The 72,089-nt window shown below is 41.3% G+C and overlaps 1 protein-coding gene and 1 long non-coding RNA gene across 2 annotated transcripts; both read right to left on the bottom strand.

The window, feature by feature from the left end:
- Positions 1-29,662: 29,662 nt before the first annotated feature.
- LOC123399982 (aminopeptidase M1-C-like) lies at positions 29,663-31,503 on the bottom strand. The gene is made up of 5 exons (XM_045094370.1): positions 31,401-31,503; positions 31,244-31,311; positions 31,065-31,142; positions 30,013-30,090; positions 29,663-29,890 (listed from the first exon to the last, which is right to left on the bottom strand). Exons 1-5 carry the CDS (start codon positions 31,495-31,497, stop codon positions 29,708-29,710), a joined length of 504 nt encoding a protein of 167 aa, XP_044950305.1. The 5' UTR covers positions 31,498-31,503; the 3' UTR covers positions 29,663-29,707.
- A 471-nt stretch (positions 31,504-31,974) lies between these two features.
- On the bottom strand, positions 31,975-41,253 carry LOC123399983. The gene is made up of 3 exons (XR_006610461.1): positions 34,673-41,253; positions 34,058-34,240; positions 31,975-32,510 (listed from the first exon to the last, which is right to left on the bottom strand). It is a non-coding gene; the product is annotated as an uncharacterized LOC123399983 (long non-coding RNA).
- Positions 41,254-72,089: the final 30,836 nt, after the last annotated feature.

Raw genomic sequence — 72,089 nt, 5'->3', positions numbered from 1 at the left:
GTGTGCAATATTTCACAAATAATGCAGCAACTACTAACATAATTCCAACAGACTTTTAGCATCACTATGAGTGAGAAAGTCACATCATAGTCAACTCTTTGATCTTGTCGGAAACATCTTTGCGACAAGTCGAGCTTTTCTTAATAGTGACTTATCACCATCATTGTCTGTCTTTCTTTTAAAGATCCATCTTTACTTAACAGTCTTACTACCATCAAGTAGTTCTTCCAAAGTCTACACTTTGTTTTATACATGGATCCTCTCTCGGATTTCATGGCCTCCAGCCATTTGTCGGAATCCGGGGCCACCATTGCTTCTCCATAACTCGTAGGTTCATTGTTTGCTCAACAACATGACCTCCAAGACAGGGTTACCGTACCACTATGTAGTAGTAGGCGACCTTTGTCTACCTACGAGGTTTGTAGTAACTTGATCCGAAGCTCTAATGATCACTATCATCAGCTTCCACTTCAATTGGTGTAGGCGCCACCAGAACATCTTCCTGCGCCCTGCTACACACTGGTTCAAGTGACGGTTTACTAACCTCATCAAGTTCCACCACCCTCCCACTCAATTCTTTTGAGAGAAACCTTTCCTCGAGAAAGGACCCATTTCTAGAAACAAAACACTTTGCTTCTGGATCTGAGATAGGAGATGTATCCAACTGTTTTGCATATTCTATGAAGGTGCATTTATCCGCTTTGGGTTCGATCTTATCAGACTGAAACTTTTTCACATCGCAGCCCCAAACTATCAAGAAACGACAAATTAGGCTTCTCCAAACCATAGTCTATACTATGTCATCTCAACGGAAATACGCGGTGCCCTACTTAAAGTGAATGTGGTTGTCTCTAATGTATAACCCATAAACAATAGTGGTAATTCGATAAGAGACATCATAGTATGCACCATATCAAATAGGGCGTGGCTATGACGTTTAGACACATCATCACACTATGGTGTTCCAGGTGGCATGAACTGCGAAACAATTTTCACTTTGTCTTAACTGCGTACCAAAAACTCGTAACTCAGATATTCATCTCTATGATCATATCGTAGACAATTTATCCTCTTGTCACGACGATCTTCACTCTGAAATTGCTTTGAACTTTTCAATATTTCAGACTTGTGATTCATCAAGTAAATACTCCTATATCTATTCAAATCGTCAGTGAAGTAAGAACATAACAATATCCACTGCGTGCCTTAGCACTCATTGGACTGCACACATCAAAAATGCATTACTCCCAACAAGTTATTCTCTTGTTTCATGTGGCATGTTTTGCATGTCTCAAGTGATTCAAAATCAAGTGAGTCCAAATGATCCATCTCTATGGAGTTTCTTCATGCATTTTATACCAACATGACTCAAGTGGCAGTGCCACAACTAAGTGGTACTATCATTACTACTTTGTATCTTTTGGCACCAATATTATGAACATGTGTAACACTACGATCGAGATTCAATAAACCATTGAGGGTAATTATTCAAGCAAATATAATAACTATTATTCTATTTAAATGAATAATCGTATTGCAATAAACACGATCCAATCATGTTCATGCTCAACGCAAACACCAAATAAAAATTATTTAGGTTTTACCACCAATCCTGATGATAGAGGGAGCGTGCGATGTTTGATCACATTAACCTTGGAAACACTTCCAACACGTATCATCACCTTGCCTTTAGCTAGTCTCCGTTTATACCGTAGTTTTTCATTTCGAGTTACTAATCACTTAGCAACTGAACCGGTATCCAATACCCTCGTGCTACTAGGAGTACTAGTAAAGTACACTTCAATATCATGTATATCAAATATACTTCTCTCGACTTTGCCAGCCTTCTTATCTACCAAGTATCTAGGGTAGCTCCGCCTCAGCGACCGTTCCCCTCATAACAGAAGCACTTAGTCTCGGGTTTGGGTTCAATTTTGGGTTTCTTCATTAGAGCAGCAACTGGTTTGCCGTTTCATGAAGTATCCCTTCTAGCCCTTACCCTTCTTGGAACTAGTGGTTTTACTAACCATCAGCAATTGATGCCCCTTCTTGATTTCTACTTTAGCAGTGTCAAACATTGCGAATCACTCAAGGATCATCATATATATCCTTGATTTGTTTATAGTTCATCACTAAGCTCTAGCAGCTTAGTAGCAGTGACTTTGGAGAACCATCACTATCTCATCTTGAAGATTAACTCCCACTTGATTCAAGCGATTGTTGTACTCAGACAATCTGAGAACATGCTCAACGATTTGAGCTTTTCTCCTTTCTTTGTAGGAAAAGAATCTTGTCGGAGGTCTTATACCTCTCAACAAGGGCACGAGCATGAAATCTCAATTTCATCCCTTAGAACATCACTTATATTCCGCGACGTTTTCAAAACGTCTTCGACGCCTTGCTTCTAAGCCATTAAGTATTCCGCATTGAACTATCACGTAGTCATCAAAAATGTGTATGTCAGATGTTCGCAACATCCACAGACGACGCTCGAGGTGCAGCACACCGAGTGGTGCATTAAGGACATAAGCCTTCTGAGCAGCAACGAGGACAATCCTCAGTTTTACACACTCAATGCGCAAAGTTACTACTATCAACTTTCAACTAAATTTTCCTTAGGAACATATAAAAAAACATTAGAGCTATAGCGCAAGCTACATCGTAATTCACAAAGACCATTAGACTATGTTCATAATAATTAGTTCAATTAATCATATTACTTAAGAACTCCCACTCGAAAAGTACATCTCTCTAGTCATTTGAGTGGTACATGATCCAAATCCACTATCTCAAGTCCGATCATCACTTGAGTCGAGAATAGTTTCAGTGGTAAGCATCTCTACCCTAATCATATCAACTATACGATTCATGCTCGACCTTTCGGTCTCATGTGTTCAGAGGCCATGTCTGTACATGCTAGGCTCGTCAAGTTTAACCCGAGTGTTCCGCGCGTGCAACTGTTTTGCACCCGTTGTATGTGAACGTTGAGTCTATCAAACCCGATCATCACGTGGTGTCTCGAAACGACGAACTTTCACAACGGTGCACAATCGGGGAGAACACAATTTGAGCTTGAAATATTTGTGAGAGATCACCTCATAATGCTACCGTCGTTCTAAGAAAGATAAGTTGCAAAAAGGATTAACATCACATGCAATTCATAAGTGACATGATATGGCCATCATCAAGTGCTCGTTGATCTCCATCACCAAAGCACCAGTATGATCTACTTGTCACCGGTGCCACACCATGATCCCCATCATCATGATCTCCATCATCGTACCGCCATCGAGGTTGTTGTGTATGCTATGCTATTACTACTAAAGCTACATCCTAGCAATATAGTAAACGCATCTGCAAACACAAACGTTAGTTTAAAGACAACCCTATGGCTCCTGCCGGTTACCGTAGCATCGACGTGCAAGTCGATATTACTATTACAACATGATCATCTCATACATCCAATATATCACATCACGTCATTGGCCATATCACATCACAAGCATACCCTGCAAAAACAAGTTAGACGTCCTCTAATTGTTGTTGCATGTTTTACATGGTGACCATGGGTATCTAGTAGGATCACATCTTACTTATGCAAACACCACAACGGATATGTATGAATTGCTATTTAACCTTATCCAAGGACCTCCTCAGTCAAATCTGATTCAACTCAAGTTGGAGAAACCGAAACTCGCCAGTCATCTTTGAGCAACGGGGTTGCTCGTAGCAATGAAACCAGTCTCTCGTAAGCGTACGAGTAATGTCGGTCCGAGCCGCTTCGATCCAACAATACCACGGAATCAAGAAAAGACTAAGGAGGACAGAAAATCGCACATCACCGCCCACAAAAACTTTTGTGTTCTACTCGAGATGACATCTACGCATGAACCTAGCTCATGGTGCCACTGTTGGGGAACGTCGCATGGGAAACACAAAATTTCCTACGCGCACAAAGACCTATCTTGGTGATGTCCATCTACGAGGGGGATTTCAGATCTATGTACCCTTGTAGATCGCACAGCAGGAAGTGTTAATAAACACGGTTGATGTAGTGGAACATCCTCACGTACCTTGATCCGCCCCGCGAACCGTCCCACGAACCGTCCCGCGATCTGTCCCACAATCCGCTCCGATCTAGTGCCGAACGGACGGCACCTCCGCGTTCAGCACACGTACAGCTCGACGATGATCTCGGCCTTCTTGATCCAGCAAGAGAGACGAAGAGGTAGAAGAGTTCTCCGGCAGCGTGATGGCGCTCCGCTCGAGCTCCGCAGAAACGCGATCTAGAGGAAAAACCGTGGAGGTATGTGGTCGGGCTGCCGTGGCAAAGTTGTCTCAAATCAGCCCTAATACCTCAGTATATATAGGAGGGAGGGGGGACCTTTCCTTGAGGCTCAAGGAGCCCGAAGGGGTCGGCCGAAGTGGGGGGACGAGGATTCCTCCTCCAATCCTAGTCCAACTAGGATTGGAAGGTGGAGTCCTTCCCTTCCTTCCCACTTCCCCCTTTTTTATTTCTCTTTGATTTTTCTTATCTCCTGCGCAGGGGCCTTCTTGGGCTTGCCCACCAGCCCACTAAGGGCTGGTGCTGCACCCCTAAGGCCTATGGGCTTCCCCGGGGTGGGCTGCCACCCCCCGGTGAACATCCGGAACCCATTCGTCACTCCCGGTACATTACCGGTAATGCCGAAAACTTTCCGGTAATCAAATGAGGTCATCCTATATATCAATCTTCGTCTCTGGACAATTCCTAAAACCCTCGTGCCATCTGTGATCTCATCCAGGACTCCAAACAACATTCGGTAACCAACCATATAACTCAAATACGCATAAAACAACGCCGAACCTTAAGTGTGCAGACCGTGCGGGTTCAAGAACTATGTAGACATGACCCGAGGGACTCCTCGGTCAATATCCAATAGTGGGACCTGGATGCCCATATTGGATCCTACATATTCTACAAAGATATTATCGTTTGAACCTCAGTGCCAAGGATTCATATAATCCCGTATGTCATTCCCTTTGTCCTTCGGTATGTTACTTGCCCGAGATTCGATCGTCAGTATCCGCATACCTATTTCAATCTCGTTTATCGGCAAGTCTCTTTACTCGTTCTGTAATACAAGATCCCGTGACTTACAATAAGTCACATTGCTTGCAAGGCTTTTGTGTGATGTTGTATTACCGAGTGGGCCCCGAGATACCTCTCCGTCACACGAAGTGACAAATCCCAGTCTTGATCCATACTAACTCAAAGGACACCTTCGGAGATACCTGTAGAGCATCTTTATAGTCACCCAGTTACAATGTGACGTTTGATACACACAAAGCATTCCTCCGGTGCCAGTGAGTTATATGATCTCATGGTCATAGGAATAAATATTTGACACGCAGAAAACAGTAGCAACAAAATGACACGATCAACATGCTACGTCTATTAGTTTGGGTCTAGTCAATCACATGATTCTCCTAATGATGTGATCCCGTTATCAAGTGACAACACTTGCCTATGGTCAGGAAACCTTGACCATCTTTGATCAACGAGCTAGTCAACTAGAGGCTTACTAGGGATAGTGTTTTGTCTATGTATCCACACAAGTATTGTGTTTCCAATCAATACAATTATAGCATGGATAATAAACGATTATCATGAACAAAGAAATATAATAATAACTAATTTATTATTGCCTCTAGGGCATATTTCCAACACTTAAAGTGGTGATTTAATTTATTATACTAACGGATCTCACGAAGGTTTTGTTGAGTTTTGTGTGATTGAAGTTTTCAAGTTTTGGGTGAGACCACAATGGATGAAGGAACAAGGAGAGGCAAGAGCCTAAGCTTGGAGATGCCCAAGGCACCCCAAGGTAATATTCAAGGAATACTCAAGCGACTAAGCGTGGGGATTCCCCGGAAGGCATTGATACGTCCATTTTGCATCATGCTTTCATGTTGATATTTATTGCTTTATGGGCTGTTATATTACTTTGTGGTACCATATTTATGCCTTTTCTCTCTTATTTTGCAAGGTTTATTTGAAGAGGGAGAATTTAGGCAGCTGTAATTCTGGACTGGAAAAGGAGCAAATCTTAGTCCACTATTCTGCACATCTCCAAATGCCCTGAAAAGTTACGTGCAATTTTTTGGGATTATATAAAAAATACTGGGCAAAAGAATTACCGGAGGGGGGCTACCAGGGCGCCACAAGCCCTGCCACCGCCCCTAGCCCCTGGTGGCGGAGGGCAAGCTTGTGGGCTCCCTAACGTCCCACTAGCTCCCCTCTTTTGCTATATGAAGGGTTTCGTTCCAGAAAAAATCATTTGGGATCTTTTTCGTGGTTTCGCAGCCGCCACGAGGCGGAAGTTGAGCAGATCCAATCTAGACCTCCGGCAGGACGATCCTGCCGGGAAACTTCCCTCCCGGAGGGGGAAATCGTCGCCATCGTCATCACCAACACTACTCTCGTCGGAGGGGAGGCATCTTCATCAACATCTTCATCAGCACCATCTCCTCTCCAATCCCTAGTTCATCTCTTGTAATCAATCTCCGTCTCACGACTCTAATTGGTACTTGTAAGGTTGCTAGTAGTGTTGATTACTCCTTGTAGTTGATGCTAGTTGGATTACTTGGTGGAAGAGTTTATGTTCATATACTTGATGCTATTCATTATACCTCTGATCATGATTATGATTATGCTTTGTGAGTAGTTACTTTTGTTCCTGAGGACATGGGATAAGTCATGTTAATAATAGTCATGTGAATTTGATATCCGTTCGGTATTTTGATATGATGTATGTTGTTTTTCCTCTAGTGGTGTTATGTGAACGTCGACTACATAACACTTCACCATATTTGGGCCTAGAGGAAGGCATTGGGGAGTAGTAAGTAGATGATGGGTTGCTGGAGTGATAGAAGCTTAAACCCCAGTCTATGCGTTGCTTCGTAAGGGGCTGATTTGATCCACTAGTTTAATGCTATGGTTAGACGTTGTCTTAATTCTTCTTTTGTAGTTGTGGATGCTGGCGAGAGGGGTTAATCATAAGTGGGATGCTTGTACAAGTAAGGGCAGTACCCAAGCGCCGGTCCACCCACATATCAAACTATCAAAGTAACGAACGCGAATCATATGAACATGATGAAACTAGCATGACAGAAATTCCCGTGTGTCCTCGGGAGCGTTTTTCCTCCTATAAGACTTTGTTCAAGCTTGTACCTTGCTACAAAAGGGATTGGGCCACTTTCTGCACCATTGCTACTTTACTTGTTACTTTTCGCTTGCTATGTTTCACCTCACTACACCATCACTTGTTACCGCTACTTTCAGTGCTTGCAGTTATTACCTTGCTGAAAACCGTTTATCAAAGCCTTCTGCTCCTCGTTGGGTTCGACACTCTTACTTATCAAAAGGACTACGATTGATCCCCTATACTTGTGGGTCATCAGGCATCCCCTCTTTTGTCTACAATCTATCGGTAATTTTACTCGGAGCTATATTTTTATTCGTCACATGATATGTGCCAATTCTTGGAGCGTCTTTTGTGTTTATTTTTCCTTTTTATTTTTTGCACCATGCTTATATGAGATAGTCCTTGGTTGATTTATAGAATGCTCTTTGCACTTCACTTATATCTTTTGAGTATGGCTTTATAGAATGCTTCATGTGCTTCACTTATATCATTTTGAAGTTTGGATTGCTTGTTTCCCTAGACATAGAACACCGCCATTTGTAGAATGCTCTTTTGCTTCACCTATATTTTTTAGAGCGGGGCATATATTTTGTAGAAAGAATTAAACTCTCATGCTTCACTTATACCTATTTAGAGAGTTAACAGGAGTTGGTCATTCACATGGTTAGTCATAAAATCCTACATAGAACTTGTAGATCACTGAATATGATATGTTTGATTCCTTATAATAGTTTTGCGTCATGAAGATGTGATATTAGAGTCATGCTAGTGAGTATTGTGTATTCGTAGAAATACTTGTGTTAAGGTTTGTGATTCCCCTAGCATGCACGTATGGTGAACTGTTATGTGATGAAGTCGGAGCATGATTTATTAATTGATTGTCATCATTTGTTTCGAAGTCGGGATCGCGCGATGGTTAACTCCTACCAACCCTTCCCCTAGGAGCATGCGTGTAGTACCTTGTTTCGATGACTAATAGAATTTTGCAATAAGTATGTGAGTTCTTTATGACTAATGTTGAGTCCATGGATTATACGCACTCTCACCCTTCCACCATTGCTAGCCTCTCTAGTACCGCGCAACTTTCGCCGGCGCATTACACCCACCATATACCCTTCCTCAAAACAGCCACCATACCTACCTATTATGGCATTTCCATAGCCATTCCAAGATATATTGCCATGCAGCTTCCATCGTTCCGTTTATTATGACACGCACCATCATTGTCATATTGCTTTGCATGATCGTAAGATAGTTAGCATGATGTTTTCATGGCTTGTCCATTTTTTGATGTCATTGCTACGCTAGATCATTGCACATCCCGGTACACCACCGGAGGCATTCATATAGAGTCATATTTAGTTCTAAATATCGAGTTGTAAGTAAATAAAAGTGTGATGGTCATCATTATTAGAGCATTGTCCCATGTCAGGAAGTAATAAAAGAGGCCAATGAAGGCCAAATAAAAAAAAGGCCAAAGAAGCCCACCAAAAAAAGGAAAAAAAAATAAAAAAAAATTGAGAGAAAATAGAGAAGGGACAATGCTACTATCCTTTACCACACTTGTGCTTCAAAGTAGCACCATGATCTTCATGATAGAGAGTCTCCTATGTTGTCACTTTTATATACTAGTGGGAAATTTTCATTATAGAACTTGGCTTGTATATTCCAATGATGGGCTTCCTCAAATTGCCCTAGGTCTTCGTGAGAAAGTGAGTTGGATGCACACCCACTAGTTTCTTTTTATACTCTCATACACTTATAGCTCTTCTGCATCTGTTGCATGGCAATCCCTACTCACTCACATTGATATCTATTGATGGGCATCTCCATAGCCCGTTGATATGCCTAGTTGATGTGAGACTATCTCCTCCTTTTTGTATTATCCACAACCACCATATTCTATTCCACCTATAGTGTTATGTCCATGGCTCACGCTCATGTATTGCGCGAAAGTTGAAGAAGTTTGAGAATACTAAAGTATGAAACAATTGCTTGGCTAAAACCGGGGTTGTGCATGATTTAAATACGTTGTGTGGGAAAGATGGAGCATAGCTAGACTATATGATTTTGTAGGGATAACTTTCTTTCGCCATGATATCTTCAGAAGACATGATTGCTTTGTTAGTATGCTTGAAATATTATTGTCTTTATGTCAAATGATAGACTATTGCTTCGAATCACTCGTGTTTTAGTATTCATGCCATGATTAGGCTATATGATCCAGATTATGCTAGGTAGCATTTCACATCAAAAATTGTGTTTTTTATCATTTACCTACTCGAGGACGAGCAGGAATTAAGCTTGGGGATGCTAATACGTCTCCATCATGTCTATAATTTTTGATTGTTTCATTCTAATATTCTACAACTTTCATATACTTTTGGCAACTTTTTATACTATTTTTGGGACTAACATATTGATCCAGTGCCCAGTGCGAGTTCCTGTTTGTTGCATGTTTTTTGTTTCGCAGATTATCCATACCAAACGAAGTCCAAACACAATAAAAAAACCTACGGGGATTTATTTTGGAATATTTATGATTTTTGGGAAGAAGAATCAACGCGAAACGATGCCCGAGGGGGTCACAAGCCCCTAGCCGCGTCCTGGGGGTGGGGCCGCTAAGGCAGTTGGGGCCCTTCTTTCTCCTTAAGAAATATAATATCCGGAAAAAAATCGTGTTCAAATTTCAGCCCAATCGGAGTTACGGATCTCCGAGAATTTAAGAAACGGTGAAAGGCAGAATCTGAGAGCGCAGAAACAGAAGGACACAGAGAGAGAGATCCAATCTCGGAGGGGCTCTAGCCCCACCGCCACCATGGAGACCATGGACCAGAGCACAAACCCTTCTCCCATATAGGGAGGAGGTCAAGGAAGAAGAAGAAGAAGAAGGGGGGCTCTCTCCCCCTCTCTCCCGGCAGCGCCGGAACACCGTCCGGGACATCATCGTGTGACGGCGATCTACACCAACACCTCCGTCATCTTCACCAACACCTCCATCATCTTCCCCCATCTATATTCAGCGGTCCACTCTCCCGCAACCCGATGTACCCTCTACTTGAACATGTTTCTTTATGCTTCATATTATTATCCAATGATGTGTTGCCATCCTATGATGTCTGAGTAGATTTTTGTTGTCCTATCGGTGATTGATGAATTGCTATGATTGGTTTAATTTGCTTCTGGTTATGTTGTTGTCCTTTGGTGCCCATCATATGAGCACGCGCGTGGATCACACCATAGGGTTAGTAGTATGTTGATAGGACTATGTATTGGAGGGCAAGGGTGACAGAAGCTTCAGCCTAGCATAAAAATTGATGCATACGGGATTGAAGGGGGACCAATATATCTTATTGCTATGGTTGGGTTTTACCTTAATAAACGTTAGTAGTTGCGGATGCTTGCTAATAGTTCCAATCATAAGTGCATAGAATTCCAAGTAAGGGATGACATGCTAGCAGTGGCCTCTCCCACATAAAACTTGCTATCGGTCTAGTAACGTAGTCAATTGCTTAGGGACAATTCCACAACTCCTACCACCACTTTTCCACACTCGTTAAACTAATGTAATTTTTTCTTAGCAGCCCCTAGTCTTTATTTACGTGTTCTTTCTCTTCTTGCAAGCCTTTCCTATCACACCTACAAAGCACTTCTAGTTTCATACTTGTTCTAGGTAAAGCGAACGTAAAGTGTGCATAGAGTTGTATCGGTGGTCGATAGAACTTGAGGGCATATTTGTCCTACCTTTAGCTCCTCGTTGGGGTCGACACTCTTACTTATCGAGAAAGGCTACAATTGATCCCCTATACTTGTGGGTTATCACCTACTGTTGTAAAAGAAGTGACAATTTATGAACTTGGTTTTCTACATGTAATTCGACATGATAATGCAACATAAGAATCGCCTAGAATTAAGACTTGCGATTACAATTACGATTAACTTCATTTATATTTAACTTTCACACCTCCAAAAACTATAATAAATGGTAGTAAGTAATCTTCAGCTCAAAAGGTCAGCAGAAATTTCATATCATTCTTTACCACTCAGATATTTGCAATCATCCAACTAAACAAAAGAACATTTGCAACCACTCGGACTAACTCAAAATTTTATAAGATCTAACTTGAAATCAAGCTATTGAAATAAAAAATACTATATTGTGCTGTTTTGACTTGCTAGTTTTATTTTTATGGTTCTATTGGGCTAGAGGAAGATAATAAAGCAACTATACGCTCGCGGAAAATAGCAAGTGTGCAACCACCAGGACTACACTACATCAATTTTTCGTCAACCTTTATTAAAGAAACCACCAAATGTGACAAATTGGCACAGAAAATCATCAATAATTAGCCATCTATAAGCTAGAGAAGGAACACTATACAACAAATTGATACAACACTCACCCCTACCCAAAGCTAAATTTCGGATTTTCACTATATTCTATTTTCCATTCAACACATATTCTTATTGCTAAAGTAGTACAAATGGCGTTTTCCAGTGAACTCGTCTACTGAAACATGAACTCATCTACTAAAATGTTCTTCCTTGCAGGTTATCATGTCAAGAAGAAATGACAAGTAGTATCGAGAGGAGAGGGGAGGCTCACCGGCAGGGATGGTCGCCGGAGACGGAGGAGGACGCTGGAGGCAGGGCGGAGCGGCACCGGTGTGGGCTCGGGCCACAGCGGCGCTTGGAGGATCGATGTGGGCGCCCGCGGAGGAGTGGCGGCGGTAGCGGCACGGGCTCGGGCGGCGCTTGGGAGCAGACCGGCCAGACGGCAACGTCGAGGGCGCAGACGGGTCGTCGGTGAAAATGGGCAGCCTGACGGCATCGGGATGGAGAGGGCGGCGGTGGCTCTGCTGTGTTTCGTCGTGAAAATGATGGTCAATTGGGAAGGGGATAAGGCAGCGGTTATATATGCCATGTACCTTTAGTCTCGGTTGGTGCCACGAACCAGGACTAAAGGGTCTTTAGTCCCGGTTGGTGGAAGCTGGGCGCCTTGCCCACTCGCACGCACCTTTAATCCTGGTTGTAGCCACTAACCGGGACTAAATGTCTATTTTTGGCGGCCCAAATTCCTCGCAGGAAAGGACCTTTAGTCCCGGATGGTGGCTCCAACTCGGACTAAAGGTCAATTTTCTCTTTTTTATTGTTTTGTTTCTCTAAACAAGACAGTTTCTTTTTTAAAATTTGAAATAATTGTTAGATTATTTATAGTTTTTTAATGAATCTTTTTTGTTTGGTTCAAAAAACTACAACATTTCTATTAGTTCTAGTAATTTTCAAATTTACATAGTTTAAATTTGATTTTTTAAAATTTATGTGGATCACTAGCTAGTTTGTGAATAACTTTACTTGCAAAATAGATTTTTAGTCATTCTTTTTTCAGATGTTTAATATTAGTGTGTTTTATCATTATATTAAATTTGGTCATTTTTAGATCATTAAAAAATGAAATACCTTTGTAAGAGACAAGTATTCGTCCGAAACCCTGATACTTTGAAAGAGATAGTACAGTTTGTACACGAAGTGCATCCTGTTTTTGTCGTAACCCTCTCAACTTTTTAGCACATTCCATGTGGGTGAAATGATGATACCATGCCAAGTTTCAGCCTTTTCAGAGTTCATTTGTAGCGCTTTTCAATTTAAGGGTCATTTAGTTCAAATAAATCATTAAATGCATGGAAAATAGCAAATGAGGTGAGAAAGTGTTTAAAATTTATGAGGTGGACTTGAATGATGCATATTGAGGGCACAAAAATTCTTGAGTTGAAATAAGATTAAAAAATGAAATGTCTTTGTAAGAGATGAATACTCATGCGGAACCGTGATACTTCGGAAGAGATAGTCCAGTTTGTACACGAAGTGCATCCTATTTTTGCCGTAACCCTCCCAACTTTTTAGCACATGCCATGTGGGTGAAATTATGATGCCATGCCAAGTTTAAGCCTTTTCAGAGTTCATTTGTAGATCTTTTCAATTTAAGGGTCATTTAGCTCAAATAAATCATTCAATGCATGAAAAATAGCAAGTGAGATGAGAAAGGGTTGAAAATTTATGAGGTTACTTTGAATGATGCATATTGAGGGAAGAAAAAGTCTGGAGTTTTAATAAGATTCAAAAATTAAATGCCTTTGTAAGATATGATTATTTGTCCGGAACCCTGATACTTCAGAAGAGATAGTCGAGTTTGTACACAAAGTGCATCCTGTTTTTGCCGTAACCCTCCCAACTTTTTAGCACATGCCATGTTGGTGAAATGATGATACCATGCCAAGTTTCAGCCTTTTCAGAGTTCATTTGTAGCGCTTTTCAATTTAAGGGTCATTTAGCTCAAATAAATCATTTAATTAATGGAAAATAGCATATGAGGTGAGAAAGGGTTAAAAAATTATGAGGTGGCTTTGAATGATGCATATTTAGGGCACAAAAAGTTTGGAGTTGAAATAAGATTAAAAAATTGAAATGCCTTTGTAAGAGATGAGTATTCATCCACAACCCTTATACTTTGGAAGAGATAGTCCAGTTTGTACACGATGTGCATCCTATTTTTGCCGTAGCCCTCCCAACTTTTTAGCACATGACATGTGGGTGAAATGATGATACAATGACAAGTTTCAGCCTTTTCAGAGTTCATTTGTAGAGCTTATCAATTTAAGGGTCATTTAGCTCAAATAAAACATTTGATGCATGGAAAATAGCAAAGGAGGTGAGAAAGGGTTGAAACTTTATGAGGTGGATTTGAATGATGCATATTTAGGGCACAAAAAGTCTGGAGTTGAAATAAGATTAAAAAAATGAAATGCCTTTGTAAGAGATAAGTATTCGTCCGGAACTGTGATACTTTGGAAGAGATTGTCCATTTTGTACATGAAGTGCATCATGTTTTTGCCGTAACCCTCCCAACTTTTTAGCACATGCCATGTGGGTGAAATGATGATACAATGGCAAGTTTTAAATGAAATGCCTTTGTAAGAGATGAGTATTCGTCCGGAACACTAATACTTCAAAAGAGATAGTCCAGTTAGCTGATACGTCTTTGTCGTATGTACTTTTCCGAACTCTTTTGCCCTTGTTTTGGCCTCTAATTTGCATGATTTGAATGGAACTAACCCGGACTAACGTTGTTTTCACCAGAATTGCCATGGTGTTGTTTTTGTGCAGAAATAAAATTTCTCGGAATGACCTGAAAATGTATGGAGAATTTTTCTGGAATTAATGAAAAGTACCTGCGCAAAGATCCACCGGAGGAGGTGAGCCATTGGGCCACAAGCCCAGGGGCCGCGGCCACCCCCAGGCCGCGCCGTGAGGGCTTGTGGGGCCCACGAGGCTCCACCGCCTCCAAACTCAGCTCTATATATTTCATTTCGCCCAGAAAAAAATCAGAGAGAAGGATTCATCCCGTTTTACGATACAGAGACGCCGCCACCTCCTGTTCTTCATCTGGAGTCCATTCTGAGCTCCGGAGAGGGGAAATCGTCGCCATCGTCATCTTCAACCTTCCTCCATCGCCAATTCCATGATGCTCTTCACCATTCGTGAGTAATATCATCGTAGGCTTGCTGGACGGTGATGAGTTGGATGAGATCTATCATGTAATCGAGTTAGTTTTGACGTGGATTGATCCCTAGTATCCACTATGTTCTGAGATTGATGTTGCTACTACTTTGCCATGCTTAATGCTTGTCACTAGGGCCCGAGGGCCATGATTTCAGATCTGAACCTATTATGTTGTCGCCAATATATGTGTGTTTTAGATCCTATCTTGCAAGTTGTAGTCACCTACTATGTGTTATGACCCGACAACCCTGGAGTAACAATAGCCGGAACCACTCCCGGAGATGACCATAGTATGAGGAGTTCATGTATTCACCACATGTTAATGCGTTGGTCCGGTTCTTTATTAAAAGGAGAACCTTAATATCACGTAGTTTCCATTAGGACCCCGCTGCCACGGGAGGGATGGACAATAGATGCCATGCAAGTTCTTTTCCCTAAGCACGTATGACTACATACGGAATACAGGCCTATATTAGATTGATGAACGGGAGCTAGTTACTGATCTCTCCATGTTATAGTTGTTACATGATGAATCACATCCGGCATACTCATCCATCACCGATCCACTGCCTACAAGTCTTTTACTACTGGTCCTTGCTAATGTTGTTATTCTGTTGCTACTGATGTTACTCTGTTGCTACTGTTGTTACTCTGCTGTTACTTGCTACTGCTATCACTACTGCTGTTACTTGCTACTGGTGTCACTACTGTTGTTCCTTGCTACGGCTGTCACTACTGCTGTTACTTGTAACTTTGCTGTTACGTGATGCAAGACTTTACTGGCGCCATTGATACAACAAGTCAGTGATAGTCTGCCGTCAACAGACCCTTTTCTGACACCGTTGCTATCATACCACTTTGCTACTGATACTTTGCTTGCAGACACTAATCTTGCAGGTGTGGTTGAATTGACAACTAAGCTGCTAATACTTAAGAATATTCTTTCGCTTCCCCTTGAGTCGAATCAATAAATTTGGGTTGAATAGTCTACCCTCGAAAACTGTTGCGATCCCCCACACTTGTGGGTTATCAAGACATTTTTCTGGCGCCGTTGCCGGGGATGCACGGCTATATTCTCTGAGTCACGTGGGATTGACGTCTGCTAGTCACTATGAGGAATCCGAAAGATCCAAGAACTGAAATCTTGCCTTCCACTACGAGGACAGGTAAGGAACTGCCATCTAGCTCTGCACTGGATTCACCTTCAGTTTTGAGTAAGTTTGCGACTTCACCTCCTGCTAGAAATCTTCATATGTCGCTTGTGCTTGATGATGCTACTTCTGCTGCCCATGATGCTTATGATGATTCTATGCTTGATACTACTTTGCCTGATGATGCTATGCTTGATACTACTTTGCCTGATGATGATATGCCTTATACTGCTTTGCCTGATGATGCTATGCTTGATACTTCTTTGCGACTAGGTGCATTCCTTGATACACAAATTGCTAGAGTTGCTGCTAGATATGATGATACTTCTGAAACTGCTGATACTATTGAAGTAGAACCTGCTACTATGCCTGAATTGCCTGTTATGCCTGAGCGCTATGTTATAGAGGGAGAAATAGCCGAGGATTTTCTTGCGTGTAAGGATAGCTATGATGTTGAGAAACTACTGCTCAAGTGGAAAGAAAAGTCTCTGAACGCTAGGATGAAATACGACCCGAAGTTTGCTACTTCGCCTATCTTTGTGACCGATAAGGATTATGAATTCTCTGTCGACCCTGAGTTAATCACTTTGGTTGAATCTAATACTTTTCACGGTTATGAGTCTGAAACGGTTGTAGCCCATCTTACCAAACTGCACGATATAGCTACCCTATTCACTAGTGAGGAATAGATCCGCCACTACTATATCCTCAAGCTATTTCCTTTCTCGCTAAAGGATGATGCTAAGACCTGGTTCACTTCTCTTGCTCCTGGTTGTGTGCGTAGCCCCCAGGATATGGTCTACTACTTCTCTGAAAAATATTTCCCAGCCCATAAGAAGCAAGCTGCCTTGCCGGAAATATACAACTTTGCTCAAGCTGAAGAAGAGAGTCTCCCACAAGCTTGGGGGAGGCTCATCCAGCTACTGAATGCTTTGCCTGATCACCCTCTTGAGAAGAATGAAATACTTGATATCTTCTATAATGGACTTACCGATGCTTCCAAAGACCACCTAGATAGTTGTGCCGGTTGTGTTTTTAGGGAACGAACTATAGAACAAGCTGAGATTCTACTGAATAACATCTTGTGCAATGAGAATGCTTGGACTATTCTCGAACCACCTCCTAAGCCAACTCCAAAGAAAAGAGGTATTCTATTCCTCAGTCCTGAAGATATGCAAGAAGCCAAGAAATCTATGCGAGAGAAAGGCATTAAATCTGAAGATGTCAAAAATCTACCACCTATCGAAGAGATCCATGGTCTTGATAACCCGATACAGGTAGTAGAAGTAAATTCTCTGCGTAGATTTGATGGGAGTGATATTCCTTTTGATAAACCTGCTAACTTATGCCTCTATTGTTACTACTCAAGTAGAACAAGTACTTAAAGCTCAAAATGACTTGCACAATGAGTTGAATGACAATTATGTTAGAGTCGTCACTAGAGGCGGTAGAATGACCCAGGAACCTTTGTATCCTAAGGGTCATCCGAAGAGAATTGAACAAGATTCTCAAGGATTTAGAACTGATGCACCTAGTTATCCTAGAAAGAAGAAGAAAGATGATAGGAACCTGCACGCTAGCAACCCTGTTGCTTCTACACCTGAGAGTCCAAACGATGTCTCTGTCTCTGATGCTTAAACACAATTTGGTGATGAACATGAGCCTAATGATAATATCAATAGTGATGTTCATGTTGATGCTCAACCTAGCAATGAAAAGCATGTGGAAATTGAACCTGTCGATCTTGATAACCCACAGCCTAAGAATAGAAGATATGATAAAAATGACTTCACTGCTAGGAAGCACGGTAAAGAAAGGGAACCATGGGTTCAGAAACCCATGCCCTTTCCTCCCAAACCATCCAAGAAAAAGGATGATGAGGATTTTGAGCGATTGTTGAAATGATCAGACATGTCTTCCTGCAAATGCGTTTGACAGATATGCTCAAAATGTCTGTGTATGCTAAGTACATGAAAGATATTGTGACTAATAAGAGGAGGATACCTGAAGTTGAGATTTCCACCATGCTCGCTAACTATACCTTCAAGGGTAGAACTCCTAAGAAACTAGGTGATCCCGGTGTGCCCACTATACCTTGCTCCATTAAAGGTAACTATGTTAGAACTGCGTTATGCGACCTTGGAGCCGGTGTTAGTGTTATGCCTCTCTCTCTTTATCGTATACTTGAACTGGATAAGTTGACACCCACTGAAATCTCTCTGCAAATGGCCGACAAATCAACTGCTTTCCCTATCGGCATTTGCGAGGATGTGCCTGTTGTGGTTGCTAACGTCACTATCTTAAGAGACTTTGTTATCTTGGATATTCCTGAGGACGATTCCATGGCATTCATCCTCGGAAGACCCTTTTTAAACACTGCAGGGGATGTTATAGATTGCAACAAAGGCAATGTCACTTTCCATGTCAAGGGTAATGAGCATACGGTGCACTTTCCGAAGAAACAATATCGAGTACATTGCATCAATGCTATCGAAAAAACTTCATCGATTCTTATTGGGAGCTTTGAATACCCTATTCCTCGTCTCAAGATGAAGTATGATCTGCTTGTTGGGGAGATACACATCCCCATTTAGGTAACCTAGTGACTATTCGAAAATTCTCCGTTCTGTTTTCCGATTCGAAAAGGTTTGTCAAAGAGGCTTGATCAACCTCACTGGCGGATTTCTTTCGATGACCATGAGATGGATGAATCGAGGAGTCACAAACCTCTATTCCAAGCTTTCACTTTAGGTTTCTTAGAAGAAAAATGATAGATTTCGTCTAGTTTTCCCTGTTTTCTGTTTTACCGTCCGGTAGAAAAGTACCCCAAAAATAAAATTCTGCGAACATGCTGAAAATCAAGTATGATTTTTTCTGGAATTTTTGAAAAATACTGGGACGAAGAGCTTGTCTCGGGGCTGCACCAGTGGGCCACAATCCCTGACGGCGCGGGCACCGCCCTGGCCACGCCACCCAGGCTTGTGGGGCCCACAGGCATCCCCTCCACTCATTCTTGCTCTCATCTGGTTCTCCTACCTCCAGAAAAAATCTTTCGCAGCTCAAACCCGTGTTCTTGCTCCTCTTGCTGGGATTCTCGATCTCTTTGCTCAAATCACCATTCTCCAAACTGTTTTGGGGAAAGTACTCCTTGGTAAGTGACTCCTCCATTGGTCCAAATAGTTTTTGCTCTAGTGCCTTATACTCCGCGTATTTTTGCTGCCTTGGTGACCATGTTATTGAGCTTTGCATGCTAATTTTAGCTGGTCCCAAGTAGTTTTGATGCGTAATATGGCCTCTAGGCACTTGTGGGAGTAGTTGCTATGAGTTTCGTTGAGCCTTGTTCACTTTTCCTTAGAATCACTAAAAAATTCAGAAATTTTCAGAGATAGGGAAAGGAAAGATGAGGAGGTTCTGAAGAGGCTCTTCAAGCCGTGACCCCAAGGATGATGGAAGTGAGAAGAAGCCCAAGTATCTGGTCCCTCGAGTCGTAGAAGTTCGAGCATGCGAGTGGCCAAGCGACGTGTTCTTACGCGCCGCTGGAATTTAATGAGGACTTTTATCACTTGGTGGAAAACGCAGGCCTTACAGCCTTCGTTGAAGATAAGTGTCCGCAATACCTCCTCCTCACTAATATCTTCGTACAAAGCTTTAACTTCTATCTGAGGAAGAATCCTCCTATGGTTGAATTCAAACTTTATGATATCCCCTAGCGCATGTAACCCCAGGATTTTTGCAATGTTTGCAAATTACCTTACGCTTGGGATATTCATGAACCTCGTCCATGGGACTTGGAAGCTTTCATCGATACAATTGTTGTAGGAGAGGAGAGAGGAGTGTCTTGCGCTAGAGCTGCTAGCATTCATTTTCATGTGCTTCGGTACTTCTCACTTTTTGTGGGAAAAAATTTGATTGGCCATGGGAAGGCTGGGTCACTTAGTTCCCCAGATCTTGCGGTCTTGCGCGAAGCCCTTTATAACGATAAAACTTATAGATTGGGCGGTATAGTAGCTCAACGGTTGAGCACGAACCGTTCTAAGGGCATTGTCTATGGAGGTATCTATGCTACTCGTCTTGCTAGACACTTTGAGATACCTATTAGACTAGAAGAGGAAGAAGAGATTCTTCTTCCTGAGAGATATCTACATTACGATAGCATGGTTCGCCATGACTTTCTTGATAGAGATATAAAAGGAAGGATGATTTATAACCTGGTATTGAGTCAGGGTACTCGTGAGACTATTACTTTGCCTGCTCCTTCTTTGTTCAATCTTCATGCAGGCAGGTACATTATTATGCCCTCGGACATCTACGCATATTGGGGCCTAGCCCAACCACAGGTGCCCGTGCCCGAGACCAGTCGAGTACCAGACGCCAGTTTATCAGTGGGAGCCAGAGGAGCTCACACAGCAGTGGCATCCTCAGTCCTCTGGAGTACCCCGGAGCTGGTTCTTTCCCTCCATGGGAGTAGACCAACTTAGGCCAAAAGCCTAAGCTTGGGGGAGTACGTGTTCTCACCGACTTTACATTCTTGCTTATGCTTTCACTTTGTTAGCCGGTGTTCACACTTTGCCACTGTATCATCCATGTTAGTTTATTTCTTTTTCTCATTTTTCCTTTCGTGTGTCTGTCTAGTTTGAACCCAAAAAGATTTTATTTTTTCTTCTTTTGCTTGTTGGGATCTTTCCCATGTAAATAGTTTTCTTTTTCTTTGGGTCAAGGTAGAAGATATTGGTTACAATGTTTAGTGGCTCTTGCATGCATACCTATTTAGCTTTCAGAGAGCCATATTACTTTGTATTCTCCTTTGTGTTTGCCTGCAGATTCCAGCTTTAGTCCAATGCACGAGCACGCTTATTATTGTTCACATTGTTCGGTCGTGCAAGAGAAAGGCAATAATGACGATATATGATGAAGTGACTGAGCCTGGAAAAGCTGGTATGAACTCGATCTATTTTGTTTTTTTAAATATGACTAGCTCATCATGCCTGATTCAGCTTTGTTGTGAGAGAAACATGTTTGCAATGACAACTTAGAGATCATAGTTTCTTATGCCATGCTTACTTAGCTAGGAGCTTATAATGGTTTGTCTTGGATGCCCATATGAATTTTGAGATGACTGTGTTGTAGTATGATAGGATGGTATCCTCCTTTCAATGATTCAAGTGGCTTGACTTGGCGCATGTTCACGCATGTAGTTGAAACAAAATCAACATAGCCTCTATGATATTCATGTTCATGGTGATTTATGTCCTGCTCATGCTTGCACTCAATGTTAGTTAATCTCATTGCATTTTGATGACTGTGGTCGCTCTCTAGTTGATCGCTTCCCAGTATTTTGCTAGCGGGAATAGTGCTTGTGCATCCACTCCCATAAACCCAAAGTTGTTCCATATGAGTCCACCATACCTACCTATATGCGGTATCTACCTGCCGTTCCAAGTAAATTTGCATGTGCCACTCTCTAAACCTTCAAGAAATAATCTGTTTTGCATTCCTGAAGCGCTCATGTGGTGACAGGGGCTATCAGTATCTTCCATGCTAGGCGTGTTATCCTCGATATGTGTTTATTCACTATCATTCACAAGAAAGGGGCCGGTAATTGGAATTCCCAGTTCGATGCTCAAATCGAAAAGATAATTGCAAACAAAACTCCGCCAGGATTGATGTTGGTATGGACGGTACCCGAGGATTCGGCTAGCCGTGGAGTGTGATTGATTGGTGGTGGGGGAGTCAAAACTTTACTTTTCTGTTTGGGAACCGCCTATAGCATGTGTAGCGTGGAAGATGTTGAGAACTCTTAGTCATTGCGTTGACAATGAAAGCATGCCACCCAAAATTATTATCTCTGATTTCAAAGCTTGAGCTCTGGCACCTCTGCAAATCAATGCTTACCTCTGCGAAGGGCCAGTCTATTTATGTTCCTGTTGAGTCATCCTCCTCTTATAAAAGCACCAATTAGAGAGCACCTCTGTCGTTTTTATGATTTTCTTTTAACTGTGTTGAGTATGACCGTGACTGGACCTTCTTTGCCATGAATTACAATGTTTAGTCAGCCCTTGGTCTTTGAAGGTGCTCTGCATTTATGTTTTGCGGTCTCAGAAAGAGCCAGCAAGATACCATCTGTCTGTACTGCTTCATGTTGTTTGATTGAAGTGTTGACATTTGAGGCTTATTATTATTTGCTCGCTAGCTGATTATGCCATTGATATGAGTTCACCGTGAGACCTAGATGTCATTTTCTTTTGTGGTTTGCTTGTGATCTTGCTGAAATTCTGGTTATGAGTTAGATATAGTTGCAACAACAAGATCAAACAGAGTTCGTCAAAGTTTTTCTTTTGTCTCTTTCAGTTTGTCAACTGAATTGCTTGAGGGCAAGCAAGGCTTTAAGCTTGGGGGAGTTAATACGTCTCTGTCGTATCTACTTTTCCGAACTCTTTTGCCCTTGTTTTGGACTCTAATTTGCATGATTTGAATGGAACTAACCCAGAATAACGTTGTTTTCAGCAGAATTGCCATGGTGTTGTTTTTGTGCAGAAATAAAATTTCTTGGAATGACCTGAAAATTTACGGACAATTTTTCTGGAATTAATGAAAAATACCTGCGCAAAGATCCACCGGAGGAGGTGAGCCAGTGGGCCACAACCCCAGGGGCCGCGGCCACACACCCCCCCCCCCCAGGCCGTGCCGTGAGGGCTTGTGGGGCCCACGAGGCTCCACCGCCTCCAAACTCAGCTCTATATATTCTGTTTCGCCCGGAAAAAAATCGGAGAGAAGGATTCATCGTGTTTTATGATATGGAGGCGCCGCCACCTCCTGTTCTTCATCTGGAGGGCAGATCTGGAGGCCGTTCTGGGCTCCGGAGAGAGGAAATCGTCGCCGTCGTCATCATCAACCTTCCTCCATCGCCAATTCCATGATGCTCTTCACCGGTCGTGAGTAATCTCATCGTAGGCTTGGTGGACAGTGATGAGTTGGATGAGATCTATCATGTAATCGAGTTAGTTCTGACGGGGATTGATCCCTAGTATCCACTATGTTGTGAGATTGATGTTGCTACTACTTTGCCATGCTTAATGCTTGTCACTAGGGCCCGAGTGCCATGATTTCAGATCTGAACCTATTATGTTGTCGCCAATATATGTGTGTTTTAGATCCTATCTTGCAAGCTGTAGTCACCTACTATCTGTTATGACCCGGCAACCCCGGAGTGACAATAGACGGAACCACTCCCGGAGATGACCAAAGTATGAGGAGTTCATGTATTCACCACGTGTTAATGCATTAGTCCGGTTCTTTATTAAAAAGAGAACCTTAATATCCCGTAGTTTCCATTAGGACCCCGTTGCCACGGGAGGGATGGACAATAGATGTCATGCAAGTTCTTTTCCCTAAGCACATATGACTACATACGGAATACATGCCTACATTAGATTGACGAACGGGAGCTAGTTACTTATCTCTCCGTGTTATAGCTGTTACATGATGAATCACATCCGGCATACTCATCCATCACCGATCCACTGCCTATGAGTCTTTTACTACTAGTCCTTGCTACTATTGTTACTCTGTTGCTACTGCTGTTACTCTATTGCTACTGCTGTTACTCTGTTGTTACTTGCTACTGCTCTCACTATTGTTGTTACTTGCTACTGCTGTCACTACTACTGTTCCTTGCTACTGTTGTCACCACTGTTGTTACCTGCTACTTTGCTGTTACCTGCTGCAAGACTTTACTGGCGTCATTGATACAACAAGTCAGGGATAGTCTGTCGTCAACAGACCCTTTTCCGGCACTGATGACCCACAAGCGTATGGGATCGCAGCAGTTTTTGAGGGTAGAGTATTCAACCCAAATTTGTTGGTTCGCCAAAGAAGAAGCGGAAGAAGATTCTCAAGTATTAGCAACTGAGTTTGTCAGATTCAACCACACCTGAAAGATTAGTGTCTGCAAGCAAAGTATCAGTAGCAAAGTAGTATGATAGCAACGCTGCCAAAAACGATCTGTTGACGGCAGACTATTCCTAACTGTTGTATCAATGGCGCGGGTAGGTTGCACATGGATGAGTAACTATTCTTCCCCAACAACAGTGTTGGAAAAGATCTTGCAAAAAGTAACAGCGAAGTAGCAAGGAACAGCAGTAGCAGCAGCAGCAGAGTAATAGCAGTAGCAACAGTAATAGCAAAGTGGCCCAATCCCTTTTGTAGCAAGGGACAGGCCTAGGCAAAGTAACGTAGCAAGAACCAGTAGTAAAGGACTCGTAGGCAGTGGATTGGTGATGGATGAGTATGACGGATGTGATTCATCATGTAACAGCTATAACATAGAGAGATAAGTAACTATCTCCCGTTAGTCAATCTAATGTAGGCATGTATTCCGTATGTAGTCATACGTGCTTAGGGAAAAGAACTTGCATGACATCTATTGTCCATCCTTCCTGTGACAGGAGGGTCCTAATGGAAACTACGAGATATTAAGGTTCTCCTTCTAATAAAGAACCGGACCAATGCATTAACACGCGGTGAATACATGAAATCCTCATACTATGATCATCTCTGGGAGTGGTTCCGGCTATTGTTACTCCGGGGTTGCCGGGTCATAACACATAGTAGGTGACTACAACATGCAAGATAGGATCTAAAACACACATATATTGGCGACAACATAATAGGTTCAGATCTAAAATCATGGCACTCGGTTCCTAGTGACAAGCATTAAGCATAGCCAAGTAGTAGCAACATCAATCTAGAACATAGTGGATACTAGGGATCAATCCCCGTCAAGAACTAACTCGATTACATGATAGATCTCATCCAACTCATCACCGTCCAGCAAGCCTACGATGAGATTACACACGAACGGTGAAGAGCATCATGGAATTGTCGATGGAGAAAGGTTGATGATGACGATGGCGACGATTACCCCTCTCCGGAGCCCGAAACGGACTCTAGATCTGCCCTCCAGATGAAGAACAGGATGTGGCGGCACCTCCGTATCGCAAAACGCGATGAAACCTTCTCTCTGATTTTTTTCCGGGCGAGATGGAAGATATAGAGCTGAGTTTGGGGGCGGTGGAGCCACGTGGGACTCCACAAGCCCTCACGGCGCGGCCAGGGGGGTGGCCGCGGCCTGTGGGCTTGTGGCCCACTCGTCCACCTCCTCTGGTGGATCTTTGCGCATGTATTTTTCTTTTATTACAGAAAAAATCTCCGTAAATTTTTAGGACGTTCCGAGAACTTTTATTTCTGCGCAAAAACAACACCATGGCAATTCTGCTGAAAACAACGTTAGTCTGGGTCAGTTCCATTCAAATCATGCAAGTTAGAGTCCAAAACAAGGGCAAAAGAGTTCAAAGAAGTAGATACGACGGAGACGTATCACGCACCGTTGCTATCATACCACTTTGCTACTGATACTTTGCTTGCAGACACTAATCTTTCAGGTGTGGTTGAATTGACAACTCAGCTGCTAATACTTGAGAATATTCTTTCACTTCCCCTTGAGTCAAATCAATAAATTTGGGTTGAATACTCTATCCTCGAAAACTGTTGCGATCCCCTACACTTGTGGGTTATCATTAGCTACATAATGTTTCTTCACATATCAAATGCCAAAACACACACATACACACACACACACAGATATATATATATATATATATATATATATATATATATATATATATATATATATATATATATATATATATAACCGGAAACTCACTAAGAAGAAAGTGATGACAGTGAAAGACCAAATTAATACAAGTTCACACATAAGGTGCATACACACTTATTCTAATAAAATAACATAGAAGAGTTTCTAGCTAAAGTATTTAAATGCAACAACAAATGCGACCAAGATTGCAACTAAGGTAACAATTGATCCAACATCATAGTGATACCAAGCCTCTTTATTAAGGGAATATTTTCTAATCCTTCTAATCTTCAAGCGCATTGCATCCATCTTGATCGCGTGATCATCGACGACATCGGCAATGTACAAGTCCAATATCATCTTCTCTTCAACTCTTTTCAATTTCCCTTTCAAATCCTCGTTTACTTTTTCAACTAAATTTAACTTCTCGACAATAGGGCCCGTTGGATTTTCCGGTTCGACTACCTCCTAGATAAAAATATCTATGTCAAACTTCATGGGCATAATTGTCATACACACGAAATGCAACAAATAGTTAAAAAAGAGAATATACCACATAAGAATCGTAAACCGGACGAAGGCCGACGGGCACGGATATCAAAACCATGACACTATGTATAACAAACAATCATACAAGTAAGAGAATTATACAAGTAACTATCTAAATCATGCAAATAATATCTTTTTCGTAAAAAGGATAAGAACAAGGGGCTCACCAAGGTGGTGCCGACGGCAACGGGACGGTGCGGGCGATCGACGGTGCTTAGGATGGGGACGGCACTAAGTAAACCACACCTACACATATGCAAACTAGGAAGTTAATTTGAGCTCACATTGCATATAAATCAAATAAACTCCCACATAATTACTCCCAAACTAAAATCCACAAATCACTATACTTATAGAGCATTGCACGATCCGATCTAGCATTGAGAGATGAAAGGACAAAGTTGCTAACCTTTGTGAACACTTGGAGAGATGGGGTGCCTCAAACCTTGACAAATCTTGGCAAAAAATGGAGGTTGAGCTCGAGCCAAGGGGAGAAGAGAGAGGGGAATGGAGAAAATAGAGCAATGTGCTTGGGCTAGACGAAGCGGTTTATATAGGAAAATATTTAGTCCCAGTTTGTATCACAAACCAGGGCTAAAGGTCTACCTATAGTCCTGGTTTGTGATACAAACCGGGACTAAATGAGCTCGTGGGGACCCCAGCCTGACACCAGCCTACCACCAACCCGTTAGTCTCGGTTTGTATCACAAACCAGGACTATATGTCCAAATTGGACCGGGACTAATGGTGCCCATGCCCCCCCGACCGCTCCTAGCCGCTGGAACCGGGACTAATTGTCACATTAGTCCCGGTTCAAAACCAAACCGGTACGAAAGGGTCAAACGAAAGACCTGTTTTCTACTAGTGGTAACAATGGTATTGATGTCCTCATCAAATGGTGGATATGACTCCGCTAGTGATTATGATGAGGAGACTTTGGATCTTATTGCCAGAGACTAACAAGGTGTCTACGATACTGAATAGGAAATATAATACATGGATGCTAACTACGCCGACAGGTATGAAAGTTTAGTCGCTCAACGTGTTTTGAGTGTGCCGATAACACAAGTTGAGCAAAATCAGTGGCACAATTTTTTCCATACAAAAGGAGTTGTGAATGAATGTTCTGTTCGCATCATCATCGATGGGGAATGTTGCAACAACTTGGCTAGCATGGAGATGGTGGAGAAGTTGTTTCTCACCACCAGACCACATCCTCATCCTTATTACATCCAATGGTTCAACAATAATGGCAAGGTTAAGGTAACACGTATTGTTCGTGTGCATTTTAGCATCGCTTCATATTCTGATTATGTTGATTGTGATGTGGTACCCATGCAAACATGTTCTGTTTTACTTGGTAGACCAGGGCAATTTGATAAAAATTCTATACACCATGGTAGGACAAATCAATGTACTCTTATTCATAGGGATCACAATATAACTTTGCTTCCTATGTCTCCTGAACATATTATGAAAGATGACGTTGCTAGAGCTAGTAAAACAAAATAGGAGCTAAATAAGAGTGAAAATCAGATTGTGGCAAAGGAATTTGAGGAACACAATAAGCCTAAAAAACCATCATCTAGCGTCGCATCAGAAATAAAAATGAAGACTGGATGTTTACTTGCTACTAAATCTGATATTACTCACCTGGATTTTACTACATCTGTTTGCTATACATTTGTGTGCAAAGAGGTATTATTTTCGTTTGAGGATGTGCCTCCCTCCTTGCCTCCTGCTATCACTAACATTTTGCAGGAGTTCGCTGATGTCTTTCCACAATACGTGCCACCGGGATTACCACCTAGTAGAGGGATTAAGCATCAGATTGACTTAAATCCCGGTGCATTGCTACCCAACCGTGCACCATACCGCACCAATCCAGAGGAGAGAAGGAGATTATGCGTCAAGTACAAGAGATGCTCGACAAAGGTTATATACGCGAATCCCTTAGTCCTTGTGTTGTTCCTATTTTCCTAGTGCCGAAAAAGGATGATACATCGCGTATGTGTGTTTATTGTAGAGGCATTAATAATATTACTATTCATCATTGTCATCCTATTCCTAGGCTTGATGATATGCTTGATGAATTAAGTGGCTCTACAATTTTCTCCAAAGTTGATTTGCATAGTGGATACCATAAAATTCGTACGAAATTGGGAGATTAATGGAAAACAACATTTAAAACTAAGTTTGGACTATATGAGTGGTTAGTCATGCCTTTTGCGTTGTCTAATGCACCTAGTACTTTCATGAGATTAATGAACGAGGTTTTACGTGCTTTCATTGGACGATTTGTGGTAGTCTATTTTGATGATATACTGATTTATAGTAGATCCTTGGAAGAACACTTGGAACATTTGCATAGTGTTTTTATTGCTTTATGTGATGCATGTTTGTTTGGTAACCTTGGGAAGTGCACCTCTTGCACCGACTGAGTCTCTTTACTTGGCTCTGTTGTTACTCCACAGGGAATTGAAGTTCATAAAGCAAGATTGAAACAATTGAGAGTTGGTCGCAGCTCAAAACGGTCACACAAGTGAGGAGTTTTCTTGGCCTCGCTTGTTTCTATAAGAGTTTTGTGAGATATTTCAGCATCATTGTTGCACCTCTCAATGAGCTTACAAAGAAGGATGTGCCTTTTGCTTGGGGTACCGCACAGGAAGAAGCCTTCACGGTATTGAAAGATAAGTTAACACATGCTCATTTACACCAACTTGATGATTTTAGTAAGACTTTCGAGCTTGAATGTGATGCTAGTGGAATTGTATTAGGAGGTGTGTTATTACAAGATGGTAAACCTGTTGCATATTTTTCAGAAAAAATGAGTGGGCCTAGTATGAATTATTCTACTTATTATAAGGAATTATATGCTCTTGTTCGGACTTTGGAAACATGGCAACATTATTTATGACCCAAAGAATTTATTATATATTCTGATCATGAATCTTTGAAACATATTAAAAGTCAAGCAAAACTGAACCGTCGACATGCTAAATGGGTTGAATTCATTCAAACTTTCCCTTATCTCATTGAACACAACAAGGGTAAAGAAAATGTTATTGTCGATGCATTATTTCAGGCGCGACCGACGCCCAGGTGTCCGCGGGCATTTGAGGGGCCAGATTTTAGGGCTCCGGCTATAGATTCTCTTCTTACACTTCCATAGTTAGTTCATGGATAAGGTTTAACCTAGGGAACAATCTTCAAAATCTGAATTCCATTATGTCTGATAAACAGGCAAGGTGTCGTAAGTGGTGACTCAAGCTAGGTTATACAAATTGATAGAAAGTTGTGCATGTTTAAACTTGTCTTAGAGATTTCAAAATGATTACTTTATGTTTGGGTACAAGAAAATTATTATTTTTCATCGATGTGAGTAATATTTATCCCTAGACACTCTGTTATTTACAACTATGTTTAATAGTTTAAGACTAAATATTTTCTCGATGCCTTCTGAACATCACTCGAGCAAATAAGGTACACTGTCAATGCATAATAATTAATAAAACTATGTTATTTTGGACAACAATAGTACTTTTAGGAAGCAAGCTTCCCCACAATTGATAAGCATATAAATCATAACACTACAAGAAAACGACACATTAGGGCTTGTGAAGCAGTTCATGCACCGTGTGTGCAAGCTTGGGCTCACTTCGGATACCATCAATCCATCTCATGTTGATACGCACCATCTGAAGTTTTTCTTGTAGTGCACTCTGAATTTCCGGATCTGGGTAGTTTGTGAAGACCTTGGCAATCTCCTCTGCTTTGTCATTGGTAGTGAACTGACACAAAAAAATTGGTAGTGGACATTAGAAATAGTCATATGTTAAAATTGACTAAGAATTTGTTGAATGGGAAATATAGTAGTTGCCAACTAAAGCCATAAGAGTTCATGTGAATGTACCAATGGAAGAATGTCGTTGATAATACTCCACATTAGGTCTCTTTCGGGAATAACCTTCAAGACACGGTCCCAGTTTTCCTACAAATGGAATGAAAGATAATTATAATTAGATCAGCCTTAGTTTCTACAATAATTAATGACCTACTAGCAATAACATGAATCATTTGCCTTATCCCAAGGAAATGGTGAATATAAGAAAGTCTGAACGCTTGTTTTTAAAATTCAGTGTCCCATCAATAAATTTTACGAGTTAGTTGAAATTAAAGATAAAATTAGATTACAAAAGGAATTTACGAAATATTTGAGGTGTTTTGTAATGAAACTTTCTTGTGGTGCACGTGTTGAGTATCATTGTTGTAAAATTCTTAAGTTATATATACAATTCTCTATGTGTTAATATGCCACTTATCCTTGGATTTACTTAATAGTGGCCTTTAACTATTTTCATAGGCATCAATGTACACAAAGTAGTGACATACATAGTAATCTGAACATGTGGTCATAGTCACAAACAACATGTGGATGCTCTCAATCACTCGATGTGATTATACTTCTATATATTGGTATTCTTGGGACATGTTATTTGAAGCACAATGAAGAAATAATGGTCAACCCAGGATAATGGGTAAATCGCCTGGTTTATCGGCATATCGGCCTATTTATTGTCCACTTTATCTTATCAGTCACACATCAATAAGAAATTAATCGGCTGATTTATCAGCATATCGGGGGATATCTTGAGTAGTGATATTTTGAATGTATGACTTTATTAGTGTATGTCGATTTCATTTGAGATGGCACATTCATTTGAAAGAAATACAATTTATCTCCATTTATTCATGCTCACATTTAAACTCTTGTAACATCTAAATTTGAACAATGGAGTACTCAAATATGCCCACTAAAGTCAATGCTATTTCAGGTGGGTATTATTAAAGAACACCGTGTATATTTCATTATGTCGAAATTTGTATTGAATCAGAGTTTCCTATCATAGTCAACTGTTTCAACTTTCTAAATAGAACTCCACCACCCGACTGAATGGAACTTACCTTCAACCAGCTCCATGTCATTTCACGTGCATCTATTCCAATACCTTTAAGAACATAAACTGCATGATAACTTGGGATCTACGAGGAGGAGAAACATGTTACTGGTAAATGTGGTATTTCTATTGTATGCTTATTTTATCTTGGATTCAAATAAATGGATAAGGAAAAATATAAGCCACCTCATTAGTGAATATTAAATTCAGTGATTCAAGAACAATATCCTTATCCCACGAAGAACATAATGTGCCTACAAACAAGTAGGGAAGTCTTTCATGACAACCAAAAATCATCATGAAAAATCTCTGTTAATTTATTATGGTAAGAAAAGTTACACACCTAAGACACGCAACTTTTCATCCTCATCACCCAAGTTCTTGTAGAGTTTTCGAAGAGAATCATATTTAGATCTATTTGAACTACTAACATTTTGCATCACAGATAGGTATGCAGCCTACAACACATTATGGTCACAAAATTGAAGAAGTCACATAGAAGCATCATGTGTAGCAAGGTAAGATTATTATACCTTTTTGGTACTAGGAGAAAGGACAGAAGAATTCTTATTATGGGTTAAAGTGTCAAAGCATCGAAGACCTTCACTTATGGTATGATCATGTCCAAGTGTGACAAGGGAAACCAAGAGTGCTTGTCTCAAACTTACTATTAGGTCTCCCTCACATGGAAAGTAGAGCACATAAACATGGACATAGGAAAGATATTGTAAGAATGACTTTTTTTAATATATTTTCAACTGAGTATGTAACTATTGCAGTAAAGATTGAAAACATGACATGACGTACACAGTAGGAGGTAGAAGAATTTTAATGAGAAGTTTCTTGATGTCAACAACCAAGTTAGGCATAACATCAATAGATACATCATAAACAGTTATACTTATCTGTAAGGCCAAAGTAAAATACATGGAGAATTATAATTTAGAAAACAAATATCATATACTGTTTGGAGAAATAAAATGTACATACAGCTTGTATGTGTGTGAGAACATTGTAGTCAGCTACTTCACGACAAGCATATACTGTACATAGGAACGATGCTAGTGTATCTTCGTGGGACATGGAAAGCATAAGTGAGTTCTCCAAAATTCCTGGAAAGCTAATGTTAAAGTAATCTTTCACTCAAATATAAAAATAGATCATAATAATGAAAGATGTTGCATACCAATTGTTTCCATTGAAGAGAACTCACTAGGCTCTAATGCGTTTTGAAGTCTAGTTTTAATTTCTTGGTCATACTTCACTCGATAAAACTCTGTTTCATTTATATTCAACTTAATAAAAAAACTTCCATCCCTCCCCCATTCACCACATACATCAAAGTTATCACGCTTGTGTTTCAAAAGAATTTATTTGTTGATGAAGAGCATCTTAAAGTTAGTGGCACATCCCACAAGCCATCTCGAGAGGATCCATCTAGCAAAAATTGGGCCTGCAATAGAGAAACAATATATGTGTGAAGATAATTGACATATTCTTTTAATCAGACCATGAAGGCTAGCATGTGAAACATCCCTGTTTTATTCTTTTCAACAAAATTAAATTAAATTTCAAACATGTTTCTAACTTCAACGTGATACAAGAACTACCTAGTAATAATTATAATTATGGGAAGAATGGAAAAAAAATTAATTACAATATTCCCCCATGATAGATGGCTCACAAATGCAAAGGTGAGCTATGAATATATTAATTACCCTAGGAAAAGAACAATTATTCATCACACTTGAAGAAGAATCGTTATCCACACCCACCCCTTAAATCGTATTTCATGTTCAATATTTTTTGTCTTATATGGAAGTAAAGAAAGAATGTAAAAAATTAAATGGAATGTGTTTTTCATGTGATGAATTTTTTTAAAGGAAAACAAGGCAAAAATTATATACATGCATTCGTGTATGTATGTATGTATGTATGTGTGTGTGTGCACACACACACACTCATAAATGTTTTTGCAATCCTATGATACTTACCACGGACATTCGTTTGCCTCGAGATCTGTCTTTGAAATACAATTTTGAATTTATGGTTAAGGATATCAATTACTTAGCTAGAAGTTCTCCAAGAAGATGGTAATGGTTTCGAGCATATAAATCATTAGAACTACACTTATATCTATAGTTTTGCTTATATAGAGCATTATAAGTTACAGTGTAAAATAGTTTTCCACCCCTAGTAAATTTTTGAAAATAGTATAGAATTGTCAATGTGCATTTTTGGAGGAAGAAAATTGTCCTTACAATCCCTAGGTTTGTGCATCTTTATTTCCTACTCCCTCCGTCCGAAATTACTTGTCGTGCAAATGGATGAAAATGGATTTCCATGTGTTTCTATGACAAGTATTTCTAGATTGAAGGAGTATATAAATACCATGTACACTATGTAGTTTTGTATATACCAATACATGCATGATAGAATATTTCCATGTGTTCAGTGCGTTCAGTAGATACATTTTTCAGAACAATTTCCCTAACCACATCTATAGAAAATTATGATTAAGCAGCTGTAAATAAAGGTCCAATGCACATTTTTTTTCTTTACAAGTGGGTAGAGGCCTAAGTCTTTTTTATATAAGTAATCAAAACTACACCAACAATAAGTTCAGAGAATACATAAGTACTTCAAAACATGCAATAGATGTGTATGGTTTCTAGGCTCCACAATTGGATGAATACAAAAGCAATACATATGAAGGATCATATTTTCGTATCATGTTAGTTATTCAAGTATTTGTTGATGGTTGAATAGTAGGGCATTCCCCCGTATATGTTTATACGAGAAGATTAATGAGAGCACATACAAATGCTACAAAATTACATGAGTGGGGTGACCACCCCAAGGAAATATGATTTATACCTAGATGATAATTATGCAATGAATGGGTCATGACCATGGGATTTAACAGAACGCGATGAAAGTTTTAAACATGATGGTCCACAGTTTAATATAAAAATGTGTAACTTTACGCACAAAAATTACCTGTTCAACTTGGATTCCTTTCCCTATTTGTTTGATATTAATTATGGTATATCCCGGTAGCTTTGTCCACGCACTCATGAAATTCTTGAATGGCTCTCCAGTTTCCTCTTCAAGAACGACCCATAGGTCCTCTGTTTTTGCATTTGAGTAGGCATACTTTTGTATATATTTCTTCAATGCTTCCTAAAAGATTTTAAAATTAATACACAATGATGTACACAACCCACAAAGAGATAGGGGGTAATATGCAATATTTCATGGCATTAAGTATTTCACAGTTGATGCTTTGGGATATTCGGTGTAATGCAGACTTGCTCACAAAATACATAACGTTAACTGCCATATTAAAATTGTAATCAATGTTTTCATTTCGCACATAGAAAGTGAAGAATAATTCTTTAACACTAATGAAATATAATTGGTCGTGTAGATGGTATGTGTGCATCAAATTCATTTATATATAAAATTATATTTGCACCCATTTAATAAGAGAAAATGGTATCATAATTTCACACAATCCACTAAGAATTTAATTAACTGGTTCAGAGTAGTTTTGTAAACTTGTAAGTAACATAACGAAGTCCACTATATACATAACAATGTAAAAAACTCCACCTGAAAACGCTCTGCTCCAATGTAGCTTTGTACCATTTGAAGAATAGAAGCACCTTTAATATAGATGATCTCATCAAAAAGACTAATGATTTCATGGGTATGGTGTATTTCAACCTGGGCATAAAAGTAATAACATTGAAAACATGAAACAATTTACGTGTCCGCATTTAGAAATGGAAAACTAATGGCAACAAATTAAATCTTCGTTGACAAACTTACCAAAATTGATGCCCAATACAATACATGGAACTAAAATGATTTAAGTATTAGTTTACATACTCCATTGTAATTTTCAAAAGATTACACATATAGTTAATCAAAAAGTATCATCAAACTACTAGCCAAACTTTTGGTTGCTGAGATTATACATCACGCAACATGCATAAATTAACCCCCTCACCGAGCCCACTCATGGTTCACCGGATGCTTGTTTCAGTGTATGCTAAACTGGACCAACATTTGTTGTTCATTTGTGCAAACAACAACATCCAATATTTAATGTTTGATAGATTTTACAAAATCCTAATTTTTTAATACTATTTTAGAAGGTCCCTTGTATGAAAATACCTTACTTATCAATGTTTTATATGCACCATTGAGTAATAGCAGAGATGGATGATTAAACACCTACTAAAAATACATCAAGGATAGAGTGTGAGGAAGGAAGTCTGTTCAGAGACGTTTATAGCCTTTTCAAAAATTTATGTTTTCAGCGGCTAAAATTGGTGTTTTCAACAAATTGGAGAAGATAAGAGAGATCAAACACAAGTGGGATGGATGCCATGTTTAGTAGAATGTACCCATGACTTATCATGTAGGATGAGGTTCATCGTGGCAATGTGAAGCATAGCTTATTCAACAACCATTTCCTAGGAACCACTCCTACACTAAATTGGGTGTTCATGTAGAGCTAGAAGCAATCCCTAAATCCGACTCATACTCCAACTTAGTAACATTATTAATATCAAAGATGGTTGGAAAATAAAATCAATGTATCCATATATACTAGCTTCAATGTCTAGGCATGATTATGTTTAGTGACTGAAGAGAGCATATGTGATAGAATATCATTATTGTAAGTGGTTGTCAACTATATGGGAGATACCATTTTATATTATGGTGTCATGCACTAGCAAATGTCGTCTCCATGTTGTATACTCACCTAGTAAATATATGTTTGAACTATGTGGGGTTTAATGAGGTATTGATAAAAGATTCGAAGTACATAGAACTAAATGATCTAATATGCGTACCAACCCGATACTCTATCATGTAACCTGATTCCACACTATCCCGTTGATATTACATCAAACACATTACATGGAGGATAAGGCCTTAGTAAGCAATTACAAGTGAATCAATGCATTCGAGGAGTTGGTGACACTACTCCCCTCTAAGCTCCATACAATAATTGGAACGAGTGAGAGGATACACCATTCCTTCCTAATTTTCAAGGACATAAGCCATCCTTTAAAATTTACAAGTACACATGAGGTGTCGTTATGAATGCTCTACCATGTGAGATGCACAATCTAGACTTGTTAGACTAGGCTTCATTGTACGTAGGTCGAGTTTTTACAAGTTGGCTTCATGTTCGATGCATACATGGACAACTGGATGCATACAAATTATATTACAATATTAATTGAAGTATCCGAGTTATCTTAGTCAACATTGATATGAACATTTTTAATAAAAAAATGACTCGATTTTAGCTCACTCGAATACAATGTTCAATTATTATGTTCCTAACTTTTTTCTATAAGTGGATCTAGAAATTATTCTCATATTCCATTGACCTGTGAGGGTCGATAAGAATGATAGGAGATGTGTCGGTGAAGTTAGTGGTTGAGGCAACATGGCCTCTATATGTGTTTAAGAACAAAGGAAGGAGAAACAAACATTCACAAGCAGGTCAAGATCAGAGAGAGGAAGATAAGGGATGCCAACGAAGTAAAATGCATTAAGGATGGAGAAAAAAAGCTTCTTATGAAGTACGAGGACAAAAAGAATATATGGTGAGAATACTTCTATAAGATGTTAAATGGAGAGAATGATAATTCTACTATTGAGCTGGACAACTCCTTTGATGATAACAATAGACGTTTTGTGCGGCGAATCGAGGAGTTTGAGGGTAGGGAGGCTTTAAAAAGGATGATGAGAGGCAAAGTGATTGTCCCTAATGGTATCCCCATTGATGTGTGGTGATACCTTGTAGAAATAACGATAGTATAAAGCCCTTTTTCTTGACAACATTTCTTTTGAGATTTATTTGTGGCATTGTGTTATTATGCAAGATATCATTGTGAATTCATTCGCTTCCTTTCATGCCAGCACCCTCAGTTTTCTTATATTCGACTATGGGAGTATTAATTTGTTTCCTAAAATAAGCAGGGCCATGAAAATTCAACAATTTAGACCTATATGTTTGCTTACATGTCTCTACAAGCTGATTACTAAAGTCCTAGATAGAAGGGTGGCACCGCTTACTGATAACTTGTTTAGTGTACACCCATATACTTTTATTGACCACATAAATATTACTTATGGTATACTCTCCCTGGATGAAATACATCATCCTACCTATATTAAGAAAAATAACTGGGATTTCCACTAAGCTTGATTTTGAGAAAGTCTATGCCAAGGTCAACTTGGACTTTCAAATTGATTATCTTGAGATGAGGGTGGTTTGGGCCTACATGTTGCAACTAGGTGAAATACATAATGTGTAATGGCACTATTGTGAAGCTAAATATTACTATTGGGCCCTATTTCCAAAGTCACAACGGGGTAAGGCAAGGGGACCCACTATTTGATATTTTAAGTGCTTGTTTAAGATGGTTTTGAATGCATAGTAAAATAAACTTCTGATTGGTCTTGCCCCTGAACTAATTGAAAATGGAGTAGCCGTTTGCGGTATACTTATGATATAGTATTATGTATTCATCTTGATCCTGATAAATCTCTAAATCATAGATCATTTCTCCACATGTTTGAAATGATGACCGGGTTGAACATTAATTTCCAAAAAAGTGAAATGTTATATGTGGGAGGTGATGATGAGATACGTAAAATATATACACATATATTTAACTACCAGATTGGGTATTTTCCTACAAAATATCTTGGTGTACTTGTTAGATTCTCCTATTTCAAGGGGGTGGAGTGGTATTTCATGGAAACCAAATACTTCAAAAGATGTGACACATGGATTGGAAATACTGCATCCTATGATGGTAGGCTCACTTTATTGAATGTGAATCTATCTAGTATTGCTTTCTATTATATGTTTATGTTCTGAGGTGTCTAAAGCTTTCATAAGACATTATACAAGTGAATAAGGATATTTTTTCGAAATTTAGTAAAGAAAAGAAGAGGTATCACGTGATTAAACGGTCCAAAATTTATCGATCTAGGAAATTTAAAACGGGGGGCCTTGGGGATAAGGATCTACATAAATAGAAATTAGTTTACTCAACAAGTGTGGGTGGACACCGAAGAAAAAACAGGTCTATGGAAATATAGTATAAGTGCATTATTTCAAAAGACATATCATGGCTACTATTAGAGACAAGAACCAATGATTCAGCTAGCTGGAAAGCTTCGCTAAGGTGAAAGAATATTACATTGTTGTTAGAAAAACTGATGTTCAATCTTTGGATATTGCAAGATTATAGAAGGACTCCCTGAAGGACAAAATTCCTCTTGCTGAAAAGTTCCCCCAATTTCTCAACATATGCAGTTATCAAGATTGTACTATTAATAAGTTCCTAGAAGCTAATACTACCTCCTTTTCTAGAAGTAGGCTAAATATCCTGACCTGAGTGACCAATGGTACTACATTCTAGAGTTGGCCAAGAGCCTTTGTATCTTCAATGATGGTGATGTTGCTAGATATTCCCTTGGACCAAAATTCTACTTCATTACTATGTTTACAATCTTTGGTAGGAAAACCTATCTTGGTATGACTATAGGTGGATAGTGCAAGAGAAACTTCTTTGAAAATTCAGATTTTCCTCCGACAACTTTTCCATGATGCTGTTTTAATAGGTGTGTGATGAAAATGAGGAACTATAAGAGAAATCTAAATGTTCCTTTTTTTGGTGATCAAGAGACATGAAAACATATTTTGTTCATGTTCTCGATCACTAGAGTAGTATGGTGTACCATCACTAGCATGTTTGGTACCGATCTGTGCCCAAACAATGTGTGGAAAACTTATTCTTGATGCCTTGCTTTCTTCCCCTATAGGTAAGGGTACTTTCTATATAGTTGGTTTAGCTACTATATGTTGCCCTATTTTTTATTGAGGATAAACGCCAAGATGATAAGGGACAACACTTCAAACATGATGCGGATGTGCGATCCTCTTCAAGATGGGGGCAATGCTTGATGCCTTCCTAGTGCTTATGGCCTACTTAATACATGATCCATTTGTGTTTTGGTTATGTCTATTCGTTAGTTCCTTTTGCCACTTTTTTTTATTCCCTATGTTGGCATTTGTCACTTTTTCTCATGTGCGAGTATAGTACATTGGTCTGATAGGAATAGTCTACATAGTGTCGTCAAGTTTCCATAGTGTAGTGGGTATCTTGATGGCGAGTATCCACAATGAGTTTCTCGATGATGCTTTGAACTCACTCTCACCTTTCCCATCTCCTTCTTTGACATGAACTAATGTATTTCCATTATGCAAGTAATGGAAAGGGGTTATGACTGGATCAAAAAGAAAGTAAGCTTTTCAATCTATCTTTCATTCAAACAAGATGCCCAAAGAAAGGAGGCAGAGTATATTATACCAATCCTCGAGAACAAGGGGGGGGGGGGTTGTTCAAAGTTTTACTGAAGACAAGATTCAGCTAAGGAGATATTTAGTGAAGCTATATTTGGGAGAGAGTCCTTGACAACCTCTTAAAAAGAATGAAAAGTGTGACAAAAAGACAGATTTGTTTCATGCCTAGTACGTCGACCATGGAAGCCATTTTCTTAGTACAACAACTAATAGAGGGATACAAGGTGCAAAAGAAGGACATGAATATGGTGTTCATTGACTTGGAGAGGCCTATGATAAGATACCATGGAGTGTCGTGTGCTGGGCCTTGGGGAAACACAAAGTCCCAACAAAGTAAACTACATCATCAAGAAGATGTACAATAATGTGACAAGTGTTCGAACAAGTCATGACGAGACTCACTTTCAAATTAAAATAGGCTGACACCAAGTGCGAGTTTTGAGTCCTTATCTTTTTTATTTGGTGATTGATGAAGTAACAAGAGATATAGAAGGAGATATTCCATGATGTGTGTTCTTTGTGTACAATGTAGTGCTAGTCAATGCTATAGTTGGATGAGGGTTAATGGAAAGTTAGAGTTCGGTAGACATACTTTGGAATCAGACTTCTTTAGGCTTAGTAGAACTAAAACTAAGTACATTATATGTGGTTTCAATAGTACTAGCCATGATGATGAGGAGGAGATTTCCTTGACGGGCAATCAATACCTGAGGACGACACCTTTTTATATTTGTGGTCAATGTTGTAGAAGGATGGTGATATCGACAAAGATGTGAGGCATCTTATCAAAACTGGATGGACAAAGTGGCACCAAGCTTCTAGTGTCCTCTGCGAGAACAGAGTGCCAGAAAAGTGAAAATGCAGGTTCTATATAGGATGAAAATTCGACATGTGATGTTGTATGGTGTTGATGTTGGGCAACTAAAAGGTGACATGTCCAACAGTAAGGAGTGGTACTCATGCACATGTTGAGATTAATATGTGGCCATACAAGGAAGCATCGGTCCCGGAATGATGATATATGTGACATAATTGGCATAACACCGATTGAATAGAATCTTCTCCAACATCATCTAAGATGGTTTGAGCATATACAACACATGCCTCTAGAAGCGGCGGTACATAGAGAGAGGTTAAGGTGTGTTGATAATGTCAAGATAGGTTGGGGTAGGCCAAACTTTACATGGGAGGATTCCAAAAAGAGGGAATTGAAGGACTAGAATATCACCAAAGGACTAGCCATGGACAGAGATGAATGGAAGTTAGCCAGCCACGTTCCGAAACCATGACTTGGTTTTAGATACCTTATGGATTTCTACTCTAGCATAACCCAACTTGTTTTGGACTGAAAGGTTTTGTTCATGGTGGTGATGTATTAAGTTGACCTATCAGAAGTCCTCCATGAGTCACCAAAGTTGTAATAGGATTTAAAATTTACATACCGTGTATGAATTATCATCATATAGGCATGTCAAAAGTAAAATTTACGAGATACTCGTATTTCAACAAAAATAGAGTTTTACCATAAGTGATATGCACATAGAATTTATGCAAAAGTATACAAATAAATGGCATATGCAATGAGTAACAAGTGCACCCCAATGATCTTGCCATACCACATTAACAGTCAATGTGATTACGTCCATAGGATGAGATCCTGATATTGAATCCAATTTAAGAGTAGATATTGTGTTCTCAAGAAACTCCACCAAAATATTCCACTTTGGAAAAAACAAATCTACTGCTTGATAGCTCATCTGATAACAAACTACTTCATTAAATATAGATAATTATCATGGTATATAAAATCCCTCGTTTAACCATAAGTGATTCCACCATTCCATGGTTACGAGATTTCCACACCATTGATGAGCCAATTCATGTGCCACGGTTACTGCAATCTAAAATATATAAATATGTAAATATATATATATATACATATGTATATATATACATACCTATATATATATATATATACATACCTATATATATACATACCTATATATATATATATATATATATATATATATATATATATATATATATTGGGATCAATAATCAAAGTATGTCTTCAGAAAACTTCATCCATAAGAAAATATGTATAGTAGCATAACATAATCATTGTTAGTTCAAGTAATGTAGTTCCCTTATACATCATTTAGGTGACAACTCCTACTTTATGAAGTCATGTATAGTAAATGATGAAAAGAAATGTTAAAAAATAAGTTTATGATACGGTATATACTTCCTGCAGTTTTGTGGATGTTGTAGAAGAATCATCACAAAGAAAGACCGGGGGATGGAAAGTGATCAGTCCATAGTTCTCCATTCCCATCATATTAAAGTCGGGGATACCAATCATATCCAACTTAGCGAGTGCATAGGGAGTGCCAAAGTAACTACGACATTTAGGAAATAAACTTGGTTAGTGATTATATCTGATAATATCTATAGCTCCAAAGACGTGAGTACAATTTGTTGTGTTCTTCTCCGAAAGCTATTTAATTAATAGCAAAGGTATGTTCTGATCTTACTCATTATAGAAATCCAACGACTTCATGCCAACATCCAATGCAAACTTCCCTTGTGAACTCTTACCAACTTCAGTGTACACACGAACTTTGGTGCCTAAATAAAAAAGAATAATTGAGACAATAACAATTTAATTGATTAAGTGAATCTTATATGAAAAATGGAGTTGATACCTTTCGATGTTACATCCTCAACAAAGTCAAAAATACCAACAACCATGGCAACTAAATAAGTTGACATGAGAGGTGATTCCTCAAAATGGATAATCTTCATTGAACCACCCAGCGTCTCACTAGATATAGGCATATTGGAAAGTGCGACCATCTCAGATGAAACTTCTAATGTTATCTTAAATTTTGCCTAAAAAATGAGAAAATGCGAGAAAAAATGTTAGCAAAACAGAGATAAATGCACTGAGGCCCTTGTTCACATACATGAGTGAAAAAAATGAAGGCATATGCACAGGAAGTACAATTATTTTCCCAAATAATAAACACATAATTAACTTATGAGTACAGGGCCAGTGATGCTACATGACCAAAAAAGATAGATCAATCATCTAGAAAATCTAGATGTCTTAATAACAATGAGATGATAATTACCTTAAAAGCAGGCTCATCCCAACAAGGAAAGCACCGCCGCGCATACACAGGTTGAAACTGTGTCACCGCCATATATGCCGTCTTCCCCTTGTACTGATATTTACTGAACTCAAAATACATCACAAAGCATGTACCATTAATGATACTAGTATTAGTTGTGCAAAAATACTACTGAAATGCAGGTCCGTTTTGTAGTTTCAACATTGACAGGACTAGTTGAAAACTGGCTAGCAAATGTGGCATTCGACAACGTTTTGAGCATATGGTAACCGATAGTTCATTTGCTCTCTCTTCTTCCGTATATAGCACTATGGATTCATATATAACATTATATCTATTCTTTTTTTCTGAACATGAGAAGTAAATTGATATGCCCTCTGATATTTTTTTTCATGCATAAGCTATAATTCGTTACAAACAACATGACTTTTCTTGGTGCACCATAACCTACTACAACTCATGTTTGTTTAGTATATAGGTATATAATAATGTTACTTGTCTCCTATGCACGCATACAGTAAGTTATTCTAGTCACAATTTTAAAATATAGTAAGGACCATGAAAAAATTAGTAATAGGAATAATGCAAAAGCTAGTAAGGATTTATGACAACGTTTCTACATGCATAACTAATTTATTGCACGTACTTCTATTTTAGGACATATTATACTACTTTAACGTGGCTTGCAATTTTATCCACCTGATGTCTTATTATTTTTGTTACACATCTTACAAGTTTTCTGCATGTCTTACTATTTTTTCTATAAAATTTTCAAAAAAGAGGATTATTCCCGGCCTTTGCATCAATCGATGCGTACACAGTTCGACGGAGAAAATACATGGATCAATTCAAAGCCACTTTTCTAAGGAACTCAATGGCTACACCTACAAGTCTAATGTAGTCCAGAGAAGGTGTATGACACGAGGTCAGGGCGGAAATGGAGCTCATAATGGCTTGGCAAAGCAAAACGTGGAAGTCTAAGCTTGCCCCGAAACTGATCTGGTGAGTCATCCATGTTCGTCGCCACGGGCACCGGGACGAGTGCAGGCACAGCACTTCCTCCGAGACTTGCCGCCTATATATCAAAATTTACATGTATTAGCTTTCAGAGTGACGAAAGCTAGCTAGTACCAGTCTGTAGAAGTATTTTAGACCTAAATAATCTGATTATACCATATTAAAGTTATGAAATACTTATTTTGTAGATGAGAGTGATTTTTTAGCTCCTGGGTGCCTAAGCACCCTCTATGAACAGTAAAAATGAAAAATAAAATTAAAAAATCTGAAACTTTGCAGCATCAATGATGATCAAACTTTGTAGGTGTTTGCAAAATTTCATGCCAAAAAACTACTCGTGAAGCTCTACACACAAAAGAGATTTCAGTGCTTGAAGTTTTGAACACTTTTAGCATCAAAATCTAAAACTTGTTTGTACATCTTTCTCTATAAGATATTTTGGCATGAAAATTTGCAAGAACGTACAAAATTTGATCATCTTTGATGCTGTAAAGTTTCAAATTTTTTTATTTTATTTTTTATTTCTTTTGATTTTATTGTTCATAGAGGGTGCCTAGGCACCCGGGTGCCTAGGCACCCGGATGCTATTACACCTTTCTCTTTTGTAGACACAGAATTATGCTGTGTTGACTAGATTTGGTAAATTAATACACAAAAAAGTGGATAAAATTTCCTGAAGTAAATCTGCATTGACATAAATACCAGCAATGAGAGTATGAAGTATTATATAGCTGAATAAAATACTGTACTCGAGCATGTTCAATTTTTTTATTTTAAAGCTTGCTTGAAAGCATATTATTCTACATTCAGAATCCTGAAAAATATTATTATGAGGTTGTACATGAATTTAAAATTATCTATCACATTAAACTAGGTGAAGTCACACACTGCAAAAATTACTTTGTCATCAAACTCTCTGGCTTGAATTGTTTTATTTGCGGATATAATTAGGTCATGGAAAAAAAAGGTGTACGCACAATCGAGTAAATTTCACAAAAGTCCAAACTTTGGGGTATTAATAACGAAAAAAACATGACTTTTTCTACGTTGTGTCTTTGAGCCCAAAATTTTCATTTGCACTACCTTTTGGCAAAGAAAAACCAACGGCTGGTACATGCTTGTTGAAAGTGCAGCTAATTGAATCACCATACTAACAAACTATGGCCGCCACGCTGAGGGCAGGGAACTGCAGCCTTTTGGTTTGGCGGCCACAGTGATGGCGGTCAAAGCACCAAGCCCACGGGGCCCAGTAATTGTCTAGGGGAGGAAAGAATTTGGACGGTTGTTAAGATGCCGAAAAATGGTTTTTCCCCGCTTTGTCTTACATAGCAACCAACCGATACAATCAACCTCAGGTGTTGGGGCGGAAGCATCACAATCACATTCAAAAGAAACGAAAGAGAAACAACAAGAGAAAAATGCCGACAACAGCGGATCGACGGAAACGAAGACGCTTCACGACCACTGCGCCCATTAAAGATCTCCCACCAAGCTCGAAGGCTCCGAAGCACCGATACCAATCAACACCTCCAAGAAGGACCGCGACGATGACGACGCTGCTGCCAAGGGTTTCCCTTGGTACGTGACGAGGCAAGAGGAAGGGTCACCCCCGACGCCCTCCAGGAAGGTCCGGCGGCACCCACAGGCGTCGCCGCGTCGGTGTCGGCCAGGCTGACAGAGGTTTCCCCCGATCCCAACCTTCACCTCAAATGCTCTAGAGCCTGCCACCAAACCGACCACCATCTTGCGCCACCGCAGTCATGAAGCCTCCACGCAGTCTCACCACGGCACCATGAAGTGAGGCCTGCACAGCGGGGAATAGGAGCCGGGACTAGGGGCCACAACACTGTCGGCACGCGGGAGGGTACAACCTCCACCGTCGACGACGGTAGCCGACCGGGCACAATACCAAGAGCATACCAGGCCCGTGGGCCCACAGGCTCGGCCGGGCTCTCCACGCCCGTAAAGCTCCCGCCATCGCGCTGCAGCAGGAGCGCCTTTGGCGTCGCCGCCCCCCGTCCGAGCTGCTCCTCCTCCTCACCACACAGACGACGGTGAAGCCACGCCGAGAGCTGGCCCGCTAGGACCTAGATGGGGCCCACAGGGCCAAGATCTGGGCCGGGGGCGCGCCACCGGCCAACCTGCGTCACCACGCCGTCTCATCGCCAAGGGGCAACACCACCACCTCGTGCGTCACCGGCCACTTCTGCCGGGCCGCCAGACCGTCGTCGAGCCGAGGAGCACCGCCGCCGCCCCCATGCCCCGGGCAGGGAGCCGCGGGCGTGGGGACAGGCAGTCCCGCCGCCGCCAACACCGCCCGGCCAAGCGTCAGGGGCGGTCGTCGACGGCGGCAGGGAGGGAATGGGATTGGAGGGGGGTCGAAGAGGGGAGGGGCTCGCGCCGCCCCGGCCATCTCCCGGGGAGACGGCACGGGGCGGATCCGGGAGGAGGAGAGGGGAGGGGGCGGGGACGGCCGACGACGGCGGCGACGGGGGGGGGGGGGGGGGGGAGGGAGGGGGAACCCTAAGGAGCGGGGGTCCTGAGCATATCGGCGGTTGTTAAGATGAGCACCAAGGATGTATTTTTTTTTTGAAAGGCGAACACTTAGAGCCTGATTCATTAAAAAGGTCGAAGTTGTTCAGTTAATCTATACTACTATTAAACAATCGAACAAGAATTACACTACAGATACCCCATCAAACGTCCCACAAAAAAAACCAATCGGCACCCCACGATTAATCCCACAGATCTTAATCTAACAGCCCTCGTTAATCCACCGTCTGCTGGGTGTACTTAGCAATTACAATTGGCTGAACATACTCCACCAACGAAACTTTCAATCACGCAAGAAAAAAAAGAGGAGAAAATGCCCAGCAACGTCCCCTGTAATCACGGGACCATGCAGCCACTCCCCGCTCGCCCAGCTGCCGCGACCCCTCCCCCCGCTCCCCGCCCCCGAGCCGCCCTCCTCTCCCGACCCGCCGCCGCGACCCTCCTCTCCCGTCGCCGAGTACCGCCACCGTTGGCCCCGCGCCACCGCCGCCCTCCTCTCCCGCCCTGCCATCTCCGCCCTCCGCTTCCGCTCGCCCCTCGCCGCTCCCCGCGCCCTGCCGCGCCCCGCTGCGCTCGCCCCACGCCTCCACTCTTGCGAACTCGGCCGCCGCCCGCTCGCCCACAGCCTCGCCTCCGCCTCCGACCGCTGCCCCGCCTTCGACTTCGCCTAGCCTCGCCTCCGCCCGCTCGCCCCACCCGCACCGACAGCCAAGGACAGGGGCGAGGTGCAGGGCACCCGACGCCGCTGGATCAGGAGCAGCACACCCCCGACGCGAGGGCCTCCGGCCGCCAAGGAGAAGACCGAGGCGCAGGCTCACCGCGCTCCCTCCTCGCAGCTTCCGCCGCTCGCTCCACCAGACGGTTGACGCCGACGCGGTGTTGTTGCCGCACATAGCAGGTTCTGCGACGGAGATGTTGAAGAAGGATTACGGGGATGGGGCTGTAGGCCGTTGACTAAGCTCATGATCGACAACGTCGAGGAGCTGCTCCCCGTCGTCTACACGCCCACTGTCGGCGAGGCGTGCGAGAAGTACGGCTCCATCTTCAGGCGCTCGCAGGGTCTCTACGTCAGTCTCCAAGACAAGTACGTTTCTGATGATAATTCACTTCATTTTTCACATGGCCTCTGGCCAGTTTATGCTTCAAGTGAGTGAAACACGTGCGTGGTCTTCTTGTTGCTGATGGCAGGGGAGAGTACTCGAGGTACCGAGGAACTGATCGGAGAAGAGTATTCAGGTCATCGTTGTCACCGACGGCGAGCGCATCTTATGCCTCGGAGATCTTGGTTGCCAGGTCAGTCACAAGCTTATTTACTTTTAACTGAAATCTATTGGCTTGTTAGCTTACCATGAACATGGTTTTGGATTTCTGTTTCAGAAATATTTTAGCCACAAGCGAAATCACTAAAATTCACTGAAAATCAATGATTTCAATTTATGTTTCGATCAAAGGACCAAATTTTAAGCGTAATGATTGCTCGAGTTATGATTCTCAAATTCTGCGTACCATGCAAAAATCTACAAATGCATAAAAAACCACAATTCAAATTTTGAATTTTAAAAGACGTGCAAATGCACGTACATGCTAACTAGTTAAAGAAAAAAAACTGGACGAAAGCTATGATAACACGTCCGTAAAAACAAGTCTCAGAGGATGACCTAACAACCCACACCTTGACGTTGTTTTCTCTTTGAACAAGGATGAAGTAGGCTAGTTCGTTGGCCGCCTGATCCTTCCCCTCTCATCTCTTTCCTTCCTCCACAAGGATAGCTATAAAAATCCGAAGAAGGGCTGTATTGGGCATAGTTTCTTGAAATTTCATGACCTTATTGAGTAGGATGACACCGAAGGTTCCCACAACTACATATGGCTCCGAACAAAGCTTAAGGAGTAACTTAGCTAGTAGAATCATATCAGGCCCGTGTCAATGGAGGCTTCTTAGCGCGGGTTCATAGACGTTTTGCTAATGTGTCACACTAGTTAATGATGAGAGAGAGTAGAGTTGTATGTTAGCTAAGATACGGTATTTGCACCCCATCAGAGGTAAAGATGGTTAATAGCCCCATCACATCTATGCATGAGCACGAAATTATTAAATTTAGAGACAACCTCTAAAAAGCAATGCATTGGGCTAGTAGTCTTTTAAGTTATTAATGCTTTTATAATAATGTGCTAAGAAACGATGCATTGGCACATGCCTCGTCTAGATCGGCGAGCATCTTGCTGCCACCTAAGTACTTCTCCCCATTGGTATAGAGCTAGTCACCCTTAGGCTACTCCCAATGCTCCACCTTCTACAGGTGCTAAGGCTGCCACATAGGCAAAAAAATCTGATGTGGCAAGCTAATTAACAGGAGAGAGATTAGTATGGTGACCCCAGAAAAAAATAATGCTAAGCACGTAAACCTAAGTAAAGCAATTAAATAAAAGAAATACACCAATGCATGCACAACTTTAGTTGTAAAAGCATTAAATAAGGAGGCTTAGGTACAATAAGCTAAGCAACTATGCATTGAGGACTTTAGTTGCTAAACTATTTAATGTGCTTAACATCTTATCTTAGCACCAATACATTAGAAGTGACTTTAACATAAGTCCACGCCGCAACCCCCGACTATAACTACTACTACTTCTGTTTCTAAATATATGATATTTTGATAGTTTAAATTAAACTACCAAGACGCTCGCCGATCTAGACGAGGCATGTGCCAATGCATCGTTTCTTAGCACATTATAAAAGCATTAATAACTTAAAAGACTAAGTTATTAATGCATTATTATATGATAAAAGCATTAATAACTTAAAAGACTATTATAAAAGCATTGTTTCTTAGCACATTATTGTGATACATAGGAGTATATGCCCAACATTCTCTACTATATACAGTGGGGAGTAATAAATTGGACCAGAAGGTTAACCGAGTTGAGGTCTTAGCTGGGAGCGTATGATAAGACAAAGGACACGTCATGTCAATTGATGATAGTGTCACCACTACATGAAAAACATTCTAAACCGTGTATATTCATACATAGCAAAGATAATTTCAATCTGGGTCAACAATAAGCCAAGAGTTACTCGCCGTAAAGAACACATCTTAGAGCATCTCGAACAGGCGTCTAAAAACTGCTCCGCGCTTTAAAATATTTATTTTTTAGGCGTCGGACAGTTTTAACAGACGCTGCAAAACAGTGAGCGCGCTAAAACAAATTAAGGCACGCGCTGAAAAACACTATCACGTGCAACATGTTTTGGGCGCCGGATTGCCCGTGCTTCACAGTTTACACTACGCATTTTTTAGATGCGGGTTTTTAGACACCTGCTAAAGCAATGTTGGTCTCGACGCACTAAAGTTGCTACAATGACGCGCTAATATTATTTTAAGGCGTGAAATTTCTGTATGCTTCTTGAAGATGCTCTTTGATTCGATCGGCTTAGAGCCCATAAGCCGACTGTTAGTTCTCGAAGTTTTGGCTTACATGTAAATCGAGTATAAAGTGCTGGCACCCGGCGGACGTTTGGGATCACGGCCGGCAGCGCCTAACAGCAATGCCATGTGGCGTGGCTATCAGCTATGTGCCATCACGAACTTATAAAAGCAAGTACAATAAGTCTTAATCAACAGACTAAAGTGTTTGTCATGTCATTAAAATTTTAAGTGGTAGAGATAGAAATGAGAAGAGAGATTGAAGCGGTCGCTTCTTGTGTAGCGGGGCTGCAGCACTGCACACGAGAAAAAAGTTTGCATGCAGCCTCCGTTGCCTCCTTTCTCTCAATCATCTATCTTCATTCACATGCATGCATTGAATGTTTTGATTAATTAGTAGATAATCTATAGTCAGCTTACTATACATGTGAGCTTTTTTAAACTTTAAGTAACATGATACTGGCTTATAGCCATTAACAAGCTTTGTTATTAACCATGGTCTAAGCCGAAGGGCACCCTTAGCCGCATCTTTACCTGTAGGGCGTAGGCTACAACTTCTATATAAGCCTCGTGGTCCTTTATTTTTTTAGTGTGTAGTACCATAAACACCAATTAATTAATTAATGAACGTGGCTGCAATGCTCATTTGCTGACTAGTGTTGATTAGAAAACCATAATTATGTAAATTTTAGCCATGTGTTTTACAAACTTGTTAAAAAAAGGCAACATAAAAATTGTCCTACTACTCCCCTCTGTATGCAGAGATTTTTTTTTATTGAGACATATGGTGAATAGCTAGCATTGAAATATGCTTAGCAACATTAAACCACATGATACCACATGTCGAGATGGCATATGTGGTTAGCTATATAAAAATTCTAACATATCAAAGCATTAGGCTGGTTGTAATGGGAGTATCATATACTAATATCATGATACTAGTGTATGGTACTATATTCTTAGAGGGTGCTTGGATCCAAGGGACTAAAACTAGTCAGACTAAAAATAGTCTCTTTAAGAGGCTAAAGTTCCAAGCACCCCTGACTAAAGAGAGGCTAAAACTAGTCTTGAGGCTAAAATCGTTTAGTCAGGGGTACCCCTACTAAAATGTGGATTAGTCCACTCTCTCCTCATTTAACTCCTCTCCTTTAACACATGCGAGTTTTGGATTGGAGGGTTTGGAGGATAATAAATGCTCATTAACTTGATTTTAGTCTCTTTAGTATTTAGATCCAAGCATGGATGAGGCTAGCAAGTTTTAGTCCCACTATTTTTAGTCATGGGACTAAAACGTATCAAGCACCCTCTTAATGCATAGTATTATATGTTAGTATCACATAATAGTTTATTTGTTATCATGCATGACACATAATAACACATCATTTAATATGATACGGTATCATGATATGATACCTAATTCTTTTTTTCTTCATTTAATTATATGTCACCTCTTTAAAATTGCCTAGTATTAGTTGATATGCATGATATTATCTATAATATTCCAATTACAACCGGTCTTAGACTACATGGCGGTGGCACGGATGGGGCTACGCCTCCGGCCATTGGTGTCACTGAAGGATGACTCTGAGATGCATGCTAGTTTGTTTGTTGTGCAATTGTAGCATATCTAATTGCATGACGCTGCACATGTGAGTTGTCATATACTCCTATGTATCACAATACTTGTCGTTAAAGAAAACTGTAATCTAGTTCCTTTCAACAACAAGTATTTAGAAATGGAGCGAGTAAATATTAAATAGTGCCGCACGGTTGACCGCGTGGAGATCCTAGCTAGGAGCGTATAGTATGACAAAAAATACCTCAGCTCAATTGATTACGAGCCGAGGTCCTACCACGAGGCTATAGAAAGAAATAAGAACAGCTCAACTTGATTCATGATTTTGTCAGTACCATAAACATCAATTGATAAATTCCCATGATTCTTTCATATCTTAAAAATAATCAATTCCCTTTTACGACACTATAAGCACCAATAGGTTAATTTCCTAGATTCTTCCGTGTCTCAAAAACAATTGATTTCCTTCTATGAATGATAATATTCTGTATCTTGAAAATAATTAATTGTAGTCATTAGAAGATATAAGACGCATATATTTCCCTAGCCCAAAAGTGATTAATTTCATGATTAAATAATATGGCCTAGGTTTACAATTGGGAGACGGATGGATGAGGACGGTATGAAACAATGGTGGTGCTCGATGTAGCACAATTGCGCCGTCAAAAGCATGGGGTAGGGCATCATCCATATTCTTGCTCCTTGGATTTCTTCCCTAAGGAGGGTCTCTCTCGTAAGGTTTTCGTGGTTATGGAGGGTGAAGGCTTTACCCCCATATTGGTTCCCCGCTGTTTACGGCTACTGTTTGTGGTGTTTTTTGTGTCTCCATCATCATTTTACCAATTTGTAGGAAATTACTCTAGCGGATAAATGCATCCTACTACCTTGTGTAGTTAAACCAATGTTACATATACTACAATGTGATAGTATATATACCATTTTATCATTTTGAATACTCATGCAACATTTCTTAATTTGTTTTAAAAAGGACTAGATAAAGAAAGTGCAAGTGAGCACATAGAGTATGAACACACACATAATGACTTCGAAACAATAACTTTATTTGCAATTAAATTGGCTTTGGAAAATTTTCATATTCTATAATTATTCAACAACTTATCATAATTACGATCCGTCTTCATTGTAGGTACTAGATCCAGCGGAGTGGCATCCTGTCACATACCCACTCTTAATGGCGAGGAACTTGCAAAGGCCCGGTTAGAGTTATTTGGATTAGTCTGGACTCAACTAACCCAAAAATATCCAAACAGAAGGGTTAGATTGGGTTAGATGCATCTAACTCATCTAAAAAACTAACCCACCCAAGAGGTGTTTGGGTTAGTTCTCCTCCGGACCACTTAAAAAACATCCTTTTCTCTCACAATCCCCATAACGGATCCCTCCCCACTTCCTCTAAGCTTCTCACCCTCTCCCTCCCTCCATCTCGGACCGCCCGTGAAGGCGTCTCGCCGTATTCGCGCTCCCGTCTGCCGCCGGTAAGCAGCCCCGCCCTATCCTCCCGTTCCAACCCCCTCGTCTCGCCCCGCGGCCCGTCCGCCCGTCGGTAAGCAGTCGCGGATCCTTGCACGGCCCGTCCCCGCTGGCGGCTCCTTGCGCAAGGACGGCGGATTCGGCCGGCGGGCTGCGGGAGAGGCCAGCGCGGTTCCTTGCACAGGCGCATCCTCGTCTGCCTCAGCTAGCGTTGCTCTCGGTCAGGGCTCGCTCCGCCAGCGCGAGGAGACCACACAAGAGCCGGCCACATTAAATCCGACAAAAAATAGGATTCAAAGTAGCCAACAGATTAAGAAAGAGTATTGATTGTTAATTTAACCCTCTCATCTAAACACCTCTTTGATTAGAGGCTAGGTGACGGAACAGCCCAAGGACACTCTCACCCTCCCAAGAAAAACAGAAAGGGACGTGACCACTCTCTCAAACTGTTTCCTCCTACCCAACCATGCATCCTCACTCCCGAGCGCTATCCACAACTAAGAGGGCCTCAGATGCCACATACAGATCCTACTTGACGATAGTGTCATCACAACAACTAGCGTATGGACAGAAAATTAAAGAGTATATAAGACTGGATCAAATATATATTATCGACAATCGAAGAGAGTTTTTACGGTACCTTGTACTGCTGTGATGGGGTGAGCAGTATAAGTTAAATCTGGCCGTCAATTTTTCAGGGCACTATTGATTTTTTCACCTACAACTAAAACTTTTACAAGAATGATGCTACGGTGGCTGCCTGCGCTCGTTCGTAGCTATTCGTCGTCCGGACTACGCAGTTTCCACTTCCGTCGCCGCTCCTCTTCTTCCCTCTTGGCCAACCCGTCCATCATCAGCTCTGGATAACAATGGCATCGATTAACTCAAGGCATTTGGAAGTATGCTGCACTGTTGTTAATCATACTTTCCACAAGTGAGAAAGCCAGTAGAACTCGGGTCAAGAAAATGGAATGAAATCAGCTTTGTCATATTAGGCTTCTAGGTTGAACTAATGTAGAGAATCCTTGTATCAGAAAATATGACGTGCACATGCTCGTCTCTCCACCATGGCTGCCATAGCTTGACGTTGGGGCCGGAGGAGCTGCTTCGATCCACTTCTGTAACTAGGTGGTTAATCATGTGTCGAACGTGCAGAATGCCATGAGGGTCACACTGAGTCCCAAATGGACGCGGCCGACATTGGCGGTTGGACGGATCCAGATCGTGCGGGATTTAGTTGACATATTTATCTTACGATTTTGGCCCCAAAGCCCGTATACTGCTCAGTTGTTCAGGTTATGGTCACACATATACTGCTCACGTGAACTAGCAGTATAGATTACTCCCCACCATTAGATCAAGAGAAATAAACGGTCTATATTTATCACAGGGTACCGTAAAAGAAGTACTAATTTGGACCTGTTGGTTGCTGCAGGTGGTAAGGATGAGGTGGGTGCCGAGGAGAAGTTGGAGCATCACCGTCGCCGCACCTACGGCCATTGGTGCCACGGAAGGATTATGCTCAGATACACACGCCGGCTTTTTGTTGTGCAATGGTAACCTATAGGTTACTGTGTGATGCCGCACCGGCGAGCTGGCATATAAATAGCGCCGCGAGATTGACCAAGTTCAGGTCCTAGTTAGGAGCGTAGGGTAAGACAAAGGACATTGATGATAGTGCCAGACAGTATAATAAATAATAATTTATTAATTGACGCGGTTAACTAAGACCCGTTTGTTGGCTAGCCTTGGCGAGCACACACTTATCAGAGTAAGTACAATAAGGTACAGTCAGCAGACTGTAATGATTAAAATATTATATTTTTACTGAGTTGGATGAAAGAGAAGATGAGAGAGAAGGGAAGCGGGCATTTCGTGAAGAGTTAGCTCTAGCACGTGCTCCTAGATACTTTGTGAGAATGAAAGGTGGGTCATATATGATGAAAGTAGTACGCTTTTATAGCTAACTATTGTACAAACTAGTTATAAGATGGCTTATAGCCAAGAGTTGGCTATACTATTAACTATGCTCTCACACTACCACAATGGGAGTAGCATGTTACTCCCTCCTTAGAGCATGGTTAATAATATAGCCAACAATCGGCTATAAAGAGTTGCCACGTCATATAGAGTCAACCTAATAGGTGACATATACAACATTAACTTTTAGATGTGTACTACTTTAATACAACCTCCGTCTCAAAATAAGTGTCTCAACTTTGTACTAGCTCTAGTAGAAAGTTGTATTAAGGTTGAGACAGTTATTTTGGGACGGAGGGAGTAGTAGTTGGCCCACCTTACAATCTCACAAAGTGTCTTGAGCCTCGTGCTGCAGTTGTCTACTCACCAAGAGCATGCTTCTCTTCTCTCTCCTCCTCTCTCTCCTCCAACTAAGCAAGGATATAATATTTTAATTCTTATAGCCTGCTTATGTGACCTTAGAGCAAATACAATAGAGCTGAGTCAGCTGGCTATAAGGAATACAGTAGTATATTTTTGCTTAGTTGGGGGAGAGAGAAGGTAAGCGGGGTCTTAGTTAAGAGCCAGCTCTAGCACGTGCTCGTAGGCACTTTGTGAGAATGAAAGGTGGGCCATATAATAAATAAGTAGTACACTCTTCTAACCAACTATTATACATGTTAGCAATAAGATGGACTATAGGTGACATGTTATGAGCTTACAGCCGATAACCGGCTGTACTATTGTCCTTGCTCTTATTGTACTTGCTCTTAAGAAAATATAAAAGCGTTTGAATCACTAAAGTAGTGATCTAAATATTCTCATATTTGTTTACAGAGGGAATACTAATCTAAGAGTAACCCTAGCACATCTATATCTACTAATAAAGCAAGGTGATATTTTTGGTTTCGTTCCGTAATTTTTTTGACATCTTGTTCCTTTTATTTTAGTCACGTACGAGGTGGTACTAAAAGCTACTTGATCTCAATTTTTCACTCATTGCTGGATGCGTGGACCTCAGCCTGCTTCATACAGAGACAAACTTGGGTCAAAAGTATTAATGTGGGCCTTTACTGTGCTTCCTATATTGCATAGGAAAAATCTAGCCACCTGAGGTGGGATCAAGCTTAGGACCTCTTCTTCAAAGTTTAAGGGTAGCACCAACTGAACTGTATCGCATATTTGGAAGAAAATAAGATTCAGTTTGTAATGGATAATACCAGATCGCTTTTTTGCAACAAATAACATCTACTTAAATATACGTGGGTTCAGAATATTAACAAGGAGGCCAGAATACAATCGGACGAGGCCGATGAAAGTGAGGAGGAGTGCCGGCAGACTTGATCCGGAAACAAAGAAGAATTAGGGCGCTCGAGCGTGCTTGACTCCCATAGCTCCTCTGTGCGTTGGGATTCATGTCCATCGGATTGAGAAAGGAAGAAGCACAAGCGTTGGTATGGCCTTCTATCATGTCGGTGCATATGCTCAAGATGAGAAAAATTAACTATACATTTGAATATGGGGTGGCATTCAAACGTTCATGCTCTACATGAAAACACACACGCACATTTCAGTATCTTTTTCTTTTTGCCACAAACATAGCCATATTTTGAGTATAATGACCAAGGAAGATCGTTTGAGAAACGAGACTCCTTTTTAGAAAAGAATAACTCACATTGACAAAATAAAATTTGTATATGCATATATTTCTGTACATTCTTTCTTCTTTTTTTGGTAGACCTATCTGTTTGTGTAAATTTGTAGGGAACTTCCTCCAAATGGGTTAAGCTTCATGAATGCAATTCTGTAATGAACAAGGCAGCTTCAGTTTTTGTTGAATAAATGTGTACTGTCATTGTGCATATAATTCTTCCCAACACATTATGCTGCCAAAGTTTTTGTTGAATAAATTTGTACTGTCATTGTGCATATAATCGAAAAGGAAAACGAAGTCTTGGGAAGAATTATAACCGTCCCCCAAAATAACTGTAGTAGGTCCGATCTACTATCCCTATTTGGGATGTTATTGTATATATTTACCAATTGTTGACTTTGCAAAGAATCTAATTATTTTGAGAATAATTCATGCATGTGTGTGCATGTTTTGAATAAATTAGACTATGCAATGTTCAAGAACAGATTAACTTACATGTTAAGAATGATATAGATCACTTGTCCATCGAAGCATATATAATGATGTTTGTCTTAGTTTGAATTCTAGATAAACCTAAAATAAGAGCGATTCATTTATCTTCTGTGTTTCTTGTATGGAACAAATATAGATGACCATGTACGCTTAGAAATTAGTTAAATATTTCCAAGTAATATTAGCAGCAGCCATGATACTCACATGGAATTTATTCTTTAAATAGTAGGACTTTAAATAGTTGTAGAAATTGTTCTCGACGTCGACGATGCCCGTGACGCGTCCTCGTCGTCGTCTCGGTGGTGACCACCTGCTTGCCAGGCGCCAGCATGTCCGGGACTGGGCTCTGCCGGGATGGCACTGGGAGGTGCTACCTTCTAGGGTGCGCATCTTGGTGATGAACCAGGCATCCGTCGTTGACCCGGAGATTCTTTGGTGGCGGTCTCGTGGGCCACTTTCGGTGCGGAGGCAGCCGACCCCCAAGGAGGACATACTTTGCCGTGTCAGGGAGGAGGACGAGCACGTCCGTCGCTACTTGGTTGCGTTGGACGTCGGGTTTTCCAATACCTGGCACGTTCTTCAGGGATCTCACCTGAGCTATGATCCTGTGATGGTTCCTCCTCTATGGGTGTCCATCGCCCGCGCCTCAGTACAACGGCAACTCTTTGGGTGATCAGGTTGATGAGGAACCGCGAGTGAACTAGATTATACTATTAGAGATGTATTCGAGATTTTATTCGATAATATTCGAGATGTATTAAGTTGATTATTGGTTGCAGCTGAAAGAGATCCTTTTTTCCTCTTGAGATCTATTGCAGGACAAGCGTTTTTAACCTTACATAGAATTGTGAACACAGGAAATGGCGTGGTCCGATGACGATAGTATCCCTGTGTGCCATTTATGCTGGAATGACAGGGGTATATGTGATCGTTATTCTCATCTAGATAACGATAAGTCCTTCACCGTCAAGCCGACGAATGACTTCCTGATTATTACAGTATGTAAAGACGTCATCTATTTTTTGTTAGTCAAGTATGACGTGTGCTTTTTTGGCTTTAGTTAACCTTTAATTTTCTTTTCTACAATTTGACTAGTGCGTTCCCTGCCATGCAAGATTTGCTATATTGGATAAGTTTGATTTTAAAGAGAAGGACAATACAGAGCCTAAGATAGCTCACCTAAGAATAGAGCATTTCACTTTTGTTGTCAAGGTAAAAAATGATGAAGATCACACATATTTTGGTTGTTCTAATTGGAGAGCATTTTGCAAGGCATATGGGTTGAATGAGGACATGAACATTACCTTCGATCTTGGTAATGATGATGTCCGTGATAATAATATAGAAATTTGGGTGCATGCGGAGCATGACTTGATTCCAGTTCTACCTCCAGGTGCGTTTTGTCAACAAATTTGTTAGGTAATTTATATAGATTACTGAAAAGTATCTTGTACTCATCCCGATTAAATTTCATTATTTTCAATTATTAGCATATTTCCGTGCTACAAGAACTATACGGATGATAGTAGATCAGACCTACTACAGTTATGGCTCTAACCTTACTTGATTGGAGAAAAATCATCTTATCTCATTTACTCATGATGTTGGCAATCATGCTAAAAATTGTTGTGGATCGTAGTAATTTCAAAAAAATTCCTACGACATACAAGGATCTATCTTTGGAGAAACCATCAACGATAGATGTTGTAGAGCATCTTCATACCTTTGAAGATCGCCAAGCGGAAGCGTTACTATGAATGCAGTTGATGGAGTTGTACTCACATCGATTCAGACCGCAGTGGATTCAGATCTATGTGCCGAACTACGGCACCTCCGCGTTCAACACACGTGCAGCCCGGTGACGTCTCCAACACCTTGAACCGGCAAGGAGGAAGAAGAGGTTGAGGGAGAGAGCTCCGGCAACACGACGGCGTGATGATGGTGGAGCTACGTGGTTCTCCGGCAGAGCTTCGGTAAGCTATGCGGAGGACCACGATCGAGAGAGGAAAGGCTGCACTGAGGGAGAGAGAGTTTTCGTGTCTCAAATCAGCCCCAAACCTTGGGTATTTATAGGAGGGAGGGAGAGAGGGTGCGCACCCCTAGGGTTCCCTCCCTAGGGGTGGAGGCAGCCCTAGATGGCCAGGGAGGGCCAGTGGCCAAGGTGGAGAGGAGGGCGGCACCCTAGATGGGCCTTGGGCCCCTTCTGCGCCTAGGGTTTGCCCCCTCCACTTGTCCTTGCGCCTTGGGCTGAGAGGGGATAGCGCACCAGCCCACTTTGGGCTGGTCCCCTTCCACCTTTTGGCCCATGAAGCCTCTTGGGGCTGGTGGCCCCTCCCGATGGACCCCCGGAACCCTTTCGGTAGTCCTGGTACGTTACCGGTGACGTCCCAAACACTTTCGGTGTCCGAAACCTCACATCCTATATATCAATCTTTACCTCCGGACCATTTCGGAGCTCCTAGTGACGTCCGGGATCTCATCCAGGACTCCGAACAACCTTCGGTAACCACGTACACTATTTCCCTATAACCCTGGCGTCATCGAACCTTAAGTGTAGACCCTACGGTTTCGGGAGACATGCATACATGACCGAGACATCTCTCCGGCCAATAACCAACAGTGGGGTCTGGATATCCATGTTGGTTCCCACATGTTCCATGATGATCTCATCGGATGAACCACGATGTCAAGGATTCAATCAATGCCGTATGCAATTCCCTTTGTCTATCGGTATGATACTTGCCCGAGATTCAATCGTCGGTATCCCTATACCTTGTTCAATCTCATTACCCGGCAAGTATTTTTACTCGTTCCGTAACACAACATCCCGTGGCTAACCCCTTCGTCACATTGAGCTCAATATGATGATGGATTACCGAGTGGGCCCAGAGATACCTCTTCGTCAGACGGAATGACAAATACCGGTCTCGATTCATACAACTCAACATACACTTTCGGAGATACCCGTAGTGTACCTTTATAATCATCCAGTTACGTTGTGACGTTTGGTACACCCAAAGCACTCCTACGGTATCCGGGAGTTGCACAATCTCACGGTCTCAGGATATGATACTTGACATTAGAAAACATTTAGAAAACGAACAACACGATCTAGTGCTATGCTTAGGACTGGGTCTTGTCCATCACATCATTCCCAATGATGTGATCCCGTTATCAATGACATCCAATGTCCATGATCAAGAAACCGTGATCATCTATTGATCAACGAGCTAGCCAACTAGAGGCTAACAAGGGAAACATTGTGATCTATATATTCACACATGTATTACGGTTTCTGGTTAATACAATTATAGCATGAATAATAGACAATTATCATGAACTGTAAATATAATAATAACAACTTTATTATTGCCTCTAGGGCATATTTCCAATAGTCTCCCACTTGCACTAGAGTCAATAATCTAGTTACATTGTGATGAATCGAAAACCCATAGAGTTCTGGTGTTGATCATGCTTTGCCTGTGGAAGAGGTTTAGTCAACATGTTTGCAACATTCAGATCCATATGTACTTTACAAATATCTATATCTCCATCCTGGATGTATCCATGAATGGAGTTGAAGCGGCGCTTGATGTGCTTGGTCTTCTTGTGAAACCTGGGCTCCTTTGCAATAGCAATAGCTCCAGTGTTGCCACAGAACAGAGTCATCGGCCCCGACGCACTTGGAATCACTCCTAGGCCGGTGATGAACTCCTTCATCCAGACTCCTTCCTATGCTGCTTCGGAAGTAGCTATGTACTCCGCTTCACATGTAGATGCCGCCATGACACTTTGCTTGCAACTGCACCAGCTAACTGCCCCATTATTCAAAATGTACACATATCCGGTTTGTGACTTGGAGTCATCCGGATCTGTGTCGAAGCTAGCATCGACGTAACCCTTTACGACGAGCTCTTCAGCACCTCCATAGTCGAGAGACATATTTTAGTCCTTTTTCAGGTACTTTAGGATATTCTTGACCGCTGTTGAGTGATCCACTCGTGGATCACTCTGGTACCTCCATACCAAACTTATGGCAAGGTTCACATCAGGTCTGGTACACAACATGGCATACATGATAGAGCCTATGGCTGAAGCATAGGGGACGATACTCATCTTTTCTCTATCTTCCACCATGGTCGGTCATTAAGTCGCACTCAACCTCACACTTTGCAATACAGGTAAGAACCCCTTCTTAGCCTTCTCCATATTGAACTTCTTCAATATCTTGTCAAGGTATGTGCTTTGTGAAAGACCTATGAGGTGTCTTGATCTATCTCTATAGATCTTGATGTCTAATATGTAAGCAGCTTCTCCAAGGTCCTTCATTGAAAAACTCTTATTCAAATAGGCCTTGATGTTTTCCAATAGTTCTATATCATTTCCCATCAACAATATGTCATCCACATATAATATGAGAAATGCTACAGAGTTCCCACTCACTTTTTTGTAAATACATGCTTCTCCATAAGTCTCTATAAACCCAAACGCTTTGATCACCTCATCAAAGCGAATGTTCCAACTCCGAGATGCTTGCACCAGCCCATAGATGGAGCGCTGGATCATGCATACTTTGTTAGCATTGCTAGGATCCACAAAACCTTACGGCTATATCATATACAATTCTTCTTTAAGAAAGCCGTTCAGGGATGTTGTTTTGACGTCCATTTGCCAGATTTTATAATCATAAAATGTGGCAATTGCTAACATGATTCGGACCAACTTCGGCATCGCTACGGGTGGGAAGGTCTCATCTTAGTCAATCCCTTGAACTTGTCGATAACCCTTACCGACAAGTCGAACTTTATAAATGGTCACATTACCATCCGCTTCAGTCTTTTTCTGGAAGATCCATTTATTTTCTATGGCTCGCCAATCATCGGGCAAGTCCACCAAAGTCCATACTTTGTTCTCATACATGGATCCTATCTCGTATTTCATGGCCTCAAGCCATTTGTTGCAATCCGGGCCCGCCATCGCTTCTTCATAGTTTGAAGGTTAACTATTGTCTAACAACATGATTTCCATGACAGGGTTCTCGTACCACTCTGGTGCAGAACGTAGCCTTGTCGACCTTCGAGGTTCAGTAGCAACTTGATCCGAAGTGTCATGATTATCATCATTAACTTCGTCTCTAGCCGGTGCAGGCGCCTCAGAAAAGTTTTCTTGTGCTGCGCTACTCTCCGGTTCATGAGGAGGTACAATTACCTCATCAAGTTCTATTTTCCTCCCACTTACTTCTTTCGAGAGAAACTCTTTCTCTAGAAAGGATCCGTTCTTAGCAACAAAGATCTTGCCTTTGGATCTAAGATAGAAGTTGTACCCAATAGTTTCCTTAGGGTATCCTATGAAGACGCATTTTTCCGCTTTGGGTTCGAGCTTATCTGGTTGAAGTTTCTTCACGTAAGCACTGCAGCCCCAAACTTTAAGAAACGACAGCTTAGGTTTCTTGCCAAACCATAATTCATACGGGGTCGTCTCAATGGATTTAGACGGTGCCCTATTTAAAGTGAATGCGGCAGATTCCAATACATATCCCCAAAATGATAGCGGTAAATCGGTAAGAGACATCATAGATCTCACCATATCCAATAAAGTGCGATTACGACGTTCAGACACACCGTTACGCTGCAGTGTGCTAGGTGGCGTGAGTTGTGAAAAAATTCACATTTCCGTAGGTGTGTGCCAAACTCATGACTCAAATATTCTCCACCACGATCAGATCATTGAAACTTTATTTTCTTGTCGCGTTGATTCTCCACCTCACTCTGAAATTCCTTGAACTTTTCAATGGTTTCAGACTTGTGTTTCATTAAGTAGACATACCCATATCTACTTAAATCATCAGTGAGGGTGAGAACATAATGATAGCCACCGCAAGCTTCAACACTCAGTGGACCGCATGCATCGGTATGTATTATTTCCAACAATTTAGTTGCTCGCTCCATTGTTCCGGAGAACGGAGTCTTGATCATCTTGCCCATGAGGCACGGTTCGCATGTGTCAAATGATTCAAAATCAAGTGACTCCCAAAGTCCATGTGTATGGAGTTTCTTCATGCTCTTTACTCCGATATGACCAAGGCGGAAGTGCCAAAAGTATGTTGTACTATCATCATCGACCTTACATCTTTTGGTACTCACACTATGAATATGTGTAACATCACGATCAAGATTCATCAGGAATAAACCATTAACCAGCGGGGCATGACCATAAAACATTCCACTCATATAAATAGAACAACCATTATTCTCAGATTTAAATGAGTAGCCATCTTGCATCAAGCGAGATCCCGATACAATGTTCATGCTCAAAGATGGTACTAAATAACAATGATTAAGGTTTATAACTAATCCCGAAGGTAGATGTAGAGGTAGCGTGCCGACGACGATCACATCGACCTTGGAACCATTCCCGACGCGCGTCGTCACCTCGTCCTTAGTCAGCCTACGCTTGTTCCGTAGTTAGTGCTTAGAGTTGCAAATGTGAGCAACATCACCGGTATCAAATACCCAGGAGCTACTACGAGTGCTGGTAAGGTACACATCAATAACAAGTATATCACATATACCTTTGACGTTGTCGGCCTTCTTGTCCGCTAAGTACTTGGGGCAATTCCGCTTCGAGTGATCGGTTCCCTTGCAGTAGTAGCACTCGGTCTCCGGCTTAGGTCCTTTCTTCGACTTCTTCCTGGCAACTGGTTTACCGGGCACGGCAACAACTTTGTCATCTTTCTTGAAGCTTTTCTTACCCTTGCCCTTCTTGAAACTGGTGGTATTATTCACCATCACCACTTGATGCTCTTTCTTGATTTCTACCTCCGCAGATTTCAACATTGAATACAACTCAGGAATAGTCTTTTCCATCCCTTGATGTTGTAATTCATCACAAAGCCTTTGTAGCTAGGTGGAAGCGACTGGAGGATTCTATCAATGACCGCATCATCCGGAAGTTCAACTCCTAGCTGAGTAGAGCGGTTGTGCAACCCAGACATTCTGAGTATGTGCTCACTGACAGAACTATTCTCCTCCATCTTACAACTAAAAAACTTGTCGGAGACTTCATATCTCTCAACCCGGGCATGAACTTGAAAAACAAGTTTCAGCTCCTCTAACATCTCATATGCTCCGTGTTGCTCAAAATGCCTTTGTATCCCCGGTTCTAAACTGTAAAGCATGCCGCACTGAACGAGAGAGTAGTCATCACTCCACGCCTGCCAGGCGTTTCTAGTGTCCTGGTCTGTCGCAGGAACGGGAGGATCACCTAGCGGTGCATCAAGGACACATGCCTTCTTGGAAGCCATGATGATGAGCTTCAAGTTATGAGCCCAATCCGCATAATTGCTACCATGGTCTTTCAGCTTGGTTTTCTCTAGGAACACGTTGAAGTTGAATGAGACATTTGCGTTGGCCATTGGATCTACAATATTTATAGAGACAATTTGAGACTTCGTTCATGATAATTAAATTCACTAATCAGATTACTAATGAACTCCCACTTAGATCGACATCCCTCTAGTCATCAAAGTGTTACATGATCCACATCGACTAGCCCGTGTCCGATCATCACGTGAGACAGACTAGTCATCAATGGTGAGCATCTCCATGCTGATCGTATCAACCATACGACTCATATTCAACCTTTCGGTCTCCCGTATTCGAGGCCATGTCTGTACATGCTAGGCTCGTCGAGTCAACCTAAGTGTTTTGCATGTGTAAACTGGCTTACACCCGTTGTATGCGAACGTTAGAATCTATCACACCCGATCATCACGTGGTGCTTCGATACAATGAACCTTCGCAACGGTGCACACTTAGGGGAATACTTATCTCGAAATTTTTAATGATGGTTCATCTTATATTTGCTACCGTCGTTCTAAGCAATAAGATGTAAAACATGATAAACATCACATACAATCATATAGTGACATGGTATGGCCAATATCATCTTGCTCCTTTGATCATCATCTTCGGGGCACCATGACCATCATCTTCACCGGCATGACACCATGATCTCCATCATCATGATCTCCATCATTGTGTCTCCATGGAGTCATCATGCCAACTATTACTTCTACTACTATAGCTAACCATTAGCGATAAAGTAAAGTAATCAACATGGCATTGCCACTCATACAATAAATTAAGACAACTCCTATGGCTCCTGCTGGTTGTCATACTCATCGACATGCAAGTCGTGAATCCTATTACAAGCACATGATCAATCTCATACATCACATATGTAACATCGCATCCTCTTGGCCATATCACATCACATAGCATACCCTGCAAAAACAAGTTAGACGTCCTCTAATTGTTGTTGCAAGTTTTACGTGGCTGGTTAGGGTTTCTAGCAAGAACGTTTCTCACCTACATTACAACCACAATGTTGATATGCCAATGCTATTTACCCTTCATAAGGACCCTTTTCATCGAATCCAATTCGACTAAAGTGGGAGACATAGACACCCGCTAGCCACCTTATGCACCAAGTGCATGTCTGTCAGTGGAACCAGTCCCACGTAAGTGTACGTGCAAGGTCGGTCCAGGCCGCTTCATCCCACAATACCGCCAAAAAAGAAAGCAAGTTGACAAATCAACGCCCACAACTTTTGTGTTCTACTCGTGCATAGAATCTACGCATATAACCCTGGCTCAGATGCCACTGTTGGGATCGTAGTAATTTCAAAACATTTCCTATGTCATACAAGGATCTATCTGTGGAGAAACCAGCAACAAGAGATGTTGTAGAGCATATTCATACCTTTTAAGATCGCTAAGCGGAAGCATTACTATGAACGTGGTTGATGGAGTCGTACTCGCAGCGATTCAAATCGCGGTGAATTCCGATCTATGTGTCGAACTACAGCGCCTCCACGTTCAACACACGTGTAGCCGGTGACGTCTCCAACACCTTGAACCAGGAAGGAGGAAGGAGAGGTTGAGGGAGAGAGCTCCGGTAGCACGATGGCGTGATGACGATGGAGCTACGTGGTTCTCCGGCAGAGCTTCGCTAAGTTATGCGGAGGACGAGGAGAGAGAGAGGAAGGGCTGCGCCGAGAGAGAGAGAGTTTTCGTGTCTCAAATCAGCCCCAAACCTTGGGTATTTATAGGAGGGAGGGGAGAGGGTGCGCACTCCTAGGGTTCCCTCCCTAGGGGTGGCGGCAGCCCTAGATGGCCAGGGAGGGCCGGCGGCCAAGGTGGAGAGGAGGGCGGCGCCCTATGTGGGCTTTGGGCCCCTTGTGCGCCTAGGGTTTGCCCGCTCCACCTCTCCTTGCACTTTGGGCTGAGAGGGGAGGGCACAACAACCCACTTTGGGCTGGTCCCCTTTTACATTTTGGCCCATGAAGCCTCTTGGGGCTGGTGGCCCCTCCCGGTGGACCCTCGGAACCCTTTCGGTGGTCCCGGTACGTTACCGGTGACGCCCGAAACACTTCAGGTGTCCGAAACCTCACATCCTATATATCAATCTTTACATCCGAACCTTTCCGGAGCTCCTCGTGACGTCCAGGATCTCATCCGGGACTCCAAACAACCTTGGTAACCACGTACACTATTGCCCTATAACCCTGGCATCATTGAACCTGAAGTGTATAGACCCTACCGGTTCGAGAGACATGCACACATGTCCGAGACATCTCTCCGTCCAATAACCAACTGTGGTGTCTGGATATCTATGTTGGTTCCCACATGTTTCACAATGATCTCATCGGATGAACCACGATGTCAAGGATTCAATCAATCCCGTATGCAATTCCCTTTGTCTATCGATATGATACTTGCCCGAGATTCAATCGTCGGTATCCCTATACCTTCTTCAATCTCGTTACCCGGCAAGTCTCTTTACTTGTTTTGTAACACATAATCCCGTGGCAAACCCCTTAGTCACACTAAGCTCGATATGATGATGGATTACCGAGTGGGCCCAGCGATACCTTTCCATCACACGGAATGACAAATCCTGGTCTCGATTCGTACAACTCAACATACACTTTCGGAGATACCCGTAGTGTACATTTATAATCACCCAGTTACGTTGTGACGTTTGGTACACCCAAAGCACTCCTACGGTATCCAGGAGTTGCACAATCTCACGGTCTAAGGAAATGATACTTGACATTAGAAAAGCTTTAGTAGACGAACAACACGATCTAGTGCTATGATTAGGATTGGGTCTTGTCCATCACATCATTCCCAATGATGTGATCCCGTTATCAATGACATCCAATGTCCATGATCAAGAAACCATGATCATCTATTGATCAACGAGCTAGCCAACTAGAGGCTCACTAGGGACACATTGTGATCTATATATTCACACATGTATTACGGTTTCTGGTTAATACAATTATAGGATGAATAATAGACAATTATCATGAACTAGAAATATAATAATAACAACTTTATTATTGCCTCTAGGGCATATTTCCAACAAAAATTACATGACTGACAATGTTTATCATGAATATGCGCCACTAGTGCACGAGTTGATCCCTCATAACATCACTTCAGACAACTTTGTAAGATTTTTTATACCATTGCGTTAATAATCCATCTTTTTTATAAATTGTTCTTTGATACATCTCCATCGTATATACTTTTCCAAACTCTTTTGCCCTTGTTTTGGCCTCTAATTTGCATGATTTGAATGGAACTAGGTGTTGTTTTTGCGCAGAAATAAAAGTTCTCGGAATGACCTGGAAATTTACGAGGATTTTTTATGGAATATATAAAATATACTGGCGCAAGAATCAACCAGAGACGTGGAGGGAGGAGCCCACAAGCCTAGGAGGCGCGCCCCCCCCTCGCCGCGCCTAGCAGGCTTGTGGGGCCCTCGGGGCTCCGCCGCCTCCAACCCCAGCTCTATTTAGTCCCTTTTGTCCAGAAAAAAAATCAAGGAGAAGAGTTCATCACGTTTTACGATACGGAGGCGCCGCCACCACCTGTTCTTCCTCTGGAGGGCAGATCTGGAGTCCGTTCTAGGCTCTGGAGAGGGGAGATCGTCGCTGTCGTCATCACCTACCTTCCTTCATCGCCAATTCTTTGATGCTCTTCACCGTTCGTGAGTAATCTCATCGTAGGCTTTTTGGATGGTGATGGGTTGGATGAGATCTATCATGTAATCGAGTTAGTTTTGATGGGGATTGATCCCTAGTATCCACTATGTTCTGAGATTGATGTTGCTACTACGTTGCTATGCTTAATGCTTGTCACTAGGGCCCGAGTGCCATGATTTCAGATCTGAACCTATTATGTTCTCGTCAATATATGTGTGTTCTTGATCCTATCTTGCAAGTTGTAGTCACCTACTATGTGTTATGACCCGGCAACCCCGGAGTGACAATAGCCGGAACCACTCCCGGAGATGACCATAGTATGAGGAGTTCATGTATTTACTAAGTGCTAATGCTTTGTTCCGGTTCTCTATTAAAAGGAGAACCTTAATATCCCATAATTTCCATTAGGACCCCGCTGCCATGGGAGGGATGGACAATAGATGTCATGCAAGTTCTTTTCCTTAAGCACGTATGACTATATACGGAATGCATGCCTACATTACATTGACAAACTGAAGCTAGTTACATATCTCTCCATGTTATAGCTGTTGCATGACGAATGTCATCCGGCATAATTATCCATCACCGACCAATGCCTACGAGTATTTTCCTACTAGTCCTTGCTACGTTACTTTGCCGCTACTGCTGTCACTGCTGCTACTGTTACTGCTACTGCTATCACTGCTGCTACTGTTACCATTGCTACTGTTGCTATCACACTACTTTGCTGCAGATACTAAGTCTTTCAGGTGTGGTTGAATTGACAACTCAACTGCTAATACTCGAGAATATTCTTTTGCTTCCCCTTGTGTCGAATCAACAAATTTGGGTTGAATACTCTACCCTCGAAAATTGTTGCGACCCCCTATACTTGTGGGTTATCAAGACTATTTTCTCGCATCGTTGCCGGGGAGGCATAGCTATATTCTCTGAGTCACTTGGGATTTACGTCTGTTGATCACTATGAAGAATCTGAGAGATCCAAAAACTAAACTCTTGCCCTCAACTACGAGGACATGTAAGGAACTGCCATCTAGCTCTGCACTTGATTCACCTTCAGTTATGAGTAAGTTTGCGACACCACCTCCTGCTAGAAATTCTGATATGTCGCCTGTGCTTGATGATGCTACTTCTGCTATCCATGATGATTTGCTTGATACTACTTTGCCACTAGGTGCATTCCTTGATGCACAAATTGCTAGAGTTGCTGCTGAATGTGATGATACTTCTGAAACTGCTGAGATTATTGAAGTAGAACCTGCTATTTCACCTGTTAAAACTAGATCTCCTAGATATGAATTGTCTGATATACGTGAGGGTTATGTTATGGAGGGAGAGATAGTTGAGGACTTTCTTGCTAGTAAGGATAGCTATGATCTTGAGAAATTACTGCGCAAGTGGAAAGAAAAATCTCTGAATTCTAGGATGAAATATGACCCGAAGTTTGCTACTTCGCCTATCTTTGTGACCGATAATGATTATGAATTCTCTGTCGACCCTGAGTTAATCACTTTGGTCGAATCTGATCCTTTTCATGGTTATGAGTCTGAAACCGTTGTAGCATATCTTACTAAGCTGCATGATATAGCCACCCTATTCACGAGTGAGGAAAAGATCCGCCACTACTATATCCTTAAGCTGTTTCCTTTCTCGCTAAAGGATGATGCTAAGACTTGGTTCACTTCTCTTGCTCCTGGTTGTGTGCGTAGTCCCCAGGATATGATCTACTACTTTTGTGAGAAATATTTTCCTGCCCGTAAGAAACAAGCTGCCTTGCAGGAAATATATAACTTTGTGCAAATTGAAGAAGAGAGTCTCCCACAAGCTTGGGGAAGTCTTGTCTAGCTGCTGAATGCTTTGCCTGGTCATCCTCTTGAGAAGAATGAAATACTTGATATCTTCTATAATGGACTAACTGATGCTTCTAGGGACCACCTAGATAGTTGTGTCGGTTGTGTTTTCAGGGAACGAACTGTGGAACAAGCTGAGATTCTATTGAATAATATCTTGTGCAATGAGAATGCTTGGACCATTCCCGAACCACCTCCGAAGCCAACCCCGAAGAAAAGAGGTATTCTATTCCTCAGTCCTGAAGATATGCAAGAAGCTAAGAAATCTATGCGAGAGAAAGGCATTAAATCTGAAGATGTTAAGAATCTACCACCTATCGAAGAGATCCATGGTCCTGATAGCCCGACACAGGTAGTAGAGGTAAATTCTCTTCGTAGATTCAATGAGAGTGATATTCCTTTTGATAAGCCTGCTAGCTTATGCCTAGATGAATTTGATAACTTTGTTGCCAAACAACAAAGTTTCAATGATTATGTTAGCAGACAATTGGAACAGAATGCTCGCATGCTTAGTCATTTAAGTGCTTGTGTGGATAGAAATGTCAATGACCTTAAGATTTTGAGTAAACATGCCTCTATGGTCACCACTCAGGTAGAATAAGTACTTAAGGCTCAAAATGACTTGCTCAATGAGTTTAATGACAATTCTGTTAGAGTCGTAACTAGAGGCGGTAGAATGACTCAGGAACCTTTGTATCCTGAGGGCCATCCTAAGAGAATTGAACAAGATTCTTAAGGAGTTAGCACTGATGCACCTAGTCATCCTAGGAAGAAAAAGAAAGACGATAGGAACTTGCATGCTAACAACCCTGTTGCTGTTACACCCGAGAATCCAAACGATGTCTCTGTTTCTGATGCCGAAACACAATCTGGTGATGAACATGAGCCTAATGATAATATCGATAGTGGTGTTCATGATGATGCTCAACCTAGCAATGATAAGTATGTGGAGATTGAATCAGCTGATCTTGATAACCCACAACCTAAGAATAGGAGATACGATAAGAAGGATTTCATTGCTAGGAAGCATGGTAAAGAAAGAGAACCATGGGTTCAGAAACCCATGCCCTTTCCTCCCAAACCATCCAAGAAAAAGGATGATGAGGATTTTGAGCGCTTTGTTGAAATGATTAGACCTGTCTTTCTGCAAATGCGTTTGACAGATATGCTCAAAATGTCTCCTTCTAAGTACATGAAGGATATTGTGACTAATAAGAGGAGGATACCTGAGGTTGAGATTTCCACCATGCTCACTAATTACACCTTCAAGGGTGGAACTCCTAAGAAACTAGGTGATCCCGGAGTGCCCATTATACCTTGCTCCGTTAAAGGAAACTACGTTAGTATTGCTTGATGCGACATTGGATCCGGTGTTAGTGTTATGCCTCTCTCTCTTTATCGTAGACTTGAATTGGATAAGTTGACACCCACTGAAATCTCCTTGCAAATGGCCGACAAATCAACTTCTTTCCCTATCGGCATTTGTGAGGATGTGCCTGTTGTGGTTGCTAACGTTACTATCTTGACATACTTTGTTATTCTGGATATTCCCGAGGATGATGCCAGGGCGGTCATCCTTGGAAGACCCTTTTTAAACATTGCAGGGGCTGTTATTGATTGCAACAAAGGCAATGTCACTTTCCATGTCAACGGTAATGAGCATACGGTGCACTTTCCGAAGAAACAATATCGAGTACATTGCATCAATGCTATTGAAAAAACTTCATCGATTCTTATTGGCAGCTTTGAATGCCCTATACCTACTGTTAAGATGAAGTATGATTTGATTGTTGGGGATATGCACATCCCCATTGAGGTAACCTAGTGACTATTCGAAAGTTCTTCGTTTTTTATGCGATTTGGAAAAGTTTGTCAAGGAGACTTGATCAACCTCATTGACGGATTTCTTTTGATGACCATGAGATGGATGAATCTGAGAGTGACAACCCTGTGTTCCAAACTTTTACCTTTGGTTACTTAGAAGAAAAATGATAGATTTAGCTTTAGTTTTTCCTGTTTTTTGTTTTTTGCGTCCCTTAGAAAAGTGTCCCGAAAATAAAAGTTCTTCAAATGCCCTGAAAATCAAGTATGCTTTTTTCTGGAATTTTTTAAAAATTCTGAGACGGAGAGCTAGTCAGGGGGATGCACCAGTGGGCCACAAGCCCAGGAGGCGCGGGCACCCCCCTGGCAGCGCCTACCATGATTGTGGGGCCCACGTGGCCCCCTCCACTTATTCCAGCTCCCATCTCCTTCTCCTACCTCCAGAAAAATTCATTCTATAGCACAAACCCATGTTCTTGCTCTTCTTGCTGTGATTTTCGATCTCCTTGTGCAAAGCCCCATTCACCAAACTGTTGTGGGGGAATTGTTCCTTGGTATGTGACTCCTCCATTGGTCCAATTAGTTTTTGATATAGTG

This window comes from Hordeum vulgare, chromosome 5H (genome assembly GCF_904849725.1).
Source record: "Hordeum vulgare subsp. vulgare chromosome 5H, MorexV3_pseudomolecules_assembly, whole genome shotgun sequence".
Taxonomy (NCBI): domain Eukaryota; kingdom Viridiplantae; phylum Streptophyta; class Magnoliopsida; order Poales; family Poaceae; genus Hordeum; species Hordeum vulgare.
Note: the sequence above shows the minus strand (reverse complement) of the source record. Positions and strands in the feature narration are given on the sequence as shown.

Excerpts from the sequence above, each read along its gene's own strand:
- LOC123399982 (XM_045094370.1), bottom strand. The coding sequence starts at position 31,497 with ATGCAAAATGTTAGTAGTTCAAATAGATCTAAATATGATTCTCTTCGA. Across the intron at positions 31,143-31,243 it reads ATTTAATATTCACTAATGAG|ATCCCAAGTTATCATGCAGT; the intron begins GTGGCTTATATT and ends TCCTCCTCGTAG. Across the intron at positions 30,091-31,064 it reads TGACATGGAGCTGGTTGAAG|GAAAACTGGGACCGTGTCTT; the intron begins GTAAGTTCCATT and ends TTCCATTTGTAG.